The 72,089-nt window shown below is 46.5% G+C and overlaps 1 pseudogene; it reads right to left on the reverse strand.

The window, feature by feature from the left end:
- Window positions 1-33,598: 33,598 nt before the first annotated feature.
- On the reverse strand, window positions 33,599-49,606 carry LOC136157734 (histone-lysine N-methyltransferase PRDM9-like; annotated as a pseudogene).
- Between the last annotated feature and the right edge of the window lie 22,483 nt (window positions 49,607-72,089).

Here is a 72,089-nt window from a genome sequence, read left to right on the forward strand (position 1 = left end):
GCTCTCAGCACTCACCCCAGCCTGCCTTCTCTCCCGAGGCTTTCTCCCATCTCCCCACATGTATCCACGTTCCTATTCGCTTGCCTACCCCCTCCCACGGAAACTTGGAGAGAGCTCTGATATAGCTTGAGACACGGAACAGTAATAGTCTGTTAACTCTCTGCCTGCCCTGATGAAAGGAGAGGCCCTCAGAGAATGGCCCTGCTCAGGGCCATGCTGCCCCCCATTCCTTCTGAGGCCTCAGGGCCCACTTCTCACGGGAACCAAGCCTGAGGAGGTTGTTGCCCACAGAGAGTCAAGGTCTCCTGTGTTAGGTCATCCTGGCGTGTGCAGTTACTCAAAGATAGAAAAAGTAAGGTTACTGTTCCTAAAATCAATTGGCTAATGTCTGTTTGCAGTATGTTCTCCAACAGGACATGGGTTGTGTGATCTGCTTCAGCACCGAAGTTCACTGTCTAACCTGAACCATAAAGGGCGTGATAAGTGTCCACTAAGTGAGTTAAAGTGTCCCTGGTGAATCTAGACTTCTCAAGTTGTCCTCAAATCCACCAGTTGTGTTCAGCATATAGACTTGTATCTTGACGGCACATGCCATATTTTTATTCCCTTCTTTTTAGTGTGTTTTGAAATGAAAGAGTATGGTATTGAGGGAAAAGAGGAAGGAAGATGTGAAAGCTGTTGAGGGAGCCGAGTTGAGAAGGAAAGGGGCGTGGGATGGAGGGAGTCTCAATGTCTACACACTGCAGACTCACTGCACTCACCTCATCCAGTTGGCCCAAGACGTGTCCTTTCCATCCACATACTCGAAGCAGTTCCTCCCTTTGGTGATCTGGGTGTCAGAGAAAGAGTTACAAGCTTTCCTCTTTATTATTATTATTTTTTGGTAGGAAGCAATAGAAGAGCTATTTCCCTGTGTAGTCATTGGTGCTTTTCAGCCTGCATGGATTCAACTGCCAGTCGGACCACACGGTAAGCTCCTTACTCATCATTCCAAGTCTGAGTCTCTTGGTTCATTGAAGGCAGGGGCTCCACAAGGGAGGAGTCACTTCTGTGTATCTCTACACTGTGTTCCCACCTCTCCTCTGACCTTAGATAGAGGTCTAAGTGTCTGTAGACTGTGTTCCCATCGCTCCTCTGACCTTTAGATAGAGGACCTGAGTGTCTGTACACTGTGTTCCCACCTCTCCTCTGACCTTTAGATAGATGACATGAGTGTCTGTACACTGTGTTCCCACCTCTCGTCTGACATTTAGATGGAAGTCCTGTGTTCACGCCCATGGCACACAGTACACAGGGCTGACTGTGTCATTGACGACCATGTTATCACCATCTGCATCCGCATATGTAGACATGAAGTACCCCCCACCACGTACAAGTGATTAGAGGCCAGAGGACAGGGAAACGGGTGCTTCTCACCAGCCAGGCGTATCCACTGTTGGCGGCCTCTTCATCGTCTGTGATCTGGCCCTCATAGGGGCCAAAGTGCAGGCCCAGCGGCAGATCGGACGCCTCGTTCCACACTCCAAGCACAGCGTCAGGGATGCCCGACAGTCTGATGCTTAACCCAGGGGGCAGCGTGAGGACTGAGCGATTGGCATGCCCCTGTTCCACTGCACAGTCCTTTACAAAGGTTGGGGGCCCATGGGCAGCACAGCTGTCGATGAAGAAGTTCTGACACTCCACACAATCTGGAGGTGAGAACAGGGATGAGAGGAGGTATCGTGATGTTTCTGGTCGTAAAGACCTTCAGAAAGACCTGGGGCATTCATGGCATTTGGCCTCGATCCTGCACCCCAAGTCGTAGAGGAAAGGGATGGCCGGGGGGCCAAATGGTGAGGTGAGGTTAGTGGACCAAGGCCTCATTGCCCCTTCTCCGTGAGTGGGCCAGCGGGGTCACTCACAGAGGTAGTCGTCATCCTGGGGCTCGCTGACCTCTTGGTACACGTGGCCCTTTCTTTCCCGTAGACTGTACCTCTTCACTCCAGTCTCCTTTTTTCTGAGTTCTAAGATGGAGAACAGAAGCTAAGCAAGACTGGTCGGGTCTGGGGAGTTAGACCCATTTTATCAGAAAGTGTGAGATCTCCTACCTGTCCATCTCTACACTTTGTTAAAACTTTCTTACACGTATGTTTCAAACTTTTACTTTTGTAATTTTATGTTTTCATGTTCCATTATTTATTTCTTGGCCACACAGCATGGCTTATCGGATCTTAGTTCCCTGACCAGGAATGGAACTCACACCTCCTGCAGTGGAAGCGTGGAGTCTTAACCACTTAACCACCAGGGAGTCCCTTCTCTATATTTTCTTTCTTCTCCCTTTAACTACAGGTTCAGGAGACTGAGGCGCCACTGACCACAGATGCCCAGTTCAGTGATAGCATCCTGCACCTCCCGTTAGTAGGTTTAACTTCCCAACCTTCCTACTTAGGTGATAGTTCACCGACACATCTACTCAGAAAATATGTGTTAAGGGCTCATGACAAGTAAGGCATTGAGCAGATGTCTGGGCATGAACACTAACAAAGCACGGTTCCTCTTATCACAGTTGCATTTATTGAACTACTTGTAGGTGTCAGAGTTTTGCATTTAATGTAAGGCTTTCAAGCACTGTATGAGTTATGTAACCTTATCCTCACTTTACAGATAGCACTCAGGATCTCAGAAAATGTATAAGATTTTCACAAGGCCCCAGTGCTAACTTCATGTCTCAGATCAGTCCAGCATAAACCCAGCCTACCCAAAGTCCCTGCCACACACCTAGGCCATGCTTATTAGTTTTTCTACAGGAATTAGAGGAACTAATTACAGGAATTCCCCAAATTTCTCTTACCGGCTTTTTGTCTGGGGTGGTGTCCAGGGGTCCTTGCTTTTCTGTGATGGGGCACTGGATTCTGAGCCTGCTTGGAGCCACTTTTCTTCAGCGATTCTGCTGCTCCTGGCAATTCCTTCAAACTAGATTCATTACTTAATGGTGCCCTGGACATTCTCTTCCATGTGAGTAAAAGACAACATGCATTTCTTTAGCTCTTTAGGATTTTATGAAGTGTTTTCACATGCATGGCTTTAGTTAATACTTTGACAATTCTTGGAAATACCTGATATGGGGAGAGGTGGTCTGAACACTGGAGTATAAAATAAGGACCTACGTGGATAGTGAATCAAAACTAGAATTCATATCTTAAGGTTCTTTCCCTTCAACTTTCTGCATAAAAGTGAGAGCAAGGCAGGGAGAAAAGCTGGAGGTCAGGGAAAGAAGAGGGTAAGGGCTGGTAGAGAGATCCGGGGGCTTTCTCTTAATAGTGGCCCTTTGACGGACGAGGACGTATGGAAAATTACAGAGGGGACAAAACACATGTGGAAAACAAGGTGACAAAGCAGTGAGATTAAGAAGAGAAAAGATGATCGGCAGAATCACATTTAGACAATAAAGGAAATGAGATGAAAGCTGCAGGTTGCCATGTCCTAGCGACAATGTTTGGAATTAAAGTGGCTCGTCTCATCAGTTCTCCTTGAACAAAACTGTATGACCAGCTGGTTCTCCTCAGTTTCCTGATCCATGAATTGGTATACAGGCTAATTCTTAATATTATAGTGGACATGAAATTTAATAACCTTCAACAAATTGTTGTGTGAGTTATTTAATACAGTAAGAACGTGAACGTACATCCCTTACGTATCAATTTATTCCCTAAACTGCCATTATATTTCAAGTGCAGCTCACAGATACTATCTTCAGCATCCTTTGACCTTTCTACTCCTAGATGAATGCTTAAATGTGGAGTCATTCACTCACAAACCATTCAGGGGGCACTTAGGGGCTTTGAGGTGGGCCTGGACTTCTGAGAACTAATGCGTGTTGGCTAGGATCTCAAACCTCACAACACAGGGGCAGGCTAAACAAATGATTACAAACAGGAGAGTTGCTAATTAGAGCTCAGTGGAAGGAGTAGTTACTCCCTCCTACAAGAATGAGCATTTGAAATGATGCCCAGATGATGAGTTTCTACTCAAATGCGGGTAATCTATGTGAAGTCCTTCTGTTATTTTCTTATTTGTTGCTTTTCAGTCATAAACCTGAGGCTTATCAGGGTTGCAAGTTGCTTCCTCATATTGGAGTGGGAGGCTCTGAGGTAGGGATCCTGTCTCCTTCTTCATCTTGGACTGTCCACTCTACAAACTGCCCAGCATGTCCTTAAGCTTCCCTTAGTCAGATGTCTTAGCATATCCCTCCCTAGTAAAGCACAAAAAACTGAGGTTGAAAACATCTCTCAGATGAATGATATAAAGATGCGTGAATAAGCTTCATAGAACTATGGAAGTTTTAATCAGTTTGTAAGGTGTTTAGAGAATGTGCATTGGTTTAGATTGCACTTCCAGTGACACTGTGATCCCAGGCATATAATCAAATGTCTCTTACCTTTTTTTTTTTTTTTTGTATCTATAATGGTGATAGCTCTATACCTACTTATAGGTACTGTAGGATTGATTTAAGGTTTAAGCAAGTTTATTCACATAAAATACTTGAAGTCTAAAATATTATGAAAATAATGTAACAACAGAACAACCTACTACTGTTGTTGTTTTACTGACGGCAAAGATGGTGATGATATCAGACATTGTGCTAAAGATTCAGGACAGGGAGGCAGCGGTCTCCAGGATCTCTGTGTTTTCTGCTATTCTCACCTGTGACTGGATCCATGAGGAGGTTATTTTGGCAACAGGATTTGGGAAATACTCACTTTCTGGTGTTTACTGTGCTCCACTCTGAAGGGCATCGAAGAAGGTTTACCTAAAAAACAATGAGAATCAGTGTTTTGGTTAGTAAATGTTTCCAAACTCTGGGTATTCTAATTAAGGACACATAATTCTAAGCCAGAGATTGACAAAGACAATGATTACCAAAGTAGGAATGGAAAATGATTTCTGTATCATCAACTCCCATGGTTCCACTGGGAATATTACATAGTTTTCTTAATATTAAAAAAAATATATGAAACTTCATCCGTGCCTCATCTGATGTTCATAAAATATCTAATAAATTTAATAGTCTTTCATGACAAAAGTTCTCAACAATGTAGGAATAGGAGGAAGTGACTGCTATATAATAAAGGTCATATATTGAAAGTCTACCTCTAACATCATAGTCATCAGTGATAAAGATCAAGAAGAAAAGCCAAGGATGCCCGTTATCAAATTTCTGTTCACCATAATATTAGAACTCCTAGCCAGCGCTGTAGGTTAGAAATGGAAACAAAAGGCTTCCATTTGGAAAGAAAGAAGTAAAATTATGTCTGCTCACAGGGACATGGTTTTATGTGTAGAAAAATCTTTAAATCCACACACACAAAATTCCTACAGAGAAAGTCGCACGGTACAAAATCAACACTCAAATATTTTTCCATGCATGAAGAATGACCACTGCACAAGGGAAAATAAAAAAACAATACTATTTATTTTTTATTTTTTTAAAGATATATTCAAGAGCTAAATTTAAAAAAAAAATATTTATTTTTATTTCTTTGTTTTTTCCAGGACTTTTGTTGCGGCATGTGGGATCTAGTTCCCTGACTAGGGACTGAACCCAAGTTCTCTGCATTGGGAGTGTGGACTCCTAGCGACTGGACAAAGAATCTTATTTATAATAGCATTGAGAAGAATGAAGTAATTAGGAATAAACTTAAGGAGATGAAAGACTCATATGTTGAAAACTACAAAATATTGCTGAAAGGAATCTGACATAAATAATCGATAGGTGTCTCATGTTTATGGATTTAGAGGCTTAATATTATTAAGCTGTTCATACTACCCAAAGCAATTTAAAGATTCAATGCAATTCCTATTAAAATCCCAATGGAAGTTTTTTTCAGATATAGAAAATCCATCCAACAGTTAACATGGAATCTCAGAGCACCCCAAACTGGCAAAGCAATGTTAGAAAGAACAGCAAAGCTGGAGGTCTCTGATTTCAGAACACACTACAAAGGTACAGGAACCACAAGAGTGTGGATTTGGCAAAACATGTGTGCTTAGTCGCTCAGTCTTCTTGACTTTCTGTGACCTTTTGGACTGTAGCCCACCAGGCTCCTCTGTCCAGGGGATTTCTCAGGTAAGAATACTGGACAGGGTTGCCATTGCCTTCTCCAGGGGATCTTCTTAACCCATGGATTGAACCCGCATCTCCTGTGTCTCCTGCACTGAAGGCAGATTCTTCACCTGCTGAGCCACTGAGGAAGCTGGCTGGCATAAGGACAGATATGTCAATCAATGGAACAGAATAGACAGCCAGAAATCAACTCTTGGATACATGGTCTAATGATCTTCATCTAGGGTGTAAAGATAATGGGGAAAGTTTAATCCCTGTAATGAATGGTGCTGGGGAAACAAAATAACCATATGCAAAATAATGAACATCTTACATCTTGAAGAAAAATCAACTCAGAATGGATGAGAGACCTAAATGCAAGAGTTGATAAGGCTCTTAGAAGAAAACGAGGGTGAAGCTTCACGACACTGAGTCACCAATGATTTCTTAGATATGGTGCCAAGTGCACAAGGATTAGTAAGAAAGTAAAAATAGACTAGTGAGATTAATCTTAAAACCTCTGTGCAGCAAAGGACACAGTGAACAGAGTGAAAAGGCCCCCGACATGATGGTAGAAAATATTTGTAAAATCTGCATCTGATAAGGGGTTATTAAGCATACACCAGTTTGAAGGCTACCTATAAGCCAGGAAGAAAACCTGATTGACCATGATGGCACCTTGATATCAAATTTCCATGTTCCAGCATTGTAAGAAAACAAATTTGTGTGGTTTAAGGAATGCAGTCTGTTTTGTTATGGCAGTCTGCGCTGACTAACAGTGAGAGAAGGAATTGAATAGACAATTCTCCAGAGAAAATACACAATGGCCAACAAATATATGAAAAGATTCTCAATATTACTAATCGGTACGGAAATACAAATTGAAACCTTCTGTGATAGGCAATATGTATAAGAAGAAAATAACAAGTTTGGTAAGGATATGGATAAATTGGAAACCTTATACACTACTGTTGGCAATGTAAAATGTTGCAAGCTTTCTAGAAAAGAGTATGGAGTTTCCACAGAAACTTAGAAGTGCTGTATGATCTAGCAATCCAAGTCAAGAGTGGGTTTCCGTAAAAAATTGAAAGCAAGATAATGAGTAAATAGTGGGCACATGTATAGTCATTGCCGCATTATTCCCAATGGGCAAGATGTGTGAGCAATCTAAATGATCATTGGTGGATAAAAGATAAAGATTATATATAAAATATATGTTATAGCTCTTATATCCAAATGCACACAACGGAATGTTTTGAAGCCTTAAAAAAGATTTCTGTCATATGCTACATCATGGATGGGCCTTGATGATATTATACTAAGTGAAATGAACCAATCAAAAAAAACAAATATGGCCTGATTCCACTTCTCTGAGGTATCTAAATTAAATCCATGGAAACAGAAAATATAATCGTGGTTGCCAAGGGCTATGAGGAGGAAGGATTGGAGAATTGTTCCTCAGTGGGTTAGGGCTTCAGTCACGCAAGATGTAACACTTCTACAGATTTGTTGTACAGCAATGTGTGTATATATCCCCGGTGGTTCAGCGGTAAAAAATCCACCTGCAACGCAGGCGATGCAACAGAGGCACGTACAGTCCCTGTGTTGGGAAGATCACCTGGAGCAGGACATGGCAACCCACTCCAGGATTCTTGCCTAGAGAATCCCATGGACAGAGGAGCCTGGTGGGCTCCAGTCTATGGGGACGCAGAGTCAGACATGACTGAGCGATTAGCACTGTGGCCACTAACACTAACGTGTACATAGTTAGCAGCGGTGTGCCATACACTCAGAAACTGTTAAAAAGGTAAATAAAGACGAGCAGGCGTATGGTGAACCGAGGCATATGTATTCCCTAAGAATCTCTCCTTATGTCAAAACCTTTGCAGGCAACCAAATGTTTGGTTTTCATGTCCTTTCGCTAGTTTTAATAACATCAGGGAACAGAGGGACATCCCTGGTGCACAGTGGATGAGAATCTGCCTGCCAGTGCAGAGGACACAGGTTCGATGGCTGGTCCAGGGAGATGCCACTTTCTGCGGGGCAGCTAAGCCTTTGTGTCAGAAACTACAGAGCCTGCACGTGCTCTGCAACGAGAAGACACTCACCGGAACCAGAGAAAGCCCGTGAACAGCAACCAAGACCCAGTGCAGCCAAAACTAAATAAATAATTTTCTAAAATCTGGGAGAACAGAAATCCATAGATGGAGAATCATAGAACTATCTAAATTGTTCTCTCCAGTCTAGGCAGATTAACTCTTCTAAACTGAGCAGCAGAAGAGGAAGTGAGCTGCTTACTTCTATTTTATAATATGTGTACTTCATTTTATTTACCTGATGCCATCTCTGGTCAGTGAAATGTGGGAAAGATCATGGAGAATAAATAGTTCTCTCAAACCCTTTACCAGAATCAAAATAAAGAATTAGTTTAACCTTAGGGTAAGAAGATCATGGGTTTTATTTTATTTACATATATACATAATGTATCTTGACATAATATGTTAATCATTTCCTCTTTGAAGAGATTTAATCCAATAAACAATGACCAATCTGTTTGGTGAATTTATTTCTAAAGGATCTTTAACTGCCTTTCACTAAGAATGTTTAGCAAAAATAATTCTTTTTTAAAATAATGATAAATTTTGACCATAAAACTTTTGAGAATTACACTGGAAAACCTAAACAATCATCTTCATTCAGGCTTATGTAAATATTCAGCCACAGCCACGTGGGAATGCTGAAAATTATGTTTTCCTTGCTACTGGCTGAGACGTAGTTGAGACCTAAGCCCAGGCTGGTTTCAGGAAGACACCTCCACATCCTCCTGACCTCTCACCTTGCTGCTTTGGTGTCCATTCTTCATCAGAATCCTCAGTGTCATCTCCCTGGGGCTTGATGACCTGCCTGCGGGGATGCATGAAATCTGGTCGAGTGGCTCGGAAACCTGGAAAGAAGCAAAACATTTGTTCTAAGAAGGGGAAACAAAGCATAGAAGCAATGGAAAGTGTCACAAAGTCAGGGAATCAGTAGGATGTGCTGGGGGAATCTAGAACAAGGCAAGAGGTGAGCTCTGCACTGCAGGTCACCCTCCCTCTGGTACAGAACTGCAAACATTTCCTCCAGATTAGTCTCCACACAAAAGGGAACTGTGAGCAGGTGAGGCCACCTAAGAGCGGGCCAAGTGAACCCTGAGGGTGAAGACCTGTTTCATGATTCCCAGGCTCACAGGCGCCCAGCACTTCCTGTTACCTATAGCAATCAGCGCTTCGTAGTTTCTTTTCACATTCCTATATCGGATTTTTTCCCATTCTCCCATCTCTTCCCATTCTTCCTTGGAGAAGTATACGGAGATGTCTTTGAAAGCATCTTTGTCCTAAGGAAAATAATAGAATTCATCAGTGATTTACTAATCTAAGTCAGACCTTAGAGCTGGGCCTTCTCCTCCACCTTTTGAGCAGGGAATAGCCTGAAGCTCCTGGATGGTCTGTGTGAAACAGGGATGAAGACGTTCCTTCCCGACTGTGTCCTGCTTAACTGAACAAACACTGAGCATTTTCCTAGCTCTCCCTGGACACAGAGCAGTTGAGAAGCTAGTGTCCCGTTTTGTCCCTCTCCACCCCACCATCTCTGACAGGACCAGGCGTTCCCATGCTGTGTATGGTCACAGGGAAGTTCACTCAGCTGCCAAGGCAAGCAGTCTGTGGTGCTTCAGGGACCAGCGCCATGTCCTTCCTATAGAGCTGTCTTCGAGCCCAGCTTTGCCGCCTCCACCGCTCACCGTGGGCTTCCGCTCGGTTCTCCCGGCATCTCCCTCAGTGCTCCCCTCTGGAGACCTGTTCGGCCTCATGGCCATTGGAGTGCTCAAGGCCAAGGTGCCTGTGGAAGAAGAAGGTGCTGAGATAGCCCAGACCACTGTCCAGAGCCTGAGCTGCCTGCCTTGGGTGAAGTGTCCAGGGTAGGAAGGTGAGGGTAAAGTCAGGGTGAGGGTATTGGTGGGATGGACGGATCCTGACTAAATATGACAGATCAGCCTAATGTGAATTAGGTTTGGTTTCCTTGTTCCCCTACAATTCAGCCCCTCAGAGGGAAGGCACTGGGAGGGATGTGTCTGTGGGTGATGGAGGGATTCTCGAGGAGACCCGGAAACCCCTACTGCTGGACTGGGGTCAGGCTGAAATCAGGGCTCTGTTCCAGTGAAGCAGAGGGAATGTTTCTCCAAGAAGTATTTTGAGGATCTCCTCCTGGGGACTCAGAAAAATCTGGGCATAACGTAGGTTCTACGTCTAAGGGAGAAGTCGCTCTGCTTGAGGAGATCTGGGTTCCACCGGCTGACGTAACTGGGGTCCTCAGACAGAGGGGACTGGGGATCTTTTGTCTGATGTAGAATGCGCAGGGTGAGAAAACTTGGGATCTGTGAGGCTGAGGAAATCGGGGGTTTCTTATTAAGGGACTTTAGGGCTCCGATAGGCAGGACAGTTAGGGTGTTGAGGAGGAAGAGTTTTAAAAGCTTACAGGCGGAGGTATTCAGGGTCTCCGAGGTTGAGGAAATTTGGTGTCTCTGCGGGTGCAATTTTTAGGGTGCTTCAGGCTGAGGGAAATGATGTTAATCTAGGTATATTAGGGTGGCAGCACTAGGGGATTCGGTGTTTCTGTGGGTGAAGGGATTGTAATCCCTGAAGCTGACCAGACGCAAGCCCCCTTCAGTTTAGAGCTCAGGTTACACAAGTTGACAGGATTTCGGGCCTCCCACCCTGGAATTTGAAGCCATCAGGCTAAGAGTTTACCAGAAGTGCCCAGGACGCGTTCCGGTCAGCCTCCCCGCTGTCCTGCCGCGCTGCCCACCCTGTCCCCAGGAGCGCTAGAGGTTCAGCGACGTCCAGTCCTTCGGCGCTCAGGTGACGTGACGGGCCAGCAGCCTGCCTGTACCCTGTCAGGCACAAGCGACCAATCGGAATTGTGACTGAGGCAGTCTGGCCAATAGGCGCCCGGAGAGTGGGGAGCGTGATGCAGGCCCCACCCCACCGCTTGGGGATTGGCTGCTCTGTGGGCGTGCCTGTCACGCCTCCAGTGCGCAGGCGCAGCTTGGCTGGTCTCTTTGTTTTCAGGCATGGCCTCTGAGGCCTGGATCCTCAAGTGGGCGGGTTGTCCTCAGGCTGAATGTTTCCTTCCAGTGCCCTCAACTGAAATCTCGGCTCCACCAGACTGTAACCGCGCTCCCGGAGTTTATCCTAGGCCCACTGTGCCCTGCCTTATCAAATCCAGTTTTGGCGAGAGCTCTTATGTGGTGAGTACTGCATTATTCAAGGGAAACGGTGTAATTAACTACATTCTGATGAGACACAAGATAAACACCGTATGGTCAAAGATTTAAACACAACGCATGGAATAAGGATGTTAGAAAAAACTTGGAGGATTTTTAACCTGAAAGTGGAAGTGACACTGATGAGCCATCTGTTTATTTAATGTGGGTATGAAAAGCCTTCAGAAATGAGGTATAAATAAAACCTCAAAGCCTTGCAAGTGTTTTCTGTAAGCCAAGGCATCGATCTGGAGGACTGTGGGTCCATAGAGCTGTGTTTGCCTGACGCCTACTGGCCTCACAAGATAAAATAGGGACACTGGTTCTGGCCCTTAGGTAGCTTTGGTCTCATAAAAATAATGTGATTTCCATGTGTTGGAAGCAAAGCAACTGACTGTAAAATTAGTATGAAGTGGTGTTTGGGAGTCTGGATGGAGAAATGTTACCAGAAAAGCGAGTTTACCTCTTGGTGGGTGTAGAGCCAGAAGGTACAACGCAGCCAAAGCTCATGGGAAGGAAAAGTGTATTACTTGCAGAACTATGGAGAACACCATGGAGCTTTCCAGAGCAGCGTCTCTGTAAACCACCAAGTTGGGTAAGCTTTAATCTATGAGTACAGGTTTGTTCTGGCTTCTGTGGTGGCTCTGATGGTGAACAATTTCTGCATAGCAGAAGACCCGGGTTCAACCCCTAAATGAGGAAGATCCCAAGAGGGGGGCGGGGCAGTCCACTCCGGTATTCCTGCCTGGAGAATCCCATGGACAGAGGAGCCTGGTGGTCCATGGGGTTGTAACGAGTCAGACATGAGTGAGTGACTAATACTTGAACTTTACAGGCAGGTTCATTAAGGGTCTTGGGCTGTGGGAGACTCCAAGCTTCAGTTGCTTGAAGTCTTGAGAGTCAGAACCAGTCACCATCAGCATGCCTTACATTCCAGCTGGTCTGGTATACATATAGCTATCTATTCTTGATATAGATATAGATATAAATTCTTCTTCCTATTCTTTCCCCTTATCAGTTCAATTCAGTCACTCAGTCGTGTCTGACTCTCTGCAGCCCCATGGACTGTAGCACACCAGGCCTCCCTCTCTATCATTAACTCCCGGAGTTTACCCAAACTTGTGTCAACTGAGTCGGTGATGCCATCCAACCATCTCATCCTCTGTGGTCCCCTTCTCCTCCTGCACTCAATCTTTCTCAGCATCAGGGTCTTTTCAAATGAGTCAGCTCTTCACATCAGGTGGCCAAAGCATTGGAGTTTCAGCTTCAACATCAGTCTTTCCAATGAACACTCAGGTCTGATCTCGTTTCGAATGGACTAGTTGGATCCCCTTGCAGTCCAAGGGACTCTCGAGTCTTCTCCAACACCACAGATCAAAATCTTCCATTCTTCAGCAGTCAGCTTTCTTCACAGTCCAACACTCCCATCCATACATGAACACTGGAAAAACCATAGCCTTGACTAGACAGACTTTGTTAGCAAAGTAACATCCTTGCTTTTTAATATGCTGTCTAGATTGATAATAACTTTTCTTCTAAGGAGTAAGTGTCTTTGAATTTCATGGCTGCAGTCACCATCTGCAGTGATTTTGGACCCCCCAAAATAAAGTCAGCCACTGTTTCCCCATCTATTTGCCATGAAGTGATGGGACCAGATGCCATGATCTTAGTTTTCTGAATGTTGATCTTTAAGCTAACATTTTCACTCTCCTCTCTCACTTTCATCAGGAGGCTCTTTAGTTCTTCTTCACTTTCTGCCATAAGGGTTGTGCCATCTGCTTTGCTGATATTTCTCCCGGCAATTTTAAATCTAGCTTGTGCTTCATCCATCCCGGTATTTCTCATGATATATTCTGCATAGAAGTTAAATAAGCAGGGTGACAATATATAGCCTTGATCTGCTCCTTTCCCGATTTGGAACCAGTCTGTTGTTCCATGTCTGGTTCTGACTGTTGCTTCTTGACTGCATACAGATTTCTCAAGAGGCAGGTCAGGTGGTCTGGTATTCCCATCTTTTGGGAATTTTCCACAGTTTATTGTGACCCACACAGTCAAAGGCTTTGGCATAGTCTATAAAGCAGAAATAGATTTTTTTTCTGGAACTCTCTTGCTTTTTCGGTGATCCAGTGGATGTTGGCCATTTGCTCTCTGGTTTCTCTGCCTTTTCTAAAACCAGCTTGAAGATCTGGAAGTTCACAGTTCACGTTTTGCTCAAGCCTGGCTTGGAGAATTTTGGGCATTATTACGCTAGTGTATGAGATGAGTGCAATTGTGCAGTAGTTTGAGCATTCTTTGGCATTGCCTTTCTTTGGGATTGAAATGAAAACTCACCCTTTCCAGCCCTGTGGCCACTGCTGAGTATTCTAAATTTGCTGACAGATTGAGTGCAGCACTTTCACAGCATCATCGTTTAGGATATGAAATAGCTCCACTGGAATTCCATGACCTCTGCTAGCTTTGTTTGTAGTGATGTCTCCTAAGGCCCACTTGACTTCACGTTCCAGGATGTCTGGCTCTAGATGAGTGATCACTTCATCATGACTGTGTGGTCCATGAAGACCTTTTTTGTTTAGTTCTGCTGTGATTTCTTGCCACCCCTTCTTAACATCTTCTGCTTCTGTTAGGTCCATGCCATTGATGTCCTTTACTGAGCCCATCTTTGCATGAAATGTTCTCATAAGCATAAGTTTTAAGGTTGCTATTGCAGGGAATGGCCACAAGGCGTCAGGATTTCTTCATGCTCAGTTGGGATTACCTTGAAAGTGAAAACTTTCAAGTTTTAACTCAAGACTGTAATTCAACATGGAATGTACCTGAATAAACATCCAAAACTTGTGTGTTCTTTCTGAACTTTCTTATTTATTTATACTCGGAGGAGGGTTACACAGTGGACAGTGAAGGAGACCACCTTATAGACGAAATAAGTGATATAGATAGTGGCATTTATAAGAGCATACTAGGAGAGAGAAACATAAACAATTTCAAACAAAGAGAACACAGCTAAGCAAGATGCATGTGACTAGTTTTAATCAGATGGCAATAAACCAACAAGTCCACAGGGGTCAGTAGCTGATGGCAATGTCTGGAAGGGTGAGATAGTGAAAATAAGTTAAATGTTTCATCTTTGTTTACAAAATATAACTTATAAATTTTTGGATTCATACTTGTTACCTCCTTAAGTATGTATCATCCTATATATCCTCATATGCCCATATCCAAACTGTTTCAACTCAAATCAAGCACAACTCCAACTTGTTGCAACTCTAGTTAGTCAATTGTTGCAATTTCATGAAAAAGACACATTGTGATTCTCTTGTATAGACCTGTAATGGTTAGGATTTCTATCTAATACATTTTTTTTTTTAGTGTCCTTAGAGATCATTTAAAATTTCAACTCTTCTCCCTGCTTCACCTTGTTCTGATTCAATTGACATTGGAAAGGTTATGGAAAGAGTGTTTAATATAATCTGAACTCACCAGGTATCTATTGTTTGGTGTACATAAAGATCTGAGAAGTAGACTTCGGTGGACATAATAATAAATATTGTGGAAGTAGAACATAATTAGAAATTGTGAGCGTCGTTTGACCAAGGAGCAATCACAATGGATCCACTTCATCTCCCACACCCATGAGGACAAGTTCATCTTGGTAATAATATCAGCGACTGAGGAATTAAAGTGCTGAACGGTTGTTGCTGAACAATAAGACGCTGGAATTCTTAGCCTGAGGAGGAGACGAATTCATTCCAGGGCCAGAGACGATGAAGAAGGAATTCATAGGGCCTGGACTTCATCTCAGGCCTGTCTGTGCTGATCGTGCTCGGCCAGCTCTCCCGTGGACTCTGAACTCTCTGCTTAGTGCCTGTGGGAACGACAATGGAAGGATAAGACTCCTTCCAGACAGGGAAACCCTGAAGATCACATCCAGGTTACACATCACCTAAGAGAAAACAGACACTAATCACCACTGCCTCCGGACACTATCTATCAGAATGCAAGCACAGGCTTATCGGTTATTAACTGGTTGGAATGTAACCGCGGACTTATTGATTATTGACTGTTTGAACACATAACACGTGAATGATGGGGGTATTGTGACTGTATTTACCCTTCCTTTGTAAGCTTCAAGGGATTGGGGTGGTGGGTTTGGACATGTACACATGGGGTATAAAGGATTTTCACAAATGCTGGTCAGGGCCCTTGGCTAAGAAGAACCGCACTCCACTATCTGCATTGTCCTTCTGAGTGAGTTTGTTTCCCGGAAAGCATGGCTACAACTTTTGGTGTGTTGGCCGGGAAGCTCCTCACTTTGAGGAGACAGGTCTCATTTGAGGCCACCCTGAGGCTTTGTAGCTTGAATCTCCTAGAGGGGGGAGGGTGCCTCGTCCCCTGGAAGGATTCTGTGTCTCAACGCCTGGACCTTTCACGTCAGCAGGTAGTGGACGGCAGCAGGGGAACTGAGCCCTCAGGTGAGGAGGAACCAACCCAGCAGGGTGGAACAGGGGGCCTGATCAACCCCCTGGGAGGGACTAGAAGGATCGGGGACGCACAGGAGCCTGGAATAGGCAGGCGGCGATTGCTTGGTACACAGGTAGACGAGCGTGCTAGGGTTTGGGAAGGAAATTTGTGATGGTCATTTAGGAAGTGTGTCCACGCCGTCTCGGGGATAATTATTATCAAGCGATCACCAGGGGATTTTTAGGATAGGAAACTGGTCTGTGTATGCTCATATTCTGCCCTCCCCCAGTAGGTGTTCTCTCTGCTGTGAAATTCTTGACCCCCTCGGAATTGTTAGTCTAGAAGGAGGGAGATACAGAAGTGAGTATAAATTGGCTTTTCCGGAGATGGCCTGGGACATGGGCTATTTAACCCATCTGTGTTTTCATTCGCACCTGATCGAGCCCACCAAGGCAGAATGGACTTTAAGGGAGAAACAGTCTTGGACCATGTGATGTTCTGGTTCAGCTGTGCTGACCGGCAGGTGAAGACACGCCGATCCCCCTTCTGCCTCTGGCATCTGGCAGGTAAGGCTCGTCTCACCCCAATTAGGAAGGAGGCAGAATGGCAATTTAAGTGTCACTGAGCGGAAATATGAGAAGTACATAGGGTACTGAGAACTTCGTAGACAGAACGAAAAAGAAAAGTAAAAGAAGGTCTGAGAAGGTAAGCAAGATTGAGGGAAGTGAATCTAAGGCAACTGTATTGGAGTGCATGATAAAAATTTAAAGAAGGGATTAGGAGGAGACTGTGGGGTGAAGATGAAGCCTAACTGCCTCCACATACTCTGTGGTCGAATGGACCCCTATGGGAGCAGGATGGCCACCCGAGAACACCGTGAACTTAAAAATAGTGGAAGCAATCTATACAGTAGTCACAGGAGAGCCAGGACACATGGATCGATATCCATCTATTGACTCGTGGCTAGGGTTAGCTTGAGACCCTCCTTCTTGGACAAGGTTCTGTATCCAGAAGGGAAAGGGGAAAATATTAATGGCACAAAAATTGACTGATGATAAAAAAGGGAATTCTACAGGATTTGGACGGGGATGACCTGACCCCTCCCCCATGCTGGATAATGACACGGCTGCCTCCCAGTGCTCCACCAGGACCGGAGGCCGCCTTAATGCCCGATCCAGGGCCAGGTGAAGTTCCTGCAGCAGCCGCTGCTCCTCCGCCAGCTTTTCCGGAGTTCGTAGAGCCGCTGTTTTGGCGGGCTCCTATCCCGGTGACAGAAGCCTCTGGCCAACACTTCCCGGATCCGGCTGCAGCCCAAGCGCCCAAGCTATACCCACCTCTCCCAGTGAGTACTGACAAGAAGGGGAGGGAGACGTTGGAATTAAGCAGAGACTGCGCTCTGCCAGAGAGCTGGAGGGAACGAAAGAGAACAGACAAGAGACTTACAGCGCAAGCTGCTGCTCTGGGGAAGTCTTATCTCGGGCCCTCCGGAAAACCTCATCTGCCCCAGTTGAAGGGACAAGACAGTCCTTCAATCGGTCCCAAGGAAGGCCCCGGGCCCCGTTACAGTCAAACCAGTGTGCCCAGTGCAAGCTTTTGGCCACTGGAAGAATGAATGTCCTAAGGCAAGGAAGGAAAAAGAAGTTCCTGAAGTTGTGGGGCTTACTGACTTGGAAATTAACTAGGGCTGCCAGGGCTCAGAGATATCAGGTCCCTGAGAGCCCATGGTAACCGTAAAAGTGGGGGACCAAAACATTGACTTCGTGGCAGATACAGGAGCAGAACTGTCGGTAGTAACAAAACCTGTGGCTCCACTGTCCAAAAAGACTACCGCTGTAACTGGGGTATCGGGAGAAGAGATGATTAAACCGTTTTGCCAGCCCAGGAATTGTCAGATGGGGGGGTGGGGTGGGCACCAAGAGATTCATGAATTCCTCTACATTCCTGAGTGCCCAGTACCCCTGTTGGCAAGAGACTTGCTCTCCAAACTAGGAGCACAGGTGACTTTCTCGCCTGAGAAGAGACCCACCTTCTGGACGGACCTATGACTTTTTTGCCCTCTCTCTCATCTCCAAGATGAGTGAAGGTTACCTGAGTGTCCGAAGGAAGAACTGGGTGGGCCAGAAGAACATGACAGAGAGCTAACTCAATTATTCCCTGAGGTCTGGGCAGAAGACAACGCCCCCCCCCCCCCCCCCCAGGCTGGCTAAACATCACGCCCCAGTGATAACAGAGCTCAAACCAGGCACCAACCCGGTTAGAGAGTGCCAGTACCCGCTACAGATGGAGGCCTGAACTGGCATATTGCCCCATATCAATAGACTGAAACAAGCGGGCATTCTGGTAGAGTGCCAGTTGGCTTGGAATACGCCAATCTTGCCAGTCAAAAGGGAATGAAGACAGGACTATAGGCCTGTACAAGATATCAGGCTAGTCAACCAGGCTACTGTGACTTTACACTCCACTGTTCCAAACCCACTATACCTTCCTTAGCCTCCTCCCGCCGAGGACTAAAGTTTACACTTGCCTAGATCTTAAGGATGCCTTCTTCTGCATACGCCTCACCCCAGCGTCACAGTCCATCTTTGCCTTTGATTGGGAAGACCCAGTCGGGGAGCACCAAACAACAGCTCATCGGACTCCCCCACAAGGTTTAAGAACGCCCCAGCCATCTTTGGGGAAGCCTTGGCTTCTGACCTGGACTAATTCCATCTGGAAGAGTATGGATGTTGGCTCTTACAATAGGGGGAGGACCTGCTGCTGGCTGCCAAGACCAAGGAAAAATGCTGGGAAGGGACTAAAGCACTGCTCCAGCTGCTGATGGAAGCAGGTTACCGGGTGTCAAAGAAGGCACAGATCTACAAAGAGGAGGTAAATTATCTGGGGTTTCTTTTAAAGAAGGGCTCAAGGTTCCAGACCCCAACTGGGTCCTATATACTGATGGCACTAGCCTGATAAAACAAAGACAATGGCTGTCAGGTTAGCCAAAGCAGAAGGGGCCATCAAGACTGAAAAGGGATGGTGGGAATTGCCAAGTGGCAAATTATTGGTACCGGAGGAGCTGGCGCACACTCTGGTAAGCCAGACACACCAAGCGACCCACCTAGGCCATGCTCCCTGCTCAGAGGTTAATGCTGCCTCTCGGGGATTCAGACAAAAACCTCTGGGTATTCAGCTGAAAGGCACGCTGCCCCTTGAACACCTGGGAGTGGACCTCACTGAAATGAAACCTCACCGACACTACGGTTACCTGCTGGTCATGGTCTGTGCGTTCTTGAGATGGATAAAAGCTTTTCCTACCTGGACTGAAAGAGCACCAGAAGTAGCCTGGTGCCTGCTTACGGAAATGGTTCCCAGATTTGGATTTCCTACCAGCATTAGTTCAGGCAATGGCCCGGCTTTTGTAACTGATTTAGTACAACAAGTAAGCAAAACTTCAAACATCAAATGGAAACTGCACACTGCATACAGGCCTAGAGTTCTGAGATGGTGGAAGGAACCAACCGGACACTTAAAGAGACTCTCCAAGTGGATCAGAGAGACTGACTGCTCCTGAGTGGACTTGCTTCCAACAGCTCTGCTCAGACTCAGGATGACCCCACAGTCCCAAGGCTATTCTCCATATGAAATTGTGTATAGGAGGCCTCCTCCCATAATAAAACAGGTGTCAAGAAATTTGCCTCAGGTGAGGGGGGATAGGATTTCACAGCAGATGGAACTGGGTAAGGTAATAAATCGGGTAACTAAGTTTGTACAAGAAAGGGTGCCATTCCCCCTTGGGGAACAGATTCATGAGTTTACTCTTGGTGACCAAGTATGGGTCAAAGATGGGAAACATGATTTGCTAGCCCCTCGGTGAAAGGGTCCTTATGTTATTCTAACTACTCCTGCTGCAGTTAAAGTTGCAGGTATTGTCCCTTAATCCATCATACGAGGGTGAAGAGAGTATACCACGCAGACCCAGAAAACGCTGAGTGGACTGCACAGAGGGACCCCGCTGACCCTCGAGAGAGTAAGACCTTCCTTGAGAAGAAGGAAAAGAAGATCCCGGATGAGCCCCTTCAGGATGAAGCCGCACAATCAACTCCTGCTGCTTGGCCTCATCAACGTGATTTTGAATTGAACTTCTGTTTCAACTCAGGACAATGTTTTCATCTCATGGGCACGTTCCTATGCAGACTTCCACAACACCAACAACTTCTGGGTATGTGGGACTGTGCCTCTGTCTGTGATGGACGGACTTCCTTGGTGGGTGTCACCGCTCTGCCAAGGAGATTTTATACCACTCAGCTCTTTTCTGGGATGACAAAAAGAGACTTTCCTCTCTCTTGTCAATGATAACCTCTCCTTTCTCTCTTGGTGTAAGACCTACAGTTAAGAGACTCGGGTCGTGGGGTTACATTTGATATAAATGTCAGTGTAACAAAAGCCTAACCTATAACAAGCCCCGGTAAATCTACCTTATTTACATGCTAGGTGGACAAGATCTGTGTTTCGATGGTATGAGTATATTGCTGCCTTGTTTGTACCCGCTATAGGGACAAGAGATATTATGATTAAAGTAGAGGCCTTGACTAGTTTCACAAAACAGGCCCTCCTAGATAGAACAAAAGCCGTCCAAGCCTTAAATGAAGAGCACATCCAAATGAGAAAAGTGGTAATTCATAATAGAATGGCTTTGGACATGCTCAAAGCTGCTCAAGGAGGGACCTGTGCTATAATTCAGGTTGATGTTGTGTATACACTCCTGACTTATCTGGCAATGTACCGACTGCTTTAGATGACGTGAAAAACCAGGTAAAAGCAATGTCAAATGAGAACATTCCTTTCTGGACTTCGGTCCTATCTTGGGTGAAGGGCGATTGGTGGAAAACTATATTTACCACTGTTATAGTTGCCTTGGTAGTTCTGCTTTGTGGACCCTGAATTTTACAGTGCCTTGTGAATTTTGTAACCCAGAGGTTGGTAGCGTTCTCTCATGTGGGTGGCCGGAGGGCTAGGGTACAATATATTGCAATAAATGATGCTTATTGTGGAAACTAGGAGCATCAAGAAGGGGGAATGAAGAAGGAACATAGGGCCTGGACTCCATCTCAGGCCTGTTCATGCTGATCATGCTCGGCCACCTTTCCAGTGGACTCTGAACTGTGTTTAGTGTCTATGGAAATGACAACAGAAGGATAAGAACCCCTCCAGACAGGGGAACATTGAAGAGCATATCCAGGTTACTCATCGCCTAAGAAAACACATACACTCATTACCCCTATCTCCGGACAGGCCACAATTTTTTCTGTATCTATTGGAGTGTAACCTCGTGCTTATTGATTATTGGCTAATTGTTTCACTGCCTGAGCACATGGCACAGGAGTGATGGGGTTATTGGGATTGTATTTACCCTCCCTCAGTTTATGTGAGTCTGAAGGAATTTGGGGTGGTGGGTTCGGATGCGTACGCATGGGGTATAAATGATTTTCACAAATGCTGGTCGGGGCCCTTGGCTAAGAGGAGCCTCTGCCTTGGGCTCGCCGGTGTAATAAACCTCACTCCACTATCTGCATTGTCCTTCTGGGTGAGTCTGTTTCCCGGAGCGCGTGGCTACAACAAGATGGCAAATGCCTTTATTGACGTTCATGAGCTGTGTCCGTCGTGTCCGACTGTTTGCGACCCCGTGGATTGTATCCCATGCATGGGTGGATGGATGGTGGCTGGATGGTGGGATGGTGGATGGATGGATGGCTGGATAAACAGCATGGGTCCATGCACACAGTGGAGTCTGACACGGCCATGAAAAGGAGTGAAGGTTACAGCATGGATGGACCTTGAACACACGATGCGGACACAGAAGCAGGACTCACTGTCTTAGTCTGCTTGGGCTGCCGTAGCAAAATAGAAGGCTGGGCGCGTCAGCAACACAAATGCATTTCCTACAGTCGTGGAGGCCAGAAGCCTGAGATGAGGGTGTCAGGATGGCAGGTTCTGGTGAAAATCCCTTCCTGGTGAGGGGCGCAGTCTTCACGGTGTCCTCAGGTGGAGGAAGGGCTGAGGGGGCTCCTTGGGCGTCTCTGTCATAAGAACCGGGATCCTCTTCATGGGGTCTCCACTCATGACCTCATCACTTACCATCCCCCCAACACCCCCGCCGGTCACACCATCACCTAGACGTCATGATTTCAATATGTGAATTTCAGGGGACACAAACATCCAGCCCAGAATAACCACAAACTGTATGATTCCATTTACAGGAGACCTTCCGGTAAACCCAGAGAAGGAAGTGGTGCCAGGCGCTGCGGGAGGGAAGGGCAATGGAAGCCAAGTTCACAGGGCAGGCCCTGAAAAGCCTGCACCTCCCAACGCTGCAGAATAAGACAGTTCTGACTCTGAGTTGGAACTGTTACTTTGCCTTGCTGTCTGACCTCCTTTTGTTATTATAATCACACCTAATGGCCCCCCTCTGAGAATCCCGCCCCTCTGCCAGACTGATAAGCTACAGCGCCTTTGTTCAGCCCCGTTCCGCTGAGGACTGCAGAAAGGGAGAAATTAACACATCGGCCTGCCTGGGGCTCACCGTTCCAGGATATTTGGAAGATTAATGACGGTTTCTTTAGTTGGTTTCCTCTCGTCCCCCACGTCTGATTCCTGAAAGGACCTGGCATCCAGACCCCGACACGATGTTTATTCGGAGACTTTCATTGGCCATCTAGTTGGCCATCTGGCTCTGAGAATACAGCGTGTACTTGTCTCAACGCGTCCTGTCCCGCGGCAAGCGCAGGGCCTTGGGATTCCCGCGGGGCCACAACCGAAAGGGCCCTGGCTCTCTGCCCTCAGCTGAGCTTGATCTGCACTGTGCCAGCTGCAAAGAGAGGGAGCTTGTTCACACACCCCCCCAGGGCACGGGCTCCCGTGGGCTGACCCCGCCAGGGGAGGGGCCCGCCTGGGCGGAGCTCAGCACACAGGGGTCGTCGCAGAGCGCCCCCAGCCTGTGTCCAGACCAGAGCGGACCCTGAGCCCCTCAGAGCAAGACCAGGACTGACAGACAGCCGCTCCTGGAAGGCCCGTGACCCTGGACTTCGCTCTGTGCGTCCTCCCAACAGCAGGACTTGCAGAGGCTTCTGCTGCGCCCGGCACCGTCTCCACCCACCACCCCTCCTTTCCTGGACTCCTGGGCTCCTCTCACTAGCAGAAGGTCTGTTCGGAACTGCCTCCCACCTGAGGGCCAGATAAAATGATGAGAAAACCAGCCAGAGCTGCAGCCCCACGTCCATCCTGACCCTCAGGACTGCGCTCCCGTTCCTTGCACTTGGCCGCCCAAACAAGGCCCATTTTCTGCCACTGTGAGCCCCTGATGGGTGAGGATTGGCTGACCCGGCCGGCCAGCCCTTCCCAGGTGTGCCGGGATTGAGGTCTTTATAAACAACCCCTTCCAGGCAGTGGGGCTTCTCCTGTGGCTCAGAGGGTAAGGAATCTGCCTGCAATGCAGGAGACGGGGGTTCCGTTCTTGGATTGGGAAGATCCCCTGGAGGAGGGCATGGCGACCCACTCCAGTACTCTTGCCTGGAGAATGCCATGGACAGAGGAGCCTGGCGGGCCGCGGTCCGTGCAGTTTGCAGAGTTTTAGCGTGGACATGGGTAACAGAGCTTTTGGAGTTGCTGTTACAAAAGGCGGCCACTAGGCCTCAGCGTTTCTTCAGGGCCTAGATTCCACCCCCCCGCCACCCCTTTCTGTGCATTCATTATTTTCTATTGGAGTAGATTTGGTTTCTGAAACTGTGTTTATTTCAGATGTACAGGAACTTGATTCAGTGATACTCAGATGTTTATCTCTTCTTTCTTTGGGTTCTTGTTCTATCTAGGCGATGAGAGTGTGTATTCCCCGTGCGCTTCAATAAGTCCCTTTTGATCATCTCTTTGATCCACAGGAATGTGTATATTCATATCGTGTATGTGGGCTTCCTGGGTGGTGTTAGCAGTAAACAACCTGCCTGCCAATGCAGAAGATGCAAGAGACGCGGCTTCGGTCCCTGGGTCAGGAAGATCCTCTGGAGGAGGGAATGACAGCCCACCCCAGTGTTCTTGCCTGGAAATCCCCCTGGACAGAGGAGCCTGGTGGGCTACAGTCCATGCTGTCTCAGAGTCGGACACGACTGAGCGACTACGCACCCCCCAATATGCACATGTTATTAGCAAACGCTTAATTTATCCCTCATCCGTAACATCTTTTCGACAATCTTAAGTTGGTTTTCTCAGTTTGTGAGTGTTTCTAACTTGGTGAGATACTTTATTTGCATTAGGTGGCTCAGATGGTAAAGTGTCTGCCTGCAATGCGGGAGACCTGGGTTCGATCCGTGGGTTGTGAAGATCCCCTGGAGAAGGACATGGCAACCACTACAGTATTCTTGCCTGGAAAATCCCATGGATGGAGGAGCCTGGTGGGCTACAGTCTATGGGATCGAAAAGAGTCGGACATGACTGAGTGACTTCACCTCACTCACTGCGGTATAATTCTCAATGATATCTCATGACGTTTGTCTTTCTCTCTCTGACCTGCGCTTAGTATGAAGATGTCTGTCCATTCATGATACTGTTGGTGGCATTATACCAAATCGGGCTTCTGATTGCTAAGTGTGTGCTAAGTTGCTTCAGCAGTGTCTGACTCTCTGTGACCCCATGGACTGCAGCCCGCAGGGCTCCTCTGTCCCTGGGATTCTCCAGACAAGAATACTGGAGTGGGTTGCTATTTCCTCCTCCAGGGGATCGTCCCACCACAGGGACTTCTGATGGTCCTGTCTCTAATAGAGATGATGAGCATCTTGTTATGTGCCTTATGGGCATCTCTATGCCTTCTTGGAAGACATATCTGTTTCTATCTTGGGCCCTTTTATTTATCGGGTTGCTTGTTTTGTTTTTTTTTTTGACATTGAGCTGCACAAACTCTTTCTATGTTTTGGACACGAATTCCTTGTGGGAATGTTTGATTGCCAATGTATTTTCTCATTCTGTGAGTTGCCTTTTTCTTTTGTTGAGGGTTTCCTCTTCTATGCAAATGTTTCAGGTCGATTAGGTCCTGTTTTGTTACTTTTGATTGATGTTTCATCATTCTAAGATCTGGAGCCCAGGAGAATTTCCTGTGATGCATGTCAAAGTGTGTCCTGTGTATATTTTCCTCAAGAATGTCACAGTCTCCATCTTCCCATTTAGATCTTGTGTTTTTGTGTATGGTGTTGGGGAATATTCTAATCTCATCCTCGTTTTCATTGTTCGAGGAACCCACACACTGGTCTTCAGAGAGGCAGTCTCCAGCTTCCCTTCCCAGCATCAGAGGAGAAGGGTTCCCTTTTCTCCAAGCGTCTGCAGCGCTTGATGTTGGTAAAGGGCTTGCCAGTGGCCCTTCTGACCGGCCTGAGGTGACACCTCGTTAAGGGTTGGCAGGCACTTCCCTAATATTTAGCGATGTTGCCGTCATTGCATGTGATTTTTTTCCCTTTAAGGGTGTGAGTTAAAGGTACCTGTTGAACTTGGCTCTGTGACTGTCTGCTAAGTTTAGAATTCTTGTTTGTTGACCCTCCCTGGGGGTCAACTTCTGGAGGGCAGTTGTTTACTTACAACCCCAGGGCCCTTGTGAATATCAAGTGCCTGGAATGACTGAAGGAGGGAGAGAAGGGGACGACAGAGGCTGAGATGGTTGGATGACATCATCGATTCGGTGGAGCTGAGTTTGGGCAGACTCCGGGAGTCGGTGATGGACGGGGAAGCCTGGCGCGCTCCAGTCTGTGGGGTCGCAGAGAGTCGGACACGACTGAGGACAGGACTGAACTGCACACAGCTTTCAGAGTTGTTGTTACAGAAAGTGACCACGAGGTGGGAGCATTGCTTTTGCTTCAAACTTCACTCGTCCGTTTCTGTGCATCCCTTGTTTTATTTCCGAGTAGGGTTGATTCCCGATACTGTCACGGGTACAGGGGCTTGGTTCAGTGATACACCGACGTCTGTCAATTCTTTCTTGGGTTCGTTTTCCCCAGATAGAGGATTACAGTGTCTCCAGGAGGCTGCCCTTTGCTATTCAACAGTTTTTTTTTTTCCCGATTTTCTGTTTGATGTATATTGATGTCTGTTGCTTGCAAACTCTTCATTTATCCCACATCCCTAACTTTATTTTTTTTAATAATCATAAGTTGGTGTTCTAAGTTTGTGAGTCTGTTTCTACTGTGTAGCAGCCTACATTTGCGTTAATTGTAAGAAGATAGCTGTCAGTGATACCTTCTGATACTTGTCTTTCTCTCCCGGCCTTCCTTTCCTTAGTATGGTAGTCACTCTTTCCACCCACGCTGTTGTCACTGGCATTATTCGGCTCTGATTCAGGGCTGGGTAGCATTGCCGGGGACAGGTGCAGCACTCTGTCTGCAATTTCCTGTCGATGGATGTCCTGGTTGAATTTGTTGCAGGGGAAGGAAAAAAAGGGCTTCCCTGCTGGCTTAGCTGGTAGAGAATCTGCCTATCAATGCAGGAGACATGGATTCAGTCCCTGATTGGGGAAGATCCCCTGGAGGAGGGCATGGCAACCCCCTCCAGTGTTCTTGCCTGGAGAATCCCATGGATTCTGGCGGGTTGCAGTCCATGGGGTCACAAAGTGCTGGACACGATTGAAGTGACTGAGAATGAATGCAAAGGAAAAAAAAAGAGGAGTGAGTTTTTTATTTTTTCCCTTTTTTGAGAAGAAAGGAGATAAAGCAGTGAGCTGGTGTGAACATTCCCAGTTTGTTTTTTTTTTTTTTTACTTTTAACTGCTCATAACTCTGAATGTCTGTAACTAAATTTGCTTTTCTGCCCCCTAATTCTGCAGGAGCTACAATAAACATTTTTTCCTTGGACTCTATGCTAAATACATCCTCTGTCTGGTGTTTATGCTTACAACACCCTTCCCCTTGTACTTACGTATCACGAAGAAGGCCGCAGAGACATCGAACTATCAGAGTCCGTTCCTGGGTTATTGACTTCAGTCTGTGACTGTCTTTGAAAAAATGCACGAGGAAGAAAGCGAGGTCCTATCGCCTTTGTTCCTCATCACTGTCTCCTGACCGTGAGTCCTTGCCTTATGTAAGCCCCTAGACTCCTCATGGGCGGGGTGTGGGGCACAGTTCTTGAGGCATGACCCTCCTGTTTTCCCCTCTCTGCTGGGTTAAGAATAAAAGCCACCTTGGTATTTCCTTCAGACTCTGTCTCTGTAATTTTTATTTGGCTTCCCTGCGAAGAGAAAGCCAAGATTTTGGCCAGCAACCATTCTAGCTTGGCCATTGTCAGTCGCGCTGCCCTGAAGACAAGTGTTCATGGGCAACTGTGAATTCTGATTTTTTCTGGATTGGAGCACAAACGTGGGATTGAGGTTAGGGCCATGTGGTTTCTGGATGTTTACCTGATAAGGAACCTCCTTGCTGGTTTTGATAGTTCCTGCAGCCATTTACACCCCCACCAAGAGTGTAGGAGAGTTCCCTTTTGCCTCCATCGTCTGCAGCCCGTATTCTCTGTAGATGTTTTAGACGGTGCCATGCTGACCTGTGGGAGGGGATTTTTCATGGGAGCTTTGATTTGCGTGGATTTAGTACACAGCGGCGTACTGCAGTCCACGGGATTGCAAAGAGTAGGACATGACTGAGCGACTGAACTACATAGCTGCAGGAATTTTCCTGGTACTTTTCGATATTGTACAGAGTGACTACAGTTTACTTCTTGAAACTGTATTCTTGAAAGGTGGCCCTGTTTGAATTCATGTCTGATGATTTACCCCAGGACATGACTGGACAGGAGAGGTCATTTACAGTCCCGCAGGCCTTGTGAATATGAAGAGCCCAACAGCACTAGGTTTAAAGTCGTTTTTCTGGAAGACGGCCCTAAGAAAACAACATTGCTTCCTGCCCCCCTCTGGTCCACAGGCATTGAGTCTCATGGAAAACTCTGCTCATGGATTGTCAGCTAGAGTGGACTGTGCCAGAAGAAACACCCCAGGCTTGAACCTCTTCTCCTTCCCCCTTCCCCAGTGTCCCCAGGATACCTCCCAGGTTTTTGGAACACCACTCTCAGAGGGTGCTGTCATCTGTAGGCGGGGTCACCCTAAGGATGGAGGCTGGAGGTAGGAACCCCAGCCTAGGGGACATAGACTGGCCAGGGGACCTTGCAAACCTGTTCCAGCCCAGAGGTTCCACCAATTCTTGGGTGATGTAGGCTTGGTTTCTCTGCAGGAGGTTCCACCTGCATCTGGAGATTGGGGGCTCATGCAGAGGGCAGGAGGCACCCCAGGTCCATCGTGGGGCCACATTTCCTGCCACATGCTCCCAGCTCCTCTGCATTAAGCCCCTCCAGTCTTGGGTTCCCTCCAGCTTGAGTCCCTCCATCTCAGGTTCCAGGGATGTGACACCATCCGGGTCACCATGGCCTGAGGGCAAGAGTCAGCCTTTCTGATTCCTGTTTTGTACTTTATTCCCCAATTTGAATTGCAGTATGTAGTTGAATGACAAGGTTGTGGGTGTTTTCTTTTCTTTTCTTTTTTTTTTTTGGATCGACAGCAACTTGATTCACTTGTGCATAGATGTATATATCTTCTCTTCCAGGTTCTTCTCTGGTATAGGATGCTGCAGAGTGTTGAATAGGATTCCTGTGTTACTCAGTGGGTCCTGGTGGACACTTTTTTTTTTTCTTTAAATAATATTAGCCTCCCTATGTTAGACTGAATCGTTTTATTACTCCCTGTCCACATCCGGTCCCATCACTTCATGGCAAATAGATGGGGAAACAGTGGCTGACTTTATTTTTCTGGGCTCCAAAATCACTGCAGATGGTGATTGCTGCTATGAAATTAAAAGACGCTTCCTCCTGGGAAGGAAATTTATGACCAACCTAGACAGCATATTAAAATCAGAGACATTACTTTGTCAACAAATTCAAGGCTATGGTTTTTCCAGTGGTCATGTATGGATGTGAGAGTTGGACTATGAAGAAAGCTGAGCACTGAAGAATTGATGCTTTTGAACTGTGGTGTTGGAGAAAATTCTTGAGAGTCCCTTGGACTGAAAGAAGATCCATCCAGTCCATCCTAAAGGAGATCAGTCCTGAGTGTTCATTGGAAGGACTGATGCTGAAGCTGAAACTCCAATACTTTGGCCACCTCATGCAAAGAGATAACTCATTTGAAAAAACCGTGATGCTGGGAAAGATTGAGGGCAGGAGGAGAAGAGGACAACAGAGGATGATCTGGTTGGATGGCATCACTGACCCAGTGGACCTGAGTTTGCGTAAACTCTGGGAGTTAGTGATGGACAGGGAGGCCTGGCGTGCTGCGGTTCATGGGGTCGGAAAGAGTCGGACACGACTGAACAACTGAACTGAACTGAACTGTCCCGGAGTTTTTGTTTTTTTTCTGGGGACCATTGATTCTTTACTGAATCTGTGAGACTGTTTCTCTTTGATAAAGAAGTTCATCTGTATCCATTTTTAGATCCCAGCTACAAGTGATATCCTATGTTAATATCCCTCCCTGTCCCCCTCTCCTCACTTGCTATGATCATGTCTAGTTTCTTCCCTGGGACCTCCCAGGGCATTCTTTCCTGCTTGTTATGGCTGAGTGATGGTTCATCGTGTCTATGTACCCCATCTTCTTTATTCCTGTGGACGTCTTTGTTTGCAATTTTTTTTTTCCCCTTTCTGAAGACTGTCTTTCTCTTTCATTTAGAGTTCCTTTTCTATACAAACACTTTTAAGGTTAATTCAGTCCTGTTTTCTTTCTTTTTTTAAAAATATAAACTTATTTATTTTAATTGGAGGCTAATTACTGTACAATATTGTATTGGTTTTGCCATACATTGACATGAATCCGCCCTGGGTGTAAATGTGTTCCCCATCCTGAAACCCCCTCCCACCTCACTCCCCATCCCATCCGTCAGAGTCATCCCAGTGCCCTGGCTGTGAGTGCCCTGTCTCATGCATCGAACCTGGACTGGCGATCCATTTCACATATGATAATAGACATGTTTAAATGCCATTCTCCCAAATCATCCCACCCTCGCCTTCTCCCACAGAGTCCAAAAGACTGTTCTATACATCTCTGTTTCTTCTGCCGTCCCGCATACAGGGCTATCGTTACCATCTTTCTAAATTGCATATATATGCGTTAGTATACTGTATTGGTGTTTTTCTTTCTGGCTTACTTCACTCTGTATAATAGGCTCTAGTTTCATCCACCTCATTAGAACTGATTCAAGTGTATCCTTTTTAATGGCTGAGTAATGTTGTATATATGTACCACAGTTTTCTTATCCATTCGTCTGCCAATGGACATCTAGGTTGCTTCCATGTCCTGGCTATTATAAACAGTGAACATTGAGGTACATGTGTCTCTTTCAGTTCTGGTTTCCTCGGTGTGTATACCCAAGAGTGGGATTGCTGGGTCATATGGCAGTTCTCTTTCCAGTTTTTTAAGGATTCTCCACACTGTTCTCCATGGTGGCTGAACTAGTTTGAATTCCCACCAACAGTGTAAAAGCGTTCTCTTTTCCCCACACCCTCTCCAGCATTTATTGCCTGTGGACTTTTGGATAGTAGCCATTCTGACTGTTGTGAAATGATACCTCATTGTGGTTTTGATTTGCATTTCCCTGGTAGTGAGTGATGTTGATCATTTTTCATGTGTTTGTTAGCCATCTGTTTGCCTTCTTTGGAGAAATGTATGTTTAGCTCTTTGGCCCGTTTTTTGATTGGGTCGTTTATTTTTCTGGAATTGAGCTACAGGAGTTGCTTGTATATTTTTGAGATTAATTCTTTGTCTGTTGCTTCGTTTGCTATTATTTTCTCCCATTCTGAAGGCTGTCTTTTCACCTTGCTTATAGTTTCCTTTCTTGTGCAAAATCTTTTAAGTTTAATTAGGTCCCATTTGTTTGTTTTTGTTTTTATTTCCAGTATTCTGGCAGGTGGGTCATGGAAGATCCTGCTGAGATTTATGTCGAAAAGTGTTCTGCCCATGTTTTCCTTTAGGAGATTTATAGTTTCTGGTCTTTCGTTTAGATCTTTAATCCATTTTGAGTTTATTTTTGTGTATGGTGTTAGAAATTGTTCTAGTTTCATTCTTTTACAAGTAGTTGACCAATTTTCCCAGCACCACTTGTTAAAGAGATTGTCTTTTCTCCATTGTATATTCTTGCCTCCTTTGTCAAAGATAAGGTGTCCATAGGTGTGTGGATTTATCTCTGGGCTTTCTATTTTGTTCCATTGATCTATATGTCTGTCTTTTGCCAGTACCATACTGTCTTGATGACTGTGGCTTTGTAGTATAGCCTGAGGTCAAGCCGGTTGATTCCTCCAGTTCCATTCTTCTTTCTCAAGATTGCTTTGGCTATTCGGGGTTTTTTTGTATTTCCATACAAATTGTGAAATTATTTGCTCTAGTTCTTTGAAAAATACCCTTGGTATTTTGATACCATTGGTAGCATGGTAGGGATTGCATTGAATCTATAGATTGCTTTGGCTAGTATACTCATTTTCAATGTATTGATCCTTCCTATCTATAAACATGGTATATTTCTCCATCTATTTGTGTCCTCTTTGACTTCCTTCACCAGTATTTTATAGTTTTCTATATATAGGTCTTTTGTTTCTTTAGGTAGATCTATTCCTAAGTATTTTATTCTTTTCATTGCAAAGGTGAATGGAGTTATTTCCTTAATTTCTCTTTCTGTTTTCTCATTGTTTATGTATAGGAATGCAAGGGATTTCTGTGTGTTGATTTCATATCATGCAACTTTACTATATTCATTGTTTAGCTCTAGTAATTTCTGGTGGAGTCTTTAGGGCTTTCTATGTAGAGTATCATGTCATCTGAAAACAGGGAGAGTTTTACTTCTTTCCAATCTGGATTCCTTTTATTTCTTTTTCTGCTCTGACTGCTGTGGCCAAAACTTCCAAAACTATGTTGAATAGTAGTGGTGAGAGTGGGCACCCTTGTCTTCTTCCTGACTTTGGGGGAAATTCTTTCAATTTTTCACCATTGAGGGTAATGTTTGCTGTGAGTCTATTGTACATAGCTTTTATTATGTTGAGGTATGTTCGTTCTATATTCCTGCTTTCTGGAGGGTTTTATTTTTTTTTTATCATAAATAGATGCTACATTTTGTCAAAGGCTTTCTCTGCATCTATTGAGATGATCATATGGTTTTTAATTTTCAATTTGTTAATGTGGTGTATTATGTTGATTGATTTGTGGATACTGAAGAATCCTTGCATCCCTGAGATAAAGCCCATTTGGTCATGATGCATGATTTTTTAGTATGTTGTTGGATTCTGTCTGCTCGAATTTTGTTAAGGATTTTTGCATCTATTTTCATCAGTGATATTGGCCTGTAGTTTTCTTTTTTGTGGTATCTTTGTCTGGTTCTGGTATTAGGGTGATGGTGGCCTCATAGAATGAGTTTGGAAGTTTACCTTCTTCTGCAATTTTCTGGAAGAGTTTGAGTAAAATAGGTGTTCAGTCAGTTCAGTTCAGTTGCTCAGTCATGTCTGACTCTTTGCAACCCCATGAACTGCAGCACGTGAGGCCTCCTTGTCCATCACAAACTTCCGGAGTTTACTCAAACTCATGCCCATTGAGTCAGTGATGCCATCCTGCCATCTCATCCTGTCATCCCCTTCTCCTCCTGCCCCCAGTCCCTCCCAGCATCAGGGTCTTTTCCAAAGAGTCAACTCTTTGCATGAGGTGGCCAAAGTATTGGAGTTTCGGCTTCAGAATCAATCCTTCCAATGAACACTCAGGACTCATCTCCTTCAGGATGCACTGGTTGGATCTCCTTTAAGTCCAAGGGACTCTCAAGAGTGTTCTCCAACACCACAGTTCAAAAGCATCAATTTTTCGGCACTCAGCTTTCTTCACAGTCCAACTCTCACATCCATACATGACCACTGAAAAAACCATAGTCTTTACCAGACGGACCTTTGTTGACAAAGTAATGTCTCTGCTTTTTAATATGCTATCTAGGTTGGTCATAACTTTCTTTCCATGGAGGAAGCATCTTTTAATTTCATGGCCGCAATCACCATCTGCAGTGATTTTGGAGCCCCCACAAATAAAGTCTGACACTGTTTCCACTGTCTCCCCATCTATTTCCCATGAGGTGGTGGGAACAGATGCCATGATCTTAGTTTTCTGAATGTTAAGCTTTAAGTCAACTTTTTCACTCTCCTCTTTTCACTGTCATCAAGAGGCTTTTTAGTTCATCTTCACTTTCTGCATTAAGGGTGGTGTCATCTGCACATCTGAGATTACTGATATTTCAACCGGCAATCTTGATTCCAGCTTGTGCTTCTTCCAGCCCAGCATTTCTCCTGATGTACTCTGCATATAAGTTAAATTAGCAGGGTGACAATATACAGCCTTGACGAACTCCTTTTCCTACTTGGAACCAGTCTGTTGTTCCATGTCCAATTCTAACTGTTGTTAGCTCTTCTCTAAATTTTTGGTAAAATTCAGCTCTGAAGCCATCTGGCCCTGGGCTTCAGTTATTGGCTGGGCTCCAGATACTGGTTGGGCTCATGAGTCCCGTAAGCAGGGCAGGGCTGGTGGCTGAAGACAGGCTTGGCCTCTGGAGCTCTGCCCTCACCGACTCACCCAGGGTCCCCGAGCCCTGGCAGCCAAGCAGAGCCGCGCGCAGGCGGGGCTGGTGCAGCCACGGGGCCGCCGTGGTCAGAGTGGAGTGTGCGGCGGAGGCTGCTGGCTGTCTGTCCCGTGACTGCTAGTGTCCTATGTGCCCATGCAGGGCAGTCACGGTGTCAGGTGGGGCCTGGCCGCTCTCCTGGGGACAGGATGGGACCTCAGAGAGCTCGCATCCCCACTCCCCATCTCCCAGCTCCGCTTGAGATCATGGCTTGTGGCTGCTGGCAGCTCCCTGGGCTGGGAGGCTGTGTAAAGCACCAACCCCCTTGCTCAAGGTCACCCCCCTTGCCCCAGCTCTGGGGTCACACAGCATTCCTGCCACCATCCAGGTCATCCCACTTCTGTGAGGGAGGGCCTGTGTGGCGCTGTGCGTGATGGGGATTTGGGGGTGTTGTGGGCTGGCCCCAAGAGTCAGCTTCTTGAGGGGAGGGGAACACATGGGAGGGGAGGTAGAAGCTTTGACCTGCTCAGCCTTCCCGGGGATTCCAGGCCCAGCTCTGGTGGGAGGTGCAGGTAAGAAGCCCCTGCAGGTTTCTGGGTCCCCACCATTTTCAGGTGAAGCCCCTCTGCCTACACCACCCCTAACTCCCCTCCCGTGGCCCCGGCCTGAAGCCACAGAACATGGGGAGTTTACGTGGCTTCCCTTCCTGTAGGGAAACCAAGCCACAGACAAACACGTTCCTTTAAGAAAGCATAGAAACCGGGAAATAATAGTGGTTGGTTATCACTGACATGGTTCATGTAGAGACGCTTCACAAGCCTGGGACACGCAGGGAACTGAGGGCCGTTGCCCCGAGTCCTGGAGCTCGCACCCTCCGCCCCCCGCCCCGTGGCCCACTCTCCCCTTGGTGTCTTCTGGTGGCTGGGCGGACTTCAGCCTCCTGAAGCCCTTCTGGAAGGATCAGGCCAGGGCAGAGGTCATTCACAGAGGGGAGAGTGTGGTTGACCTTAAGAATGCCATTGCACCCACTCTGTGTTGGAGCTAGGTTCCGGGTCTGAGCAAGCGTGGCTTCCTGGTGCTGTCCCCACCCTCACTCACCCAGGGTGGGGGGCTTTGTGTCCACCTTGTCCCCTCGTGCAGCCTGGTCACCCCGGGACGCGTGCTGTGTGAGCATCTGCTCTGCTCACAGCGCACCCCGGGGTCCATCAGACTTCACTCATGAAAGGGAAGTGTAAGGATGAACTATTCCATGGTTAAGAATTTCAAGGTCGCGACAGCATTGACGAAAGCGCACAGGCACATGTACGAGGCCCATGCATAGAGAAGCCGCGGTGTGGGATTCAAGGACCCTCCGTGTGGGGGTGGGGTGGGGGCCGGACGGGGATTTCCTACAAACGTGGCTCCAGGCTCTGTTCTCGGCAGGGGGACGACTGTGGGCCCTGCCTGTCTGTGGAGGGGCCTTGGGGCTGCCCAGCTCAGCAGGAACGGCAAGGGTGGGAAGGGAGGTCACCCTCTCTTAGCACCCCTGACCTCACACCCCCTCATCAGGGCAGCCCAGTGCCTAAACAGCCCCTTCTTCGTCTATCTCTGAAGACCTGGAAGGTGTGGGGGCTGGAGGACATGCAAGAAACAAATTCTGTAAAGCAATTATCCTTCTATTAAAAAATAAAAAATATTAAGGAAAAAAACACAAAAGACAGCAAAGATGGATCTTGCGTTCTCAGCCAGCTTCTGCCAGATTCCGCCTGTGCTTACGCATCAGACCAAAATGCTGGTGCTCCCACCCTGTACCACAGATGAGAATAGAGACACAGAGAGGTTGAACATCTTGCCCCAGCTCATGCAGCTGCTGGTGGCAGGGCTGAGACCTGGACCCCTGTGGTCGAATCTGGAGTGCAGATGCTGGGATGACCCCGAGGGAGCGGCAGAGACCAGGCGGCTCATGCTGAGTCAGGCGCGTGTGCTCACACACACAGGCGCATGTGGCCTTCACCTTTTGTGGCAAAGACGTCAGAGGGAACCAGAGGGCCACCAGGAGAGGCCAAAGGAGAGCCGGGGTCTATAAGGAGGAGAGGCCCCACTTCCCAGGAGGCCAGGGAATTCCCTTCCCTGGTGAGTCTGACTCCACTCTGCATTCCTCTCGTTGGACCCAGGACTGACTGTCCAGTGACCTAACTGAGTTGGCTCCAGAATTATGCCTTTCCAGGGGTTCAGCTACCACTGGACCCCACTGCTGTCAGTAATAACGGGGAATGAGTACACAGTCTGGGATTCAGATTTGTTTGGAGACAAAAATTATTAGACGAAGACACCTAAAAAACCACGAAGGCAATTGGCATGAACATCTCCAAAACTCTTAAGAAACCCTCTGCAGTTTATATACCTCCTCTCCTGTCATGAAAGTGGAAGATCTATTTAACAAATAATCCTGTGCTTATCACACTCTTTCTTTAAAATATTTATTATATATTTATTTATTCGGCTGTGCTGTGTCTTAGTTGCAGCATGTGGGAGCTAGTTCCCCAAGCAGGTATTGAACGTGGGTCTCTGCATTGGAGTTTTGACCCCTGGACTACCTGGGAATTCTCTCCTCATACTCGTGGGGACAGTAACGGGTCACAGGCCTCCTCTGAGGCCCCCTGAGAGCTGAGGCATGGGGTGGCTGCAGAAATCCTCCTGTGGTTAAGGTGTGGTTTGTTGGTCATGACTCACTCACACTGCCTGCAAACACAGGGCTTCTCCCCTGTCTGTGTCCTCTGGTGGGTGATGAGGAGGGACTTCTGACTGAAGCTTCACCCACAATCCCTGCAAACGTAGAGCTTCTCCCCTGTGTGTGTCCTCTTGTGTCTGATGAGATTGGACTTATCACTGAAGCTTCGCCCACATTCCCCACAAACATAGTTCTTCTCCCCTGTGTGTATCCTCTCATGTGTGATAAGGACTGACTTATTGCTGAAGCTTCGTCCACAGTCACTGCAAACATAGGGCTTCTCCCCTGTGTGTGTCCTCTGGTGTGTGATGAGGACTGACTTATTGCTGAAGCATCGCCCACACTCCCTGCAAACATAGGGCTTCTCCCCCGTGTGTGTCCGCTGGTGTCTGATGAGGACTGACTGCTGACTGAAGCTTCGCCCACAATCCCTGCAACGTAGAACTTCTCCCCTGTGTGTGTCCTCTTGTGTCTGATGAGATTGGACTTATCACTGAAGCTTCGCCCACACTCCCTGCAAACATAGGGCTTCTCCCCTGTGTGTGTCCTCTGGTGTCTGATGAGGACTGGGTTATGACGGAAGCTTCGCCCACACTCCCTGCAAACATAGGGCTTCTCCCCCGTGTGTGTCCTCTTGTGTCTGATGAGGACTGACTTCTGACTGAAGCTTCGCCCACAATCCCTGCAAACGTAGAACTTCTCCTCTGTGTGTGTCCTCTGGTGTCTGATGAGGGCTGACTTCTGACTGAAGCGTCGCCTGCACTCCCCGCAAGCATAGGGCTTCTCCCCTGTGTGTGTCCTCTTGTGTCTGCTGAGATGGGACTTCCGATGGAAGCTTCGCCCACACTCCCCGCAAGCAGAGGGCTTCACCCCTGTGTGTGTCCTCTCGTGTGTGCTGAGACTTGACCTGTCCTTGGAGCCTTGCCCACACTCTCCGTATGTGACCCTCATAATCCCTGAGACCCCTGCCTCCGTGAGCAATGTGCCTGTGTCCTCTGGATTCAGCTTCTGGCTTGTGCTGGGCTCGTCTGTCATTCTCTCATGCACCCCAGAAGCCCCCATTTGTCCTCCGGGTGAGTAGGAAGAGACCCTTGAAATCCTCTTCAGCCTTACGCTTTTCAGCAAAGGTTGGGGCCTGTCTTTGGCCTCCTGACCCTCAGGTTTGTCGCTCGGGCTGTGTGGATCTGAATATCGCTGATTTTGACTGCCTGGGCAGGGATCCTCTGGTTGGAGGAGGTCTCTTTCAGATGGTCTCAGGAGGGTCTGAGCGGGGTGACTGCGTTGGATGTGTTGGCTGAGGAATTTCTGGCTGGAGAAGGCCAGAGAGCAGGAGGCACATGGGTGGATCTTGGGCTTCGGTTCTGCTGAAAGAGGAAGCTTTTGGTCAGGTAGCTGGTTTGCCGTGGTCAGGCCCTCCCCACTCATCATCTAAGTGTTGACAGTGCACGATTTGTCTCCCATCAAGTGCCTTTACAGTCCACTTTTCCGTTCCACTCGTACTCTCTACATCTACAGAAATCCAGGACGCGGGTGTCAAGGGCCTTTTCTACATATCACCCAGATAGGGACCTTCCAGCTGCATCAGAGGCAGCGTCTCTCCTGATAGAGACGGATCTGCAGGGACTTTCCCTGCGGGTAAGTGTCTGAAAACTCACGTCACAGTGGCCACAGGTATTTACCCTACTGAGGGATAAGACTTGATGACTTTAGTGGAATCTCCTGAATGGCTCCCTGTGAGGGGAAGGGGTCTATTAAGTTAGGGGCGCCTGACCTGGAGCTCTCTGCATATGGGAGGCAGCACGGGGGGTGGTTAGAGCAGGTGTGGCTAATTCTGACTTTGTGGATCCTTGTTCAAAGAGCAGCCATTGTGCCGATCTCTGCAGGAAGTGGGTATGAGCCTGGATGAGACCGAGCGACTCAGGTCCCACTGACTACAGTTCTGGCTCCTGCTGCACAAACTGGTTCACAAATTGCTCCTCTCTCAGTTTCCCATAAATCATAAAATAAAGGCATATCCTTTCTCCAGCCTCACCAGTACTCATACCTCATTTATTTCATTCAGGCTTAGTCCATTTAACGTGCACTAGGAAGCCCTGTTTAAAAATACATGTCCAGTCAGACCCTTCACACACTCACTCACAAGCATCTTCAGACAGCCTACTCTCCCCCCATGTCTGGCAATGAACTGACCTCTGAGGGGACTCCCCGCTGCTGTCTCTTCCCCAAAATGAACCAAAGCATCGTCTTAGCACAGAGAACATGCCGCTTGCAGCTGAAAGCCTCGCGGTTGTTCTGTGTCACCCAGGAGGACCCCTGGGGCCTGCACGTGGACACAGGCCCTGAGCCTTCCGTGTCCCGTCCAGCCTCCTTCGCCTCCCTCTGTGCTTCCTCCCACGACCCCTGGCATGGCCTCTCTTCCTGGCCCTGGGGCTGCGGCACTGGCTGCTCCCCTGCCTGGAATCCTTCCCCGCAGGTGTTGTCTCTGCAGAGACCCTGCCGCACCGTCCTGCACCACAGCCCACCCTCTGCTCACGCTGACCCGAGGCACGTTCCCTGCGCTGGTTTTCCTCAGCAGCAGCCCCTGTCTGGTGTGAAACCCCTGCTGCCCCAGGGCAGTGGTTCTGTCTGTTTCGGTGCGTGGAGCCCCGTCTGGCACAGAGCGTGAGCTCACATGACAACAGACTAGAACAGTAACTGAATGCGCATCACTGTACACGTGTCGCTTAGAAATGGGAGGAAATGAAGCAGAAACAAATACAGGGCAGAGAGCTGGTAGGTGCTAGAAATGTTGCTTTTTGCTCCGAAACCTTTCAGCAGAAGGTGATGTTACGCATTTTTTGCATGAAATATTAAAAATTAGAATATTTTTAATATAAAATTTTTCTAACAATCATATGAAAAGAACGAAATTCTGAGGCATTTTATTTGCAACTCAACTGACTTTGGACTGGATTGTCCTCTGCTTCGAAATCGGACCACGGAGGCTCCCAGGATGGGGTGGGGTCCTGGAAGAGGGAGACACTCACCTCTCCCGGCCGCGAGCTCACTCTTCCCCCTGCTGTTCCGCTTGATGCCAAGGTCCTGGCCATACTCTTCCCCGTACCAGACCAGCAGCTCACAGCCCGGCCTGACCACCCGGCAGGTTCGGTAGAAGATCTGCCCGTGATGCTGGAAGGCCACCAGGTTCTGCTCCTCGTCGTCCCGGGCACAGTTCCCAAACCTGGGGTCGAGGCCGGGAAATGGAAAGAAACCTCAGGTGACGAGTGCCCTCCACTGTCCGCCCATGCCCAGCTCCTTGCCTTCCGCCTCTGAGGCCGCCCCTCATGTGGACCTTCTGTTCACACCTTCCACCAGGCCATGTGAATTCCCATGCTTTTCTCTCCTTACCTAAGTAGCCATTTTCCGGAGCCCAGTTCCAGACTCATCTCCACCTGGATTGTCCGTGAGGCTGGTGACCTCCAGCTCCTCTAAACTCTGAATTAAGTTCTCTTTCATCCACAGGACTTGGTGCTTCTTGGCTAACATGCAGCCCTCAGCACTCACCACAGCCTGCCTTCTCTGCCGAGTCTTTCTGCCATCTCCCCACGTGTATCCAGGGTCCTAATCGCTTGCCCACCCCCTCCCACGTAAACTTGGAGAGAGCTCTGATATAGCTTGAGACACGGAACAGTAATAGTTTGTTCACTGTCTGCCTGCCCTGATGAAAGGAGAGGCCCTCAGAGAATGGCCCTGCTCAGGGCCAAGCTGCCCCCCATTCCTTCCCAGGCCTCAGGGCCCGCTTCTCACTGGAACCAAGCCTGAGGAGGTTTTTGCCCACAGAGAGTCAAGGTCTCCTGTGTTAGGTCATCCTGGCGTGTGCACTTACTCAAAGATAGAAAATATAAGGTTACTGCTCCTAAAATCAATTGGCTAATGTCTGTCTGCAGTATGTTCTCCAAAAGGACATGGGTTGTGTGATCTGCTTCAGTACCGAAGTTCACTGTCTAAACTGCACCATAAAGGGCGTGAGAAGTGTTCACTATGTGAGTTAAAGTGTTCCTGGTGAATCTAGTTGCTTCAAGTTGTTTTCAAGTCCACCAGTTTTGTTCAGCATATAGACTTGTATCTTGACGGCACATGCCATATTTTTATTTCCTTCTTTTTAGTGTCTTTTGAAATGAAAGAGTATGGTATTGAGGGAAAAGAGGAAGGAAGATGTGAAAGCTGTTGAGGGAGCCGGGTTGAGAAGGAAAGGGGCGTGGGATGGAGGGAGTCTCAATGTCTACACACTGCAGACTCACTGCACTCAACTCATCCAGTTGGCCCAAGACGTGTCCTTTCCATCCACATACTCATAGCAGTTCCTCCCTTTGGTGATCTGAGGGTCAGAGAAAGAGTTACAAGCTTTCCTCTTTTTTTTTTTTTTTTTGGTAGGAAGCAATAGAAGAGCTATTTCCCTGTGTAGTCATTGGTGCTTTTCAGCCTGCATGGATTCAAGTGTCAGTCGGACCACACGGTAAGCTCCTTACTCATCATTCCAAGTCTGAGTCCCTTGATTCATTGAAGGCAAGGGCTCCACAAGGGAGGAGTCACTTCTGTGTATCTCTACACTGTGCTCCCACCTCTCCTCTGACCTTAGAGAGAGGTCTAAGGTTCTGTACACTGTGTTCCCACCTCTCCTCTGACCTTTAGATAGATGACATGAGTGTCTGTACACTGTGGTCCCACCTCTCCTCTGACATTTAGATGGAAGTCCTGTGGTCACGCCCACGGCACACAGTACACAGGGCTGACTGTGTCATTGACGACCATGTTATCACCATCTGCATCCTCATATGTAGACATGAAGTACCCACCACCACGTACAAGTGATTAGAGGCCAGAGGACAGGGAAACGGGTGCTTCTCACCAGCCAGGCGTATCCACTGTTGGCGGCCTCTTCGTCGTCTGTGATCTGGCCCTCATAGGGGCCAAAGTGCAGGCCCAGCGGCAGATCAGATGCCTCATTCCACACTCCAAGCCCAGCGTCAGGAATGCCGGACAGTCTGATGCTTAACCCAGGGGGCAGCGTGAGGACTGAGCGATTGGCATGCCCCTTTTCCACTGCACAGTCCTTTACAAATGTTGGGGGCCCATGGGCAGCACAGCTGTCGATTAAGAAGTTCTGACACTCCTCACAATCTGGAGGTGAGAACAGGGAATGAGAGGAGGTACAGTGATGTTGCTGGTCGTAAAGACCTTCATAAAGAACTAGGGCATTCATGGCATTTGGCCTCGATCCTGCACCCCAAGTCATAGAGGAAGGGGATGGCCGGTGGACTAAATGGTGAGGTGAGGTTAGTGGACCAAGGCCTCATTGCCCCTTCTCCGTGAGTGGGCCAGCGGGGTCACTCACAGAAGTAGTCGTCATCCTGGGGCTCGCTGACCTCTTGGTACACGTGGCCCTTTCTTTCCCGTAGACTGTACCTCTTCACTCCAGTCTCCTTTCTTCTGAGTTCTAAGATGGAGAACAGAAGCTAAGCAAGGCTGGTGGGGTCTGGGGAGTTAGTCCCATTTTATCAGAAAGTGTGAGATCTCCTACCTGTCCATCTCTACACTTTGTTAAAATTTTCTTATATGTATTTTTCAAACTTTTACTTTCGTAATTTTATGTTTTCATGTTCCATTATTTATTTCTCGGCCAGACTGCATGGTTTGTGGGATCTTAGTTCCCCGACCAGGAATGGAACTCACACCTCCTGCAGTGGAAGCGTGGAGTCTTAACCTCTTAACCACCAGGGAGTCCCTTCTCTATATTTTCTTTCTTCTCCCTTTAAATACAGTTTCAAGAGACTGAGGCTCCACTGACCACAGATGCCCAGTTCAGTGATAGCTTCCTCCACTTCCCATTAGTAGGTTTAACTTCCCAACCTTCCGACTTAGGTAATAGTTCATCGACACATCTACTCAGAAAATATGTGTTAAGCGCACATGACAAGTAAGGCATTGAGCAGAGGTCTGCGCATGAACACTAACAAAGCACGGTTCCTCTTATCACAGTTGCATTTATTGAACTACTTGTAGGTGTCAGACTTTTGCATTTAATGTAAGGTTTTCAAGCACTGTATGAGTCATGTATCCTTATCCTCACTTTACAGATAGCATTCAGGATCTCAGAAATTGTATAAGATTTTCCCAAGGCCCCAGTGCTAACTTCATGTCTCAGATCAGTCCAGCTTAAACCCCGCCTGCCCAAAGTCCCTTCCACACACCTAGGCCATGCTTATTAGTTTTTCTACAGGAATTAGAGGAACTAATTAGAGGAACTCCCCAAATTTCTCTTACTGACTTTTTGTCTGGGGTGCTGTCCAGGGGTCCTTGCTTTTCTGTGATGGGGCACTGGTTTCTGAGCCTGCTTGGAGCCACTTGTCTTCAGCGATTCTGCTGCTCCCGGCAATTCCTTCAAACTAGATTCATTACTTAATGGTGTCCTGGACATTCTCTTCCATGTGAGTAAAAGACAACATGCATTTCTTTAGTTCTTTAGGACTTTATGAAGTGTTTTCACATGCATGACTTTAGTTAATACTTTGACAATTCTTGGAAATACCTGATATGGGGGGAAGGGGTCTGAACACTGGAGTGTAAAATAAGGACCTACGTGGATAGTGAATCAAAACTAGAATTCATATCTTAAGGTTCTTCCCCTTCAACTTTCTGCATAAAAGTGAGAGCAAGGCAGGGAGAAAAGCTGGAGGTCAGGGAAAGAAGAGGGTAAGGGCTGGTAGAGAGATCCTGAGGGTTTCTCTTAATAGTGGCACTTTGACGGACGAGGACGTATGGAAAATTACAGAGGGGACAAAACACATGTGGAAAACAAGGTGACAAAGCAGTGAGATTAAGAAGAGAAAAGACGATCGGCAGATACATATTTAGACAATAAAGAAAATGAGATGAAAGCTGCAGGTTGCCATGTCCTAGCGACAATGTTTGGAATTAAAGTAGCCGGTCTCGTCAATTCTCCTCGAACAAGGCTGTATGACTAGCTGGTTCTACTCAGTTTCCTGATCCATGAATTGGTATACAGGCTAATTCTTAATATTATAGTGGACATGAAATTTAATAACCTTCAACAAATTGTTGTGTGAAGTATTTACTACAGTAAGAACGTGAACGTACATCCCTTACGTATCAATTTATTCCCTAAACTGCCACTATATTTCAAGTGCAGCTCACAGATACTATCTTCAGCATCCTTTGACCTTTCTACTCCTAGATGAATGCTTAAATGTGGAGTCACTCACTCACGAACCATTCAGGGGGCACTTAGGGGCTTTGAGGTGGGCCTGGACTTCTGAGAACTAATGGGTGTTGGCTAGGATCTCAAACCTCACAACACAGGGGCAGGCTAAACAAATGATTACAAACAGGAGAGTTGCTAATTAGAGCTCAGTGGAAGGAGTAGTTACTCCCTCCTACAAGAATGAGCATTTGAAATGATGCCCAGATGATGAGTTTCTACTCAAAAGCAGGTAATCTATGTGAAGTCCTTCTGTTATTTTCTTATTTGTTGCTTTTCAGTCATAAACCTGAGGCTTATCAGGGTTTCAAGTTGCTTCCTCATATTGGAGTGGGAGGCTCTGAGGTAGGGATCCTGTCTCCTTCTTCATCTTGGACTGTCCACTCTACAAACTGCCCAGCATATCTTTAAGCTTCTTCATCTTGGACTGTCCACTCTACAAACTGCCCAGCATGTCCTTAAGCTTCCCTTATTCAGATGTCTTAGCATATGCCTCCCTAGCAAAGCACAAAAAACTGAGGTTGAAAACATCTCTCAGATGAATGATATAAAGATGTATGAATAAGCTTCATAGAACTATGGAAGTTTTAATCAGTTTGTAAGGTGTTTAGAGAACGTGCATTGGTTTACATTACACTACCAGTGATACTGTGGTCTCAGGTATATAATCAAATGTTTCTTACCTTTTTTTTTTTTTTGTATCTATAATGGTGATAGCTCTATACCTACTTATAGGTACTGTAGGATTGATTTAAGGTTTAAGCAAGTTTATTCACATAAAATACTTGAAATCTAAAATATTATGAAAATAATGTAACAGCAGAACAACCTACTACTGTTGTTGTTCTTACTAACTGCAAAGATGGTGATGATATCAGACATTGTGCTAAAGACTCAGGACAGGGAGGCAGCGGTCTCCAGGATCTCTGTGATTTCTGCTATTCTCACCTGTGACTCGATCCATGAGGAGGTTATTTTGGCAACAGGATTTGGGAAATACTCACTTTCTGGTGTTTACTGTGCTCCACTCTGAATGGCACCGAAGAAGGTTTACCTAAAAAACGATGAGAATCAGTGTTTTGGTTGGGAAATGTTTCCAAACTCTGGGTATTCTAATTAAGGACACATAATTCTAAGCCAGAGAGTGACAAAGACAATGATTACCAAAGGAGGAATGGAAAACGATTTCTGTATCATCAACTCCCATGGTTCCACTGGGAGTATTACATAGTTTTCTTAAAATTAAAAAAATATATGAAACTTCATCCGTGCCTCATTTGATATTCATAAAATATCTAATAAATTTAATAGTCTTTCATGACAAAAGTTCTCAACAATGTAGGAATAGGAGGAAGTGACTGCAATATAATAAAGGTCATATATTGAAAGTCTACCTCTAACATCATAGTCATCAGTGATAAAGATCAGGAAGAAAAGCCAAGGATGCCCATTATCAAATTTGTGTTCACCATAATATTAGAACTCCTAGCCAGTGATGTAGGTTAGAAATGGAAACAAAAGGCTTCCATTTGGAAAGAAAGAAGTAAAATTATGTCTGCTCACAGGGGCATGGTTTTATGTGCAGAAAAATCTTTAAATCCACACACACAAAATTCCTGCAGAAAAAGTTGCACGGTACAAAATCAACACTCAAATATCTTTCCATGCATGAAGAATGACCATTGCACAAAGGAAAATAAGAAAACAATACTATTTATTTTTTATTTTTTTAAAGCTATATTCAAGAGCTAAATTATAAAAAAATATTTATTTTTATTTCTTTGTCTTTTCCAGGACTTTTGTTGCGGCATGTGGGATCTAGTTCCCTGACTAGGGACTGAACGCAAGTTCTCTGCATTGGGAGTGTGGAGTCCTAGCCACTGGTCAAAGAATCTTATTTATAATAGCATTGAGAAGAATGAAGTAATTAGGAATAAACTTAAGGAGATGAAAGACTCATATGTTGAAAACTACAAAATATTGCTGAAAGGAATCTGACATAAATAATCGATAGGTGTCTCATGTTTATGGATTTAGAGGCTTAATATTATTAAGCTGTTCATACTACCCAAAGCAATTTAAACATTCAATGCAATTCCTATTAAAATCCCAATGGAAGTTTTTTCAGATATAGAAAATCCATCCAACAGTTAACACGGAATCTCAGAGCACCCCAAACTGGCAAAGCAATCTTAGAAAGAACAGCAAAGCTGGAGGCCTCTGATTTCAGAACACACTAGAAAGGGACAGGAGCCAAAAGAGTGTGGATTTGGCAAAGCATGTGTGCTTAGCTGCTCAGTCTTCTTGACTTTCTGTGACCTTTTGGACTATAGCCCACCAGGCTCCTCTGTCCAGGGGATTTCTCAGGCAAGAATACTGGACAGGGTTGCCATTTCCTTCTCCAGGGGATCTTCTTAACCCATGGATTGAACCCACATCTCCTGTGTCTCCTGCACTGAAGGCAGATTCTTCACCTGCTGAGCCACTGAGGAAGCTGGCTGGCATAAAGACAGATATGTCAATCAATGGAACAGAATAGACAGCCAGAAATCAACTCTTGCATACATGGTCTAATGATCTTCATCTAGCGTGTCAAGATAATGGGGAAAGCTTAATCCCTGTAATGAATGGTGCTGGGGAAACAAAATAACCATATGCAAAGTAATGAGCATCTTACATCTTGAAGAAAAATCAACTCAGAATGGATTAAAGACATTTATGCAAGACTTGATAAGACCCTTAGAAGACAACAAGGGTGAAGCTTCACGACACTGATTCAGCAATGATTTCTTAGATATGGTGCCAAGTGCACAAGTATTAGTAACAAAGTAAAAATAGACAAATGAGATTAATCTTAAAACCTCTGTGCAGCAAAGGACACTGAACAGAGTTGAAAAGGCCACCGACATGATGGTAGAAAATATTTATAAAATCTGCACCTGATAAGGAGTTATTAAGCATACACCAGTTTGAAGGCTACCTATAAGCCAGGAAGAAAACCTGATGGACCATGATGGCACCTTGATATCAAATTTCCATGTTCCAGCATTGTAAGAAAACAAATTTCTGTGGTTTAAGGAATGCAGTCTGTTTTGTTATGGCAGTCTGCGCTGACTTACAGTGAGAGAAGGAATTGAATAGACAATTCTCCAGAGAAAATACACAATGGCCAACAAATATATGAAAAGATTCTCAATATTACTAATCGGTATGGAAATACAAATTGAAACCTTCTGGGATGGGCAATATGTATAAGAAGACAATAACAAGTTTGGTAGGGATATGGAGAAATTGGAACCCTTATACACTATTGTTGGCAATGTAAAATGTTGCAAGCTTTCTAGAAAAGACTATGGAGTTTCCACAGAAAATTAGAAGTGCTGTATGATCTAGCAATCCAAGTCAAGAGTGGGTTTCCGTAAAAAATTGAAAGCAAGATAATGAGTAAATAGTGGGCACATGTATAGTCATTGCCGCATTATTCCCAATGGGCAAGATGTGTGACCATTCTAAATGTTCATTGGTGGATAAAAGATAAAGATTATATATAAGATATATGTTATAGCTCTTATATCCACATGCACAGAACGGAATGTTTTGAAGCCTTAAAAAAGATTTCTGTCATATGCTACATGGATGGGCCTTGATGATATTATACTAAGTGAAATGAACCAATCAAAAAAGACAAATATGGCCTGATTCCACTTCTCTGAGGTATCTAAATTAAATCCATGGAAACAGACAATATAATCGTGGTTGCCAAGGGCTATGAGGAGGAAGGATTGGAGAATTGTTCCTCAGTGGATTAGGGCTTCAGTCACACAAGATGTAACACTTCTACAGATTTGTTGTACAGCAATGTGTATATATAATCCCAGTGGCTCAGGGGTAAAAAATCCACCTGCAATGCAGGAGATGCAACAGATGCAGGCTCAATCCCTGCGTTGGGAAGATCACCTGGAGCATGGCAACCCACCCCAGGATTCTTGCCTAGAGAATCCCATGGACAGAGGAGCCTGGTGGGCTCCAATCTATGGGGACACAGAGTCAGATATGACTGAGAGATTAGCACTGCGGCCACTAAGACTAACGTGTACATAGTTAGCAGCGGTGTGCCATACACTCAGAAACTGTTAAAAAGGTAAATAAAGACGAGCAGGCGTATGGTGAACCGAGGCGTATGTATTCCCTAAGAATCTCTCCTTTTGTCAAAACCTTTGCAGACAACCAAATGTTTGGTTTTCATGTCCCTTTCACTAGTTTTAATAACCTAAGGGAACAGAGGGACGTCCCTGGTGCACAGTGGATGAGAATCTGCCTGCCAGTGCAGAGGACACAGGTTCGATGGCTGGTCCAGGGAGAGGCCACTTTATGCGGGGCAGCTAAGCCTGTGTGTCAGAAACTACAGAGCCTGCACGTGCTCTGCAACGAGAAGACACTCACCGCAGCCAGAGAAAGCCTGTCCACAGCAACAAAGACCCAGTGCAGCCAAAACTAAATAAGTAATTTTTTAATATCTGGGAGAACAGAAATCCATAGATGGAGAATCATAGAACTATCTAAATTGTTTCTCCAGTCTAGGCAGATTAACTCTTCTAAACTGAGCAGCAGAAGAGGAAGTGAGCTGCTTACTTCTATTTTATAATAGGTGTACTTCATTTTATTTACCTGATGCCATCTCTGGTCAGTGAAATGTGGGAAAGATCATGGAGAATAAATAGTTCTCTCAAACCCTTTCCCAGAATCAAAATAAAGAATTAGTTTTACCTTAGGGTAAGAAGATCATGAGTTTTATTTTATATACATATATACATAATGTATCTTGAAATAATATGTTAATCATTTCCTCTTTGAAGGGATTTAATGCAATAACCAATAACCAATCTGTTTGGTGAATTTATTTCTAAAGGATCTTTAACTGCCTTTCACTAAGAATGTTTAGCAAAAATAATTCTTTTTAAAAATAATGATAAATATTAACCATAAAACTTTTGAGAATTACACTGGAAAACCTATACATTCATCTTCATTCAGGCTAATGTCAATATTCAGCCACAGCCACTTGGGAATGCTGAAAATTATGTTTTCCTTGCTACTGGCTGAGATGTAGTTGAGACCTAAGCCCAGGCTGGTTTCAGGAAGACACGTCCACACCCTCCTGGCCTCTCACCTTGCTGCCTTGGTGTCCATTCTTCATCAGAATCCTCAGTGTCATCTCCCTGGGGTTGATGGCCTGTCTGCGGGGATGCATGAAATCTGGTCGAGTGGCTCTGAAACCTGGAAAGAAGCAAAACATTTGTTCTAAGAAGGGGAAACAAAGCATAGAAGCAATGGAAAGTGTCACAGAGTCAGGGAATCTGTGGGATGTGCTGAGAGAATATAGAACAAGGCAAGAGGTGAGCTCTGCACTGCAGGTCACCCTCCCTCTGGTACAGAACTGCAAACATTTCCTCCAGGTTTGTCTCCACACAAAAGGGAACTGTGAGCAGGTGAGGCCACCTAAGAGCGGGCCAAGTGAACCCTGAGGGTGAAGACCTGTTTCATGTTTCCCAGGCTCACAGGCGCCCAGCATTTCCTGTTACCTATAGCAATCAGCGCTTCGTAGTTTCTTTTCACATTCCTATATCGGATTTTTTCCCATTCTCCCATCTCTTCCCATTCTTCCTTGGAGAAGAATACGGAGATGTCTTTGAAAGCATCTTTGGCCTAAGGAAAATAATAGATTTCATCAGTGATTTACCAATCTAAGTCAGACCTTAGCGCTGAGCCTTCTCCTCCACCTTTTGTGCAGGGAGAAGCCTGAAGCTCCTGGATGGTCTGTGTGAGACAGGGATGAAGACTTTCCTTCCCGACTGTGTCCTCCTTAACTGAACAAACTGAGCATTTTCCTAGCTCTCGCTGGACACAGAGCAGTTGAGAAGCTAGTGTCCTGTTTTGTCCCACTCCACCCCACCATCTCAGACAGGACCAGGTATTCCCATCCTGTGTACAGTCACAGGGACGTTCACTCAGCTTTCAAGGCAAGCAGTCTGTGGTGCTTCAGGGACCAGCGCCATGTCCTTCCTATAGAGCTGACTTTGAGCCCAGCTTTGCCGACTCCACCGCTCACCGTGGGCTTCCGCTCTGTTCTCCCGGCATTTCCCTCAGTGCTCTCCTCTGGAGACCTGTTCGGCCTCATGGCCATTGGAGTGCTCAAGGCCAAGGTGCCTGTGGAAGAAGAAGGTGCTGAGATAGCCCAGACCAGTGTCCAGAGCCTGAGCTGCCTACCTTGGGTGGAGTGTCCAGGGCACTAAGGCGAGGGGAAAGTCAGGGTGAGGGTATTGGTGGGATGGACGGATCCTGACTAGATATGACAGATCAGCCTAATATGAACTAGATTTGGTTTCTTTGGTTCCCCTACAATTCAGCCCCTCTGAGGGAAGGCACTGGGAGGGATGTGACTGTGGGTGATGGAGGGATTCTCGAGGAGACCCAGAAACCCCTAACTGCTGTACTGGGGTCAGGCTGAAATCAGGGCTCTCTTCCAGTGAAGCAGAGGGAATGTTTCTCCAAGAAGGGTTTTGAGGATCTCCTCCTGGGGACTCAGAAATATCTGGGCATAACGTAGGTTCTACGTCTAAGGGAGAAGTCGCTCGGCTTGAGGAGATCTGGGTCCCACGGGCTGAAGTAACTGGGGTCCTCAGTCAGAGGGGACTGGGGATCTTTTGGCTGATGTAGAATGCGCACGGCGAGAAAACTTGGGATCTGTGAGGCTGAGGAAATCGGGGGTTTCTTACTAAGGGATTTTAGGGCTCAGATAGGCAGGACAGTTAGGGTCTTGAGGAGGAAGAGGTTTAAGAGCTCCCAGGCGGAGGTATTCAGGGTCTCCGAGGTTTAGGAAATTTGGTCTCTTTGCGGGTGGTATTTTGGGGTGCCTCAGGCTGAGGGGAACTGGGGTTAATCTAGGTATTTGAGGGTCGCAGCACTAGGGGATTTGGGGTTTCTGTGGGTGAAGGAACTTGTAATCCCTGAAGCTGACGAGACGCAAGCCCGCTTCAGATTAGGACTCAGGTTACTCAAAGCTGACAGGATTTCGGGCCTCTCACCCTGGAATTTGAAGCCATCAGGCTAACGTTTATGATGGCTGCCCAGGACGCGTTCCCTTCAGCCTCCCCGCTGTCCTGCCACACTGCCCACCCTGTCCCCAGGAACGCTAGAGGCTCAGCGAAGTCCAGTCCTTCGGCGCTGAGGTGAAGTGACGGGCCAGGAGCCTGCCTCTACCCTGTCAGTCACAAGCGACCAATCGGCGTTGTGACTGTGGCGGTCTGGCCAATAGGCGCCCGGAGGGTGGGGAGCACGATGGAGGCCCCGCCCCACCGCTCGGGGATTGGCTGCTATGTGGGCGTGTCTGTCACGCCTCCAGTGCGCAGGCGCAGCTTGGCTGGTCTCTTTGTTTTCAGGCATGGCCTCTGAGGCCTGGATCCTCAGGCGGGCGGGCTGTCCTCAGGCTGAATGTTTCTTTCCAGTGCCCTCAACTGGTATATCGGCTCCACCAGACTGTAACCGCGCTCCCGGAATTTATCCTAGGCCCACTGTGCCCTGCCTTATCAAATCCAGTTTTGGCGAGAACTCTTATGTGGTGACTACTGCATTATTCAAGGGAAACGGTGTAATTAATTACATTCTGATGAGATGCACGATAAACACCGTATGGTCAAAGATTTAAATACAACGCGTGGAATAAGGATGTTAGAAAAAGCTTGGAGGATTTTTAATCTGAAAGTAGAAGTGGCACTGATGAGCCATCTGTTTATTTAATCTGGGTATGAGAAGCCTGCAGAAATGAGGTGTAAGTAAAACCTCAAAGCTTTGCAAGTGTTTTCTGTAAGCCAAGGCATCGATCTGGAGGACTGTGGATCCATAGAGCTGAGTTTGCCTGACACCTACTGGTTTCACAAGATAAAATAGGGACACTGGTTCTGGCCCTTAGCTAGCTTTGCTCACAGAAAAATAATGTAATTTCCATGTATTGGAAGCAAAGCGACTGATTGTAGAATTAGCATCAAGTGGTGGTTGGGAGTCTGGATGGAGAAATGTTATCAGAAAAGCGAGTTTCCCTCTTGGTGGGTGTAGAGCCAGAAGGTACAACACAGCCAAAGCTCATGGGAAGAAAAAGTGTATTACTTGCAGAACTATGGAGAACAACATGGAGCTTTCCAGAGCAGTGTCTCTGTAACCACAAAGTTGGGGAAGATTTAATCTATGAGTACAGGCATGTTCCAGCTTCTGAGGTGACTCAGATGGTAAACAATCTCTGCATAGCAGAAGACCCGGGTTCAACCCCTAAATGAGGAAGATTCCAAGAGGAGGGCGGGGCAGTCCACTCCAGTATTCTTGCCGGGAGAATCCCATGGACAGAAGAGCCTGGTGGTCCATGGGGTTGCAGAGAGGCAGACATGAGTGAGTGAGTAGCACTTTAACTTGACAGACATGTTCATTAATGGTCTTGGGCTGTGGGAGACTCCAAGCTTCATTTGATTGAAGTCTTGAGAGTCAGAACCAGTCACCATCAGCATCTCTTACATTCAAGCTGGTCTCGTATACATATAGCTATCTATTCTTGATATAGATATAGATATCTATTCTTCTTCATATTCTTTCCCCTTATCAGTTCAATTCAGTCACTCAGTCGTGTCTGACTCTTTGCAGCCCCATGAACTGTAGCACGCCAGGCCTCCCTGTCTATCAGTAACTCCCGGAGTTTACCCAAACTCGTGTCTATTGAGTCGGTGATGCCACCCAACCATCTCATCTTCTGTTGTCCCCTTCTCCTCCTGCCCTCAATCTTTCTCAGCATCAGGGTCCTTTGAAATGAGTCAGCTCTTCACATCAGGTGGCCAAAGCATTGGAGTTTCAGCTTCAACATCAGTCTTTCCAATGAACACTCAGGTCTGATCTCGTTTAGAATGGACTCTTGGATCCCCTTGTAGTCCAAGGAATTCTCGACCCTTCTCCAACACCGCAGTTCAAAAGCATCCATTCTTCAGCACTCAGTTTTCTTTAGAGTCCAGCTCTCCCATCCATACATGACCACTGGTAAAACCATAGCCTTGACTAGACAGACCTTTGTTAGCAAAGTAGCATCTCTGCTTTTTAATATACTGTCTAGGTTGGTAGTAACTTTTCTTCCAAGGAGTAAGTGTCTTTTAATTTCATGGCTGCAGTCACCATCTGCAGTGATTTTGGAGAACCCCGAAATAAAGTCAGCCACTGTTTCCCCATCTATTTGCCATGAAGTGATCTGACCCGATGCCATGATCTTAGTTTTCTGAATGTTGAGCTTTAAGCCAACATTTTTATTCTCCTCTTTCACTTTCATCAGGAGGCCCTTTAGTTCTTCTTCACTTTCTGCCATAAGGGTTGTGCCATCTGCATTGCTGATATTTCTCCAGGCAATCTTGAATTTAGTTTGTGCTTCCTTCAGCGTGGTATTTCTCATGATGTACTCTGCTTAGAATTTAGATAAGCAGGGTGACAATATATAACCTTGATATGCTCCTTTCCCAATTTGGAACCAGTCTGTTGTTTCATGTCTGGTTCTGACTGTTGCTTTTTGACCTGCATACAGATTTCTCAAGAGGCAGGTCAGGTGGTCTGGTGTTCCCATCTTTTGGGAATTTTCCACAGTTTATTGTGACCCACACAGTCAAAGGCTTTGGCATAGCCTATAAAGCAGAAATAGATTTTTTTTTCTGGAACTCTCTTGCTTTTTCGATGATCCAGTGGATGGTTGCAATTTGATCTCTGGTTTCTCTGCCTTTTCTAAAACCAGCTTGAAGATCTGTAAGTTCACAGTTCATGTATTGGTCAAGGCTGGCTTGGAGAATTTGGAGCATTATTTTGCTAGTGTATGAGATGAGTGCAATTGTGGGGTAGTTTGAGCATTCTTTGGCATTGCCTTTCTTTGGGATTGGAATGAAAACTGACCTTTTCCTGTCCTGTGACCAGTGCTGAGTATTCTAAATTTGCTTACAGATTGAGTGCAGCACTTTCAAAGCATCATCTTTTAGGATCTGAAATAGCTCAACTGGAATTCCATAACCTCTGCTAGCTTTGTTTGTAGTGATGTCTCCTAAGGCCCCTTTGACTGCACATTCCAGGATGTCTGGCTCTAAATGAGTGATCACACCATCATGACTGTCTGGCCCATGAAGACCTTTTTTGCACAGTTCTGCTGTGTTTTCTTGCCACCCCTTCTTAACATCTTCGGCTTCTGTTAGGTCCATACCATTGATGTCCTTTACTGAGCCCATCTCTGCATGAAATGTTCTCATAAGCGTGTTTTAAGGTTGCTATTGCAGGGAATGGCCACAAGGGGTCAGGACTTTTTCAGGCCCAGTTGTAATTGCCTTGAAATTGAAAACCTTCAAGTTTTCACTCAAGACTGTAATTCAATATGGAATGGACCTGAAGAAACACCCAAAAGCTTGCGTGTTCTTTCGGGACATTCTTGTTTTTTTATTGTAATAATTTTTTTAAATTTACTGGCAGTGCCATGTTGCATGTGGGATTTTTAGTTCCCCGACCAAGTGTCGAACCCTTGCCCCCTGCATTTGAAGCACAGAATCTTAACCAGGGGACTGCAGGGAACTCCCCCTAAGCATTATTTTTTTAAACTAACCTATATTTCATATTGTAGTAACATTGATATACCATGTGTTGTTAGTGGCAGGTCAATCGAATGTGTTTACTATTTTGTTGTTGTTCAGTTGCCGAGTCAGGTCTTTTTGTAGGAGTGTTCCCTTCTCTAAGGCCCTGTTATACTGGTAAGACATCTATTTGTATATACATAAGTGTACATAAATGTAAATATCTAGGTACATAGATATGTAAATGTCCAGAGAGAGATATAAATGTCTAAGTACGTAGGTATACAAATGTCTATATGCATAGAAATATAGATTCTAGGTACATAGATGTATAAATACCTAGCTTCATAGAGACATAAATATCTAAATACATAGACATATAAATATATATGTACATATAGACATAACTATCTATGTATATACAGATATAAATATCTATTATAGATACATATAGGCATAGATATCTATATACATAGACATGTAAATATCTGTATACACAGAGGAGGTTTACACAGTGGACAATGAAGGAGACCACCTTATAGACAAAATAAGTGATATAGATAGTGGCATTTATAAGAGCATACTAGGAGAGAGAAACATAAACAATTTCAAACAAAGAGAACACAGCTAAGCAAGATGCATGTGACTAATTTTAATCTGATGGCACTAAACCAACAAGTCCACGGGGGGTCAGTAGCTGATGGCAAAGTCTGGAAGGGTGAGATAGTGAAAACGAGTTAAATGTTTCATCTTTGTTTACAAAGTATAACTTATAAATGTTTGGATTCATAGTTGTTACCTCCTTAGGTATGTATCATCCTATATATACTCATATGCCCACATCCAAACTGTTTCAACTCAAATCAAGCACAACTCCAACTTGTTGCAACTCTAGTTAGTCAATTGTTGCAATTTCATGAAAAAGACACATTGTGATTCTTTTGTATAGACCAGTAATGGTTAGGATTTCTATCTAATATATATATTTTTTTTTAGTGTCCTTAGAGATCATTTAAAATTTCAACTCTTCTCTCTGCTTCACCTTGTTCTGATTCAACTGACATTGGAAAAGTTATGGAAAGAGTGTTTAATATAATCTGAACTCACCAGGTATCTATTGTTTGTTGTACATAAAGATCTGAGAAGTAGACTTCGATGGACATAAAAATAAATATTGTGGATGTAGAACATAATTACAAATTGCTAGAGTCATTTGACCAGGGATCAATCACAATGGATCCACTTCATCTCCCACACCCATGAGGACAAGTTTATCTTGGTAATAATATCAGCGACTGAGGAATTAAAGTGCTGAAAGGTTGTTGCTGAACAATAAGACGCTGGAATTCTTGGCCTCAGGAGGAGACGAATTCATTCCAGGGCCAGAGACGATGAAGAAGGAATTCTTAGGGCCTGGACTCCATCTCAGGCCTGTCTGTGCTGATCGTGCTCGGCCAGCTCTCCCGTGGACTCTGAACTCTCTGCTTAGTGCCTGTGGTAACGACAATGGAAGGATAAGACTCCCTCCAGACAGGGGAACCCTGAAGATCATATCCAGGTTACTCATCACCTAAGAGAAAACAGACACTAATCACCACTGCCTCCGGACACTATCTATCAGAATGCAAGCACAGGCCTGTCGGTTATTAACTGGTTGGAATGTAACCGCGGGCTTATTGATTATTGACTGTTTGAACACATAACACGTGAATGATGGGGTTATTGTGACTGTATTTACCCTTCCTTTGTAAGCATCAAGGGATTGGGGTACACATGGGGTATAAAAGATTTTCACAAATGCTGGTCGGAGCCCTTGGCTAAGAAGAACCGCACTCCACTCTCTGCATTGTCCTTCTGAGTGAGTTTGTTTCCCGGAAAGTGTGGCTACAACATTTGGTGCGTTGGCCGGGAAGCTCCTCACTTTGAGGAGACAGGTCTCATTTGAGGCCACCCCGAGGCTTTGTAGCTTGAATCTCCTAGAGGGGGGAAGGCGCCTCGCCCCTCTGGAAGGATTCTGCTTCTAAACGCCCAGACCTTTCATGTCAGCAGGTAGTGGACCGCACCAGGGTAACTGAGCGCTCAGGTGAGGAGGAACCCACCCAGCAGGGTGGAAGAGGGGGCCTGATCACCCCCCTGGGAGGGACTAGAAGGAGTGGGGACCCACAGGAGCTTGGAATAGGCAGGCGGCGATTGCTTGGTACATAGGTTGACGAGCGTGCTAGGGTTTAGGAAGGAAGTTTGTGAAGGTCATTTAGGAGGCGTGTCCACGCCATCTTGGGTAAAATTATTACCAGTGATCGCCAGGGGATTTTTAGGATAGGAAACTGGTCCTTGTATGCTCGTAATCTGCCCTCCCCCAGGAGGTGTCCTGTTTGCTGTGAAATTCTTGACCCCCTCGGAATTGTTAGGCTAGAAGGAGGGGGATTCAGAAGTGAGTATAAATTGGCTTTTCCGGAGATGGCCTGGGACATGGGATATTTAACCCATCTGTGTTTTCATTCGCATCTGATCAAGCCCACCAAGGCAGAATGGACTTTGAGGGAGAAACAGTCTTGGACCATGTGATGTTCTGGTTCAGCTATGCTGACCGGCAGGTGAAAACATGCCGATCCCCCTTCTCCCGCTGGGGTCTGGCAGGTAAGGCTCTTCTCACCCCAATTAGGAAGGAGGCAGAATGGCAATTTAAGTGTCACTGAGTGAAAATAATGAGAAGTACTTAGGGTACTGAGAACTTCGTAGACAGAACGAAAAGGAAAAGTACAAGAAGGCCTGAGAAGGTAAGCAAGATGGTGCGAAGTGAATCTAAGGCAACTGTATTGGAGTGAAAATTTTAAACAAGGGATTAGGAGGAGACTACGGGGTGAAGATGAAGCCTAACTACCTCCACATACTCTGTGGTCGAATGGACTCCTACAGGAGCAGGAAGGCAACGAGAGAACATCATGAACTCAAAAATAGTGGAAGCAATCTATACAGTAGTCATAGGAGAGCCGGGACACCTGGGTCAATATCCATCTATTGACTCATGGCTAGGGTTAACTTGAGACCCTCCTACTTGGACAAGGTTCTGTATCCAGAAGGGAAAGGGAAAAATGTTAAGGGCACAAAAATTGACTGATGATAAAAAAGGAGATTCTACAGGATTTGGACGGGGATGACCTGACCCCTCCCCCATGCTGGATAATGACGCGCCTGCCTCCCAGTGCTTCACCAGGACCGGAGGCCGCCTTCATGCCTGATCCAGGGCCAGGTGAAGTTTCTGAGCAGACGCTGCTCCTCCGCCAGCTTTCCCGGAGTTCCTAGAGCCGCTGTTTGGGCAGGCTCCGATCCCGGTGACAGAAGCCTCTGGCCAACACTTCCAGGATCTGGCTCCAGCCCAAGCGCCCAAGCTATGCCCGCCTCTCCCGGTGAGTACTGACGAGAAGGGGAGGGAGACGTTGGAATTAAGCAGAGACTGCGCTCTGCCAGAGGGCTGGAGGAAATGAAAGAGAACAGAGAAGAGACTTACAGCGCTAGCTGCTGCTCTGGGAAAGCCTATCTCGGGCCCTCCGGAAAACCTCACCTGCCCCAGGGACAGGACAGTCCTTCAACCGGCCCCAAGGGAGGCCCCGGGCCCATTACAGCCAAACCAGTGTGCCTGGTGCAAGCTTTTGGCCACTGGAAGAATGAATGCCCTAAGGCACGGAAGGAAGAGGAAGCTCCCACAGTTGTGGGGCTTGCTGACTTGGAAATTGACTAGGGTTGCCAGGGCTCAGAGATATCAGGTCCCTGAGAGCTCATGGTAACCGTAAAAGTGGGAGACCAAAACATTGACTTCGTGGCAGATACAGGAGCAGAACTGTCGGTAGTAACAAAACCTGTGGCTCCACTGTCCAAAAAGACTACCGCTGTAACTGGGTGATCGGGAGAAGAGATGATTAAACCGTTTTGCCAGCCCAGAAAATGTCAGATGGGGGGGTGGGGTGGGCACCAAGAGATTCATGAATCCCTCTACATTCCTGAGTGCCCAGTACCCCTGTTGGCAAGAGACTTGCTCTCCAAACTAGGAGCACAGGTGACTTTCTCGCCTGAGGAGAGGCCCACCTTCTGGACGGACCTATGACTTTTTTGCTCTCTCTCTCATCTCCAAGATGAGTGAAGGTTACCTGAGTGTCCGAAGGAAGAACTGGGTGGGCCAGAAGAGCATGACAGAGAGCTAACTCAAATATTCCCTGAGGTCTGGGCAGAAGTTAGCCCCCCCCCCCCCCCAAGGCTGGCTAAACATCACGCCCCAGTGATAACAGAGCTCAAACCAGGCACCAACCCGGTTAGAGAGTGCCAGTACCCGCTACAGATGGAGGCCTGAACTGGCATATTGCCCCACATCAATAGACTGAAACAAGCGGGCATTCTGGTAGAGTGCCAGTTGGCTTGGAATACGCCGATCTTGCCAGTCAAAAGGGAATGAGGACAGGACTATAGGCCTGTACAAGATATCAGGCTAGTCAACCAGGCTACTGTGACTTTACACTCCACTGTTCCAAACCCACTATACCTTCCTTAGCCTCCTCCCGCCGAGGACTAAAGTTTACACTTGCCTAGATCTTAAGGATGCCTTCTTCTGCATACGCCTCACCCCAGCGTCACAGTCCATCTTTGCCTTTGATTGGGAAGATCCAGTCGGGAGCACCAAACAACAGCTCATCCGGACTCCCCCACAAGGTTTAAGAACGTCCCAGCCATCTTTGGGGAAGCCTTGGCTTCTGACCTGGACTCATTCCATCTGGAAGAGTATGGATGTTGGCTCTTACAATAGGGGGAGGACCTGCTGCTGGCTGCCAAGACCAAGGAAAAATGCTGGGAAGGGACAAATGCACTGCTCCAGCTGCTGATGGAAGCAGGTTACCGGGTGTCAAAGAAGGCACAGATCTGCAAGGAGGAGGTAAGGTATCTGGGGTTTCTTTTAAAGAAGGGCTCATGTTTCCAGACCCCAACTGGGTCCTATATACTGATGGCACTAGCCTGATAAAACAAAGACAATGGCTGTCAGGTTAGCCAAAGCGGAAGGGGCCATCAAGACTGAAAAGGGATGGTGGGAATTGCCAAGTGGCAAATTATTGGTACCGGAGGAGCTGGCGCACACTCTGGTAAGCCAGACACACCAAGCGACCCACCTAGGCCATGCTCCCTGCTCAGAGGTTAATGCTGCCTCTCGGGGATTCAGACAAAATCCTCCGAGTGTTCAGCTGAAAGGCACACTGCCCCTTGAACACCTGGGAGTGGACTTCACTGAAATGAAACCTCACCAACACCACCATTATCTGCTGGTCATGGTATGTACGTTCTTGAGATGGGTAAAAGCTTTTCCTACCTGGACTGAAAGAGCACCAGAAGTAGCCTGGTGCCTGCTTACGGAAATGGTTCCCAGATTTGGATTTCCTACCAGCATTAGTTCAGGTAATGGCCCGGCTTTTGTAACTGATTTAGTACAACAAGTAAGCAAAACTTCAAACATCAAATGGAAACTGCACACTGCATATAGGCCTAGAGTTCTGAGATGGTGGAAGGAACCAACCGGACACTTAAAGAGACTCTCCAAGTGGATCAGAGAGACTGACTGCTCCTGAGTGGACTTGCTTCCGACGGCTCTGCTCAGAATCAGGATGACCCCACAGTCCCAAGGCTATTCTCCATGTGAAATTGTGCATGGGAGGCCCCCTCCCATAATAAAACAGGTGTCAAGAAATTTGCCTCAGGTGAGGGGGGATAGGATTTCACAGCAGATGGAACTGGGTAAGGTAATAAATCGGGTAACTAAGTTTGTACAAGAAAGGGTGCCGTTCCCCCTTGGGGAACAGATTCATGAGTTTACGCTTAGTGACCAATAATGGGTCAAAGATGGGAAGCATGATTTGCTAGCCCCTCGGTGAAAGGGTCCTTATGTTATTCTAACTACTCCTGCTGCAGTTAAAGTTGCAGATATTGTCCCTTAATCCATCATACGAGGGTGAAGAGAGTATACCACGCAGACCCAGAAAACTCTGAGTGGACTGCACAGAGGGACCCCGCTGACCCTCGAGAGAGTAAGACCTTCCTTGAGAAGAAGGAAAAGAAGATCCCGGATGAGCCCCTTCAGGATGAAGCCGCACAATCAACTCCTGCTGCTTGGCCTCATCAACGTGATTTTGAATTGAACTTGTGTTTCAACTCAGGACAATGTTTTCATCTCATGGGCACGTTCCTACGCAGACTTCCACAACACCTCCAACTGCTGGGTATGTGGGACTGTGCCTCTGTCTGTGATGGATGGACTTCCTTGGTGGGTGTCACCGCTCTGCCAAGGAGATTTTAAACCACTCAGCTCTTTTCTGGGATGACAAAAAGAGACTTTCCTCTCTCTTGTCAATGATAACCTCTCCTTTCTCTCTTGGTGTAAGACCTACAGTTAAGAGACTCGGGTTGTGGGGTTACATTTGATATAAATGCCAGTGTAACGAAAGCCTAACCTACAACAAGCCCCGGCAAATCTACCTTATTTACATGCTAGGTGGACAAGATCTGTGTTTCGATGGTATGAGTATATTGCTGCCTTGTTTGTACCCGCTATAGGGACAAGAGATATTATGATTAAAGTAGAGGCCTTGACTAATTTCACAAAACAGGCCCTCCTAGATAGAACAAAAGCCGTCCAAGCCTTAAATGAAGAGCACATCCAAATGAGAAAAGTGGTAATTCATAATAGAATGACTTTGGACATGCTCACAGCTGCTCAAGGAGGGACCTGTGCTATAATTCAGGTTGAATGTTGTGTATACACTCCTGACTAATCTGGCAATGTACCAACTGCTTTAGATGACGTGAAAAACCAGGTAAAAGCAATGTCAAATGAAAACATTCCTTTCTGGACTTCGGTCCTATCTTGGGTGAATGGCGATTGGTGGAAAACTATATTTACCACTGTTATAGTTGCCTTGGTAGTTCTGCTTTGTGGACCCTGAATTTTACAGTGCCTTGTGAATTTTGTAACCCAGAGGTTGGTAGCGTTCTCTCATGTGGGTGGCCGGAGGGCTAGGGTACAATATATTGCACTAAATGATGCTTATTGTGGAAACTAGGAGCATCAAGAAGGGGGAATGAAGAAGGAACATAGGGCCTGGACTCCATCTCAGGCCTGTTCATGCTGATCATGCTCGGCCACCTCTCCAGTGGACTCTGAACTGTGTTTAGTGTCTATGGAAATGACAACAGAAGGATAAGAACCCCTCCAGACAGGGGAACCTTGAAGAGCATATCCAGGTTACTCATCGCCTAAGAAAACACATACACTGATCACCCCTATCTCCGGACAGGCCATAATTTTTTCTGTATCTCTTGGAGTGTAACCTCGTGCTTATTGATTATTGGCTAATTGTTTCACTGCCTGAGCACATGGCACAGGAGTGATGGGGTTATTGGGATTGTATTTACCCTCCCTCAGTTTATGTGAATATCAAGGGATTTGGGGCGGTGGGTTCGGATGCGTACGCATGGGGTATAAATGATTTTCACAAATGCTGGTCGGGGCCCTTGGCTAAGAGGAGCCTCTGCCTTGGGCCCGCCGGTGTAATAAACCTCACTCCACTATCTGCATTGTCCTTCTGGGTGAGTCTGTTTCCCGGAGCGCGTGGCTACAACAAGATGGCAAATGCCCTTATTGACGTTCATGAGCTGTGTCCGTCGTGTCCGACTGTTTGCGACCCCGTGGATTGTATCCCATGCATGGGTGGATGGATGGTGGCTGGGTGGTGGGATGGTGGATGGCTGGCTGGCTGGGTAAACAGCATGGGGTCCATGCACACAGTGGAGTCTGACACGGCCATGAAAAGGAGTGAAGCTCCGACACAGGCTACAGCGTGGATGGACTTTGAACACACGATGCGGACACAGAAGCAGACGCAGACGGACTCACTGTCTTAGTCTGCTTGGGCTGCCATAGCAAAATAGAAGGCTGGGCGCGTCAGCAACACAAATGCATTTCCTACAGTCGTGGAGGCCAGAAGCCTGAGATGAGGGTGTCAGGATGGCAGGTTCTGGTGAGAATCCGTTCCTGGTGGGGGGCGCGGTCTTCACGGTGTCCTCAGGTGGAGGAAGGGCTGAGGGGGCTCCTTGGGGCTCTCTGTCATAAGAACCGGGATCCTGTTCATGGGGTCTCCACTCATGACCTCATCACTTACCATCCCCCCAACACCCCCGCCGGTCACACCATCACCTAGACGTCATGATTTCAACATGTGAATTTCAGGGGACACAAACATCCAGCCCAGAATAACCACAAACTGTATGATTCCATTTACAGGAAACCTTCGGGCAAACCCAGAGACAGAAAGTGGTGCCAGGCGCTGCGGGAGGGAAGGGGAATGGGGAGCCAAGTTCACAGGCCGCCCCGAAAAGCCTGCACCTCCCAACGCTGCAGAATAAGACAGTTCTGACTCTGAGTTGGAACTGTTTCTTTGCCTTGCTGTCTGACTTCCTTTTGTTATTATAATCACACCTAATGGCCCCCCTCTGAGAATCCAGCTCCTCTGCCAGACTGATAAGCTACAGCGCCTTTGTTCAGCCCCGTTCCGCTGAGGACTGCAGAAAGGGAGAAATTAACACATCGGCCTGCCTGAGGCTCACCGTTCCAGGATATTTGGAAGATTAATGACGGTTTTTTAGTTGGTTTCCTCTCGTCCCCCATGTCTGATTCCTGAAAGGACCTGGCATCCAGACCCCGACACGATGTTTATTCGGAGACTTTCATTGGCCATCTAGTTGGCTATCTGGCTCTAAGAATACAGCGTGTACTTGTCTCAACGCGTCCTGTCCCGCGGCAAGCGCAGGGCCTTGGGATTCCCGCGGGGCCACAACCGAAAGGGCCCTGGCTCTCTGCCCTCAGCTGACCTTGATCTGCCCTGTGCCAGCTGCAAAGAGAGGGAGCTTGTTCACACACCCCCCAGGGCACGGGCTCCCGTGGGCTCACCCCGCCAGGGGAGGGGCCCGTCTGGGCGGAGCTCAGCACACAGGGGTCGTCGCAGAGCGCCCCCAGCCTGTCCTCTGACCAGAGCGGACCCTGAGCCCCTCAGAGCAAGACCTGGACTGCAGACAGCCGCTCCTGGAAGGCCCGTGACCCTGGACTTCGCTCTGTGCGTCCTCCCAACAGCAGGACTTGCAGAGGCTTCCGCTGCGCCGGCACCGTCTCCACCCACCACCCCTCCTTTCCTGGACTCCTGGGCTCCTCTCACTAGCAGAAGGTCTGTTCGGAACTGCCTCCCACTTGAGGGCCAGATAAAATGATTAGAAAACCAGCCAGAGCTGCAGCCCCACGTCCATCTTGACCCTCAGGACTGCGCTCGCGTTCCTTGCACTTGGCCGGCCAAACAAGGCCCATTTTCTGCCACTGTGAGCCCCTGATGGGTGAGGATTGGCTGACCCGGCCGGCCAGCCCTTCCCAGGTGTGCCGGGATTGAGGTCTTTATAAACAACCCCTTCCAGGCAGTGGGGCTTCTCCTGTGGCTCAGAGGGTAAGGAATCTGCCTGCAATGCAGGAGACGGGGGTTCTGTTCTTGGATCGGGAAGATCCCCTGGAGGAGGGCATAGACACTTACTTCAGTACTTTTGCCTGGAGAATCCCATGGACAGAGGAGCCTGGCGGGCTGCGGTCCGTGCAGTTTGCAGAGTCTTAGCGTGGACATGGGTAACAGAGCTTTTGGAGTTGCTGTTACAAAAGGCGGCCACTAGGCCTCAGCATTTCTTCAGGACCCAGATTTTTTCCCCCCTCTTTCTGTGCATTCATTATTTTCTATTGGAGTAGAGCTGGTTTCTGAAACTGTGTTTATTTCAGATGTACAGGAACTTGATTCAGTGATACTCAGACGTTTATCTCTTCTTTCTTTGGGTTCCTGTTCTATCTAGGCGATGACAGTGTGTATTCCCCGTGCACTTCAATAAGTCCCTTTTGATCATCTCTTTGATCCACAGGAATGTGTATATTTATATCGTGTGTGTGGCCTTCCTGGGTGGTGCTAGCAGTAAAGAGCCTGCCTGCCAATGCAGAAGATGCAAGAGACGCGGCTTAGGTCCCTGGGTCAGGAAGATCCTCTGGAGGAGGGAATGACAGCCCACCCCAGTGTTCTTGCCTGGAAACCCCCCTGGACAGAGGAGCCTGGTGGGCTACAGTCCATGCTGTCTCAGAGTCGGACACGACTGAGCGACTACGCACCCCCCAATATGTACATGTTATTAGCAAACGCTTAATTTATCCCTCATCCGTAACATCTTTTCGATAATGTTAAGTTGGTTTTCTAATTTGTGAGTGTTTCTAACTTGGTGAGGTACTTCATTTGCATTAGGTGGCTCAGATGGTAAAGCGTCTGCCTGCAATGCGGGAGACCTGGGTTAGATCCCTGGGTTGGGAAGATCCCCTGGAGAAGGACATGGCAACCACTACAGTATTCTTGCCTGGAGAATCCCATGGATGGAGGAGCCTGGTGGGCTACAGTCTATGGGATCGCAAAGAGTCGGACATGACTGAGTGACTTCACCTCACTCACTGCGGTATAATTCTCAATGATATCTCATGACGTTTGTCTTTCTCTCTCTGACCTGCACTTAGTATGAAGATGTCTGTCCATTCATGGTGCTGTTGGTGGCATTATACCAAATAGGGCTTCTGATTGCTAAGTGTGTGCTAAGTTGCTTCAGCCGTGTCTGACTCTCTGTGACCCCATGGACTGCAGCCCACCAGGCTCCTCTGTCCCTGGGATTCTCCAGACAAGAATACTGGAGCGGGTTGCTATTTCCTCCTCCAGGGGATCGTCCCACCACAGGGACTTCTGATGGTCCTGTCTCTAATAGAGATGATGAGCCTCTTGTTATGTGCTTTATGGGCATCTCTATGCCTTCTTGGAAGACATATCTGTTTCTATCTTGGGCCCTTTTATTTCTCGGGTTGCTTGTTTTGTTTTTTTGACATTGAGCTGCACAAACTCTTTCTATGTTTTGGACACGAATTCCTTGTGGGAATGTTTGATTGCAAATGTATTTTCTCATTCTGTGAGTTGCCTTTTTCTTTTGTTGAGGGTTTTCTCTTCTATGCAAATGTTTCAGGTAGATTAGGTCCTGTTCTGTTACTTTTGATTGATGTTTAATCATTCTAAGATCTGGAGCCCAGAAGAATTTCCTGTGATGCATGTCAAAGTGTGTCCTGTGTATATTTTCCTCAAGAATGTCACAGTCTCCATCTTCCCATTTAGATCTTGTATTTTTGTGTATGGTGTTGGGGAATATTCTGATCTCATTCTCGTTTTCATTGTTCGAGGAACCCACACACTGGTCTTCAGAGGGGCTGTCTCCAACTTCCCTTCCCAGCATCAGAGCCGGAGGGTTCCCTTTTCTCCAAGCGTCTGCAGCGCTTGATGTTGGTAAAGGGCTTGCCAGTGGCCCTTCTGACCGGCCTGAGGTGACACCTCGTTAAGGGTTGGCAGGCACTTCCCTAATATTTAGCGATGTTGCCGTCATTGCATGTGATTTTTTTTCCCTTTAAGGGTGTGAGTTAAAGGTACCTGTTGAACTTGGCTCTGTGACCGTCTGCTAAGTTTAGAATTCTTTTTTGTTGACCCTCCCTGGGGGTCAGCTTCTGGAGGGCAGTAGTTTACTTACAACCCCACAGACCTTGTGAATATCAAGTGCCTGGAATGACTGAAGGAAGGAGAGAAGGGGACGACAGAGGCTGAGATGGTTGGATGGCATCATCGATTCGGTGGAGCTGAGTTTGGGCAGACTCCGGGAGTCGGTGATGGACGGGGAAGCCTGGAGCGCTCCAGCCTGTGGGGTCGCAAAGAGTCGGACACGACTGAGGACCAGGACTGAACTGCACACAGCTTTCAGAGTTGTTGTTACAAAAATGACCACGAGGAGGCAGCATTGCTTTTGCTTCAAACTTCACTGGTCCGTTTCTGTGCATCCCTTGTTTTATTTCCAAGTAGGCTTGATTCCCGATACTGTCACGCGTGGAGGAGCTTGCTTCAGTGATACACCGACGTCTGTCAATTCTTTCTTGGGTTCATTTTCCCCAGATAGAGGATTACAGTGTCTCCAGGAGGCTGCCCTTTGCTATTCAACAGTTTTTTCCCCCGATTTTCTGTTTGATGTATATTGATGTCTGTTGCTTGCAAGCTCTTCATTTATCCCACATCCCTAACTTTCTTTTTTTAATAATCATAAGTTGGTTTTCTAAGTGTGTGAGTCTGTTTCTACTGCGTAGTAGCCTACATTTGCGTTAATTGTAAGAAGATAGCTGTCAGTGATACCTTCTGATACTTGTCTTTCTCTCCCGGCCTTCCTTTCCTTAGTATGGTAGTCACTCTTTCCACCCACGCTGCTGTCACTGGCATTATTCGGCTCTGATTCAGGGCTGGGTAGCATTGCCGGGGACAGGTGCACCACTCTGTCTGCAATTTCCTGTCGATGGATGTCCTGGTTGAATTTGTTGCAGGGGAAGGAAATAAAGGGCTTCCCTGGTGGTTTAGCTGATAGAGAATCTGTCTACCAATGCAGGAGGCATGGATTCAATCCCTGATTGGGGAAGATCCCCTGGAGGAGGGCATGGCAACCCACTCCAGTGTTCTTGCCTGGAGAATACCATGGATTCTGGCGGGCTGCAGTCCATGGAATCACAAAGGGCTGGACACTACTGAAGTGACTGAGAATGCATGCAAAGGAAAAAAAAAAAGAGGAGTGAGTTTTTTATTTTTTCCCTTTTTTGAGAAGAAAGGACATAAAGCAGTGAGCTGGTGTGAACATTCCTCTTTTTTTTTTTTTTTTTACTTTTAACTGCTCGTAACTCTGAATGTCTGTAACTAAATTTGCTTTTCTGCCCCCTAATTCTGCAGGAGCTACAGTAAACATTTTTTCCTTGGACTCTATGCTAAATACATCCTCTGTCTGGTGTTTATGCTTACAACACCCTCCCCCTCGTACTTACATATTAGAAAGAAGGCCGCAGAGACATCGAACTACCAGAGTCCGTTCCTGGGTTATTGACTTCAGTCTGTGACTGTCTTTGAAAAAATGCACCAGGAAGAACGCGAGGTCCTATCACCTTTGTTCCTCATCACTGTCTCCTGGCCGTGAGTCCTTGCCTTATGTAAGCCCCTAGACTCCTCATGGGCGGGGTGTGGGGCACAGTTCTTGAGGCATGACCCTCCTGTGTTCCCCTCTCTGCTGGCTTGAGAATAAAAGCCACCTTGGTATTTCCTTCAGAGTCTGTCTCTGTAATTTTTATTTGGCTTCTCTGGGAAGAGAAAGCCAAGATTTTGGCCAGCAACCATTCTAGCTTGGCCATTGTCAGTCGAGCTGCCCTGAGGACAAGTATTCACGGGCAACTGTGAATTCTGATTTTTTCTGGATTGGAGCACAAACGTGGGATTGAGGTTAGGGCCATGTGGTTTCTGGATGTTTACCTGTTAAGGAACCTTCTTGCTGGTTTTGATAGTTCCTGCAGCCATTTACACCAAGAGTGTAGGAGAGTTCCCTTTTGCCTCCATCGTCTGCAGCCCGTATTCTCTGTAGATGTTTTAGACGGTGCCATGCTGACCTGTGGGAGGGGATTTTTCATGGGAGGTTTGATTTGCGTGGATTTAGTACACAGTGGCGTGCTGCAGTCCACGGGATTACAAGGAGTAGGACATGACTGAGCGACTGAACTATATAGTCAGCTGCAGGAATTTTCCTGGTACTTTTCGATACTGTACAGAGTGACTACAGTTTACTTCTTGAAACTGTATTCTTGAAAGGTGTCCCTGTTTGAATTCATGTCTGATGATTTACCCCGGGACATGACTGGACAGGAGAGGTCATTTACAGTCCCGCAGGCCTTGTGAATATGAAGGGCCCAACAGCACTAGGTTTAAAGTCGTTTTTCTGGAAGACGGCCCTAAGGAAACAGCATTGCTTCCTGGCCAATCTGGTCCACAGGCATTGAGTCTCATGGAAAACTCTGCTCCTGGATTGTCAGCTAGAGTGGACTGTGCCAGAAGAAACACCCCAGGCTTGAACCTCTTCTCCTTCCCCCTTACCCAGTGTCCCCAGGATACATCCCAGTTTTTTGGAACACCACCCTGCAGAGGGTGCTGTCATCTGTAGGCGGGGTGACCCTAAGGATGGAGGCTGGAGGTAGGAACCCCAGCCTAGGGGACATAGACTGGCCAGGGGACCTTGCAAACCTGTTCCAGCCCAGAGGTTCCACCAATTCTTGGGTGATGTAGGCTTGGTTTCTCTGCAGGAGGTTCCACCTGCATCTGGAGACTGGGGGCTCATGCAGAGGGCAGGAGGCACCCCAGGTCCATCATGGGGCCACATTTCCTGCCACATGCTCCCAGCTCCTCTGCATTGAGCCCCTCCAGTCTTGGGTTCCCTCCAGCTTGAGTCCCTCCAGCTCAGGTTCCAGGGATGTGACACCATCTGGGTCACCGTGGCCTGAGGGCAAGAGTCAGCCTTTCTGATTCCTGTTTTGTACTTTGTTCCCCAATTTGAATTGCAGTATGTAGTTGAATGACAAGGTTGTGGGTGTTTTCTTCTTTTTTTTGGATCAACAGCAACTTGATTCACTTGTGCGTAGATGTATATATCTTCTCTCCAGGTTCTTCTCTGGTATAGGATGCTGCAGAGTGTTGAATAGGATTCCTGTGTTACTCAGTGGGTCCTGGTGGACACTTTTTTTTTTTTTAAATAATATTAGCCTCCCTATGTTAGACTGAATCATTTTATTACTCCCTGTCCCACATCCGGTCCCATCACTTCATGGCAAATAGATGGGGAAACAGTGGAAACAGTGGCTGACTTTATTTTTCTGGGCTCCAAAATCACTGCAGATGGTGATTGCTGCCATGAAATTAAAAGACGCTTCCTCCTTGGAAGGAAAGTTATGACCAACCTAGACAGTATATTAAAATCAGAGACATTACTTTGTCAACAAAGTCAAGGTTATGGTTTTTCCAGTGGTCATGTATGGATGTGAGAGTTGGACTATAAAGGAAGCTGAGGACCGAAGAATTGATGCCTTTGAACTGTGGTGTTGGAGAAAACTCTTGAGAGTCCCTTGGACTGAAAGAAGATCCATCCAGTCCATCCTAAAGGAGATCAGTCCTGAGTGTTCATTGGAAGGACTGATGCTGAAGATGAAACTCCAATACTTTGGCCACCTCATGCAAAGAGCTGACTCATTGGAAAAGACCCTGATGCTTGGAAAGATTGAGGGCAGGAGGAGAAGGGGACGACAGAGGATGAGATGGTGGAATGGCATCACTGACTCATTGTACCTGAGTTTGCGTAAGCTCCAGGAGTTGGTGATGGACAACAAGGCCTGGCATGCTGCGGTTCATGGGGTCGCAAAGATTTGGACACGACTGAGCAACTGAACTGAAGTGTCCCAGAGTTTTTGTTTTTTCCTGGGGATCATTGATTCTTTTCTGAGCCTGTGAGACTGTTTCTCTTTGGTAAAGAAGTTCATCTGTATCCATTTTTAGATCCCAGCTACAAGTGATATCTTATGTTAATATCCCTCCCTATCCCCCTCACCTCACTATGATTATGTCTAGTTTCTTCCCTGAGGCCTCCCAGGGCATTCTTTCCTGCTTGCTATGGCTGAGTGATGGTTCATCGTGTCTATGTACCCCATCTTCTTTATTCCTTGTGGACGTCTTTGTTTGCAAATGTTTTTTTCCCCATTCTGAAGACTGTCTTTCTCTTTCATTTAGGGTTCCTTTGCTGTACAAACACTTTTTAGGTTAATTCAGTCCTGTTCTCTTTCTTTTTTAAAAATATAAATTTATTTATTTTAATTGGAGGCTAATTACTGTACAATATTGTATTGGTTTTGCCATACATTGACATGAATCCGCCCTGGGTGTAAATGTGTTCCCCATCCTGAAACCCCCTCCCACCTCACTCCCCATCCCATCCCTCAGGGTCATCCCAGTGCCCTGGCTTTGAGTGCCCTGTCTCATGCATCGAACCTGTTCTGGCAATACATTTCACATATGATAATAGACATGTTTAAATGCCATTCTCCCAAATCATCCCACCCTCGCCTTCTCCCACAGAGCCCAAAAGACTGTTCTATACATCTCTGTTTCTTCTGCTGTCCCGCATACAGGGTTATCGTTACCATCTTTCTACATTCCATATATATGCGTTAGTCTACTGTATTGGTGTTTTTCTTTCTGGCTTACTTCACTCTGTATAATAGGCTCTAGTTTCATCCACCTCATTAGAACTGATTCAAATGTATCCTTTTTAATGGCTGAGTATTGTTGTATATATGTACCACAGCTTTCTTATCCATTTGTCTGCCAATGGACATCTAGATTGCTTCCATATCCTGGCTATTATAAACAGTGCTGCAGTGAACATTGGGGTACATGTGTCTCTTTCAGTTCTGGTTTCCTCGGTGTGTATACCCAAGAGTGGGATTGCTGGGTCATATGGCAGTTCTATTTCCAGTTTTTTAAGAATTCTCCACACTGTTCTCCATGGTGGCTGCACTAGCTTTCATTCCCACCAACAGTGTAAGAGGGTTCCCTTTTCCCCACACCCACTCCAGCATTTATTGCCTGTAGAGTTTTCGATAGCAGCCATTCGGACTGCTGTGAAATGATACCTCATTGTGGTTTTGATTTGCATTTCCCTGAGAATGAGTGATGTTGATCATCTTTTCATGTGTTTGTTAGCCATCTGTTTGTCTTCTTTGGAGAAATGTGTGTTTAGTTCTTTGGCCCATTTTTTGATTGGGTCGTTTATTTTTCTGGAATTGAGCTGCAGGGGTTGCTTATATATTATTGAGATGAATTCTTTGTCTGTTGCTTTGTTTGCTATTCTTTTCTCCCATTCTGAAGGCTGTCTTTTCACCTTGCCTATAGTTTCCTTTGTTGTGCAAAAGCTTTTAATTTTAATTAGGTCACATTTGTTTGTTTTTGCTTTTATTTCCAGTATTCTGGCAGGTGGGTCATGGAAGATCCTGCTGTGATTTATGTCAGAGAGTGTTTTGCCTATGTTTTCCTTTAGGAGTTTTATAGTTTCTGGTCTTACATTTAGATCTTTAATCCATTTTGAGTTTATTTTTGTGTTTGGTGTTAGAAAGTGTTCTAGTTTCATTCTTTTACAAGTAGTTGACCAGTTTTCCCAGCACCACTTGACAAAGAGATTGTCTTTTCTCCATTGTATATTCTTGCCTCCTTTGTCAAAGATAAGGTGTCCATAGGTGCATGGATTTATCTCTGGATTTTCTATTCTGTTCCATTGATCTATATGTCTGTCTTTGTGCCAGTCCCATATTGTCTTGATGACTGTTGCTTTGTAGTATAGCCTGAAGTCAGGCAGGTTGATTCCTCCAGTTCCATTCTTCTTTCTCAAGATTGCTTTGGCTATTCAAGGTTTTTTTGTATTTCCATACATATTGTGAAATTATTTGCTCTAGTTCTTTGGTATTTTGATACCATTGGTAGCTTGATAGGGATTGCATTGAATCTGTTGATTGCTTCGGGTAGTATTCTCATTTTCACTATATTGATCTTCTGATCCATGAACATGGTATATTTCTCCATCTATTTGTGTCCTCTTTGATTTCCTTTACCAGTATTTTATAGTTTTCTATATATAGGTCTTTTGCTTCTTAAGGTCGATATATTCCTAAGTATTTTATTCTTTTCGTTGCAAAGGTGAATGGAATTATTTCCTTAATTTCTCTTTCTGTTTTCTCATTGTTAGTGTATAGGAATGCAAGGGATTTCTGTGTGTTGATTTCATATCATGCAACTTTACTATATTCATTGATTAGCTCTAGTAATTTCTGGTGGAAATTACTTTAGTAATTTCTGGTGGAATCTTTAGGGTTTTCTATATAGAGTATCATGTCATCTGGAAACAGTGAGAGGTTTACTTCTTTTCCAATCTGGATTCCTTTTATTTCTTTTTCTGCTCTGATTGCTGTGGCCAAAGCTTCCAAAACTATGTTGAATAGTATTGGTGAGAGTGGGC

Source organism: Muntiacus reevesi, chromosome 2 (assembly GCF_963930625.1).
Source record: "Muntiacus reevesi chromosome 2, mMunRee1.1, whole genome shotgun sequence".
In the NCBI taxonomy this organism is placed as follows: Eukaryota; Metazoa; Chordata; class Mammalia; order Artiodactyla; family Cervidae; genus Muntiacus; species Muntiacus reevesi.